Source organism: Taudactylus pleione, unplaced genomic scaffold (assembly GCF_031769625.1).
Source record: "Taudactylus pleione unplaced genomic scaffold, aTauple2 ptg000473l, whole genome shotgun sequence".
NCBI lineage: Eukaryota > Metazoa > Chordata > Amphibia > Anura > Myobatrachidae > Taudactylus > Taudactylus pleione.
In genome coordinates this window covers 7194249-7266337 of record NW_028284875.1, presented here as the reverse complement: position 1 = coordinate 7266337, position 72089 = coordinate 7194249, and the positions used below count along the sequence as shown (strand labels likewise).

At 33.4% G+C, this 72089-nt stretch overlaps 16 non-coding genes across 16 annotated transcripts; all 16 read right to left on the bottom strand.

Annotated features, from left to right (window-relative positions):
* Nucleotides 1-63: 63 nt before the first annotated feature.
* Nucleotides 64-136, bottom strand: TRNAR-CCU (transfer RNA arginine (anticodon CCU)). Its single transcript has one exon. It is a non-coding gene; the product is annotated as a tRNA-Arg (tRNA).
* Nucleotides 137-12027: 11891 nt separating this feature from the next.
* Nucleotides 12028-12100, bottom strand: TRNAR-CCU (transfer RNA arginine (anticodon CCU)). Its single transcript has one exon. It is a non-coding gene; the product is annotated as a tRNA-Arg (tRNA).
* Nucleotides 12101-15029: 2929 nt separating this feature from the next.
* Nucleotides 15030-15102, bottom strand: TRNAR-CCU (transfer RNA arginine (anticodon CCU)). Its single transcript has one exon. It is a non-coding gene; the product is annotated as a tRNA-Arg (tRNA).
* Nucleotides 15103-18488: 3386 nt separating this feature from the next.
* Nucleotides 18489-18581, bottom strand: TRNAI-UAU (transfer RNA isoleucine (anticodon UAU)). Its single transcript is given in 2 exon segments — nt 18489-18524; nt 18544-18581. It is a non-coding gene; the product is annotated as a tRNA-Ile (tRNA).
* Nucleotides 18582-28948: 10367 nt separating this feature from the next.
* TRNAI-UAU (transfer RNA isoleucine (anticodon UAU)) lies at nt 28949-29041 on the bottom strand. Its single transcript is given in 2 exon segments — nt 28949-28984; nt 29004-29041. It is a non-coding gene; the product is annotated as a tRNA-Ile (tRNA).
* Nucleotides 29042-31492: 2451 nt separating this feature from the next.
* On the bottom strand, nt 31493-31565 carry TRNAR-CCU (transfer RNA arginine (anticodon CCU)). The gene has a single exon. It is a non-coding gene; the product is annotated as a tRNA-Arg (tRNA).
* Nucleotides 31566-31952: 387 nt separating this feature from the next.
* Nucleotides 31953-32045, bottom strand: TRNAI-UAU (transfer RNA isoleucine (anticodon UAU)). Its single transcript is given in 2 exon segments — nt 31953-31988; nt 32008-32045. It is a non-coding gene; the product is annotated as a tRNA-Ile (tRNA).
* A 2443-nt stretch (nt 32046-34488) lies between these two features.
* On the bottom strand, nt 34489-34561 carry TRNAR-CCU (transfer RNA arginine (anticodon CCU)). Its single transcript has one exon. It is a non-coding gene; the product is annotated as a tRNA-Arg (tRNA).
* A 387-nt stretch (nt 34562-34948) lies between these two features.
* TRNAI-UAU (transfer RNA isoleucine (anticodon UAU)) lies at nt 34949-35041 on the bottom strand. Its single transcript is given in 2 exon segments — nt 34949-34984; nt 35004-35041. It is a non-coding gene; the product is annotated as a tRNA-Ile (tRNA).
* Nucleotides 35042-39456: 4415 nt separating this feature from the next.
* Nucleotides 39457-39549, bottom strand: TRNAI-UAU (transfer RNA isoleucine (anticodon UAU)). The gene is given in 2 exon segments: nt 39457-39492; nt 39512-39549. It is a non-coding gene; the product is annotated as a tRNA-Ile (tRNA).
* Nucleotides 39550-48449: 8900 nt separating this feature from the next.
* Nucleotides 48450-48542, bottom strand: TRNAI-UAU (transfer RNA isoleucine (anticodon UAU)). The gene is given in 2 exon segments: nt 48450-48485; nt 48505-48542. It is a non-coding gene; the product is annotated as a tRNA-Ile (tRNA).
* Nucleotides 48543-51454: 2912 nt separating this feature from the next.
* On the bottom strand, nt 51455-51547 carry TRNAI-UAU (transfer RNA isoleucine (anticodon UAU)). Its single transcript is given in 2 exon segments — nt 51455-51490; nt 51510-51547. It is a non-coding gene; the product is annotated as a tRNA-Ile (tRNA).
* Nucleotides 51548-52949: 1402 nt separating this feature from the next.
* On the bottom strand, nt 52950-53042 carry TRNAI-UAU (transfer RNA isoleucine (anticodon UAU)). The gene is given in 2 exon segments: nt 52950-52985; nt 53005-53042. It is a non-coding gene; the product is annotated as a tRNA-Ile (tRNA).
* Nucleotides 53043-54428: 1386 nt separating this feature from the next.
* On the bottom strand, nt 54429-54521 carry TRNAI-UAU (transfer RNA isoleucine (anticodon UAU)). Its single transcript is given in 2 exon segments — nt 54429-54464; nt 54484-54521. It is a non-coding gene; the product is annotated as a tRNA-Ile (tRNA).
* A 2921-nt stretch (nt 54522-57442) lies between these two features.
* On the bottom strand, nt 57443-57535 carry TRNAI-UAU (transfer RNA isoleucine (anticodon UAU)). Its single transcript is given in 2 exon segments — nt 57443-57478; nt 57498-57535. It is a non-coding gene; the product is annotated as a tRNA-Ile (tRNA).
* A 10421-nt stretch (nt 57536-67956) lies between these two features.
* Nucleotides 67957-68049, bottom strand: TRNAI-UAU (transfer RNA isoleucine (anticodon UAU)). The gene is given in 2 exon segments: nt 67957-67992; nt 68012-68049. It is a non-coding gene; the product is annotated as a tRNA-Ile (tRNA).
* Nucleotides 68050-72089: the final 4040 nt, after the last annotated feature.

Genomic DNA, 72089 nt, shown 5'->3' with positions numbered 1-72089 from the left:
GTGCAGTATGAAGCAAGAATAAAAGGAACATCTCCAAAATCATTTTAATGAAATAAATCCTATCACCCAAGATGGGACTTGAACCCACAATCCCTGGCTTAGGAGGCCAGTGCCTTATCCATTAGGCCACTGGGGCTTAGTATCGTCTTTGTGTGAAACTGAGTTTTTCATTAGTATAATCATTAATTGTTGCGATATAGGAAAGCCATTTATTTGTGTTCTTTGCTTTACAAATCCCATCATGAAATGTGATTGTACTAACCAGACCAAATAGTGTGGACCCTCATGTTACATTGCAGCAAAACAGATTGATGCAACTCTTTTACCAATAAATAGGTAGTCTTTTGCATTCCATTTTGTTGACTAACTAAAGTAATGTTTACAGTGCATATGAACCAAAGCAGCTGTGTGTACTGGTACCTTAAAAACAGTCATGTTTGTGTTTTTTTTCTGCCTTCATATCAGGATGTTCAGGTAGCAGATGATAATCAATATCTGATGACATTAGAAAAAAAATTACATTTGCTCCAGGTGAGGCTTGAATTCACAACCTCGGCATTGCTCAACAGACACTGCCTTATAAGTACCGCGCGCTGACCGATAGCGCCACAGGAGCGCATGGTCAAAGTGCATTATTTTTAGTTGAGTGATTTTAGCATCGAGTTGACTAAGTAAATTAACTTGGTTTATTAATTTTAAATTAGTTACTTTTTAAATCCACTAAACTACTGCACCCAATACTAAAGTACCTAATAAAAGTAATATTCTAATCATAAGGTAATCAATTATATTGTGCATTTGTGTTATTGCCCAGTTTTATGTATCCATAGGTGTATATTGCAATGAATTCATGCCATTGTTGTACAGTTCAATATTATCAAAATTGTTAAATAATTCCTGTTTATTTATCTTAAATAATATTTGGTATAGATATATGTAACTTTAATGTTGCATAGGGAAAATATACACTATATTACCAAAAAGTGCAGAATCTTTAAATAAAAATAAGTTAAATCTCACTTCTGCTCTATATTTAAAGGTAAACATTGTTTTTTTGTCTGTAGCACCTAAATTGTCAATAAAGTCAGTGTCCAAAGAAATATAAAAAGCAGAAAATTACCCTTTTGAAGACAAAGATGAAAGAACATCAAGAAACCCATCAGCAATTGCAATAGACATTGTTATTTTGTAGCCACTCTGATATTAAATTGCAATTAAAACTTAATAGGTATGTTTTGGTATATATGGATTTTCTGCAATACCATTAAGACAGTCACCTGCATTGAAAAAAAGCATAACTTCTAGCATGAGAATGAGCAACAAAGGAACATGCATCCTAGATGGGACTTTAAGCCACTGTCCCAGGTGATAGTAAACTTTTCAGGAAACTAATCCACAATGTCATTAGGATAAATGTCTGCTTTTAGATACTGGGCCATAATTTTGCAAGCTGAACAGTACCGGATTGTTAAGCAGATAAAAGTTTCTGGTGGAGCCATTTGTGCAGTATGAAGCAAGAATAAAAAAAACATCTCCAAAATTATTTTAATGAAATAAAGTCCCAAATGGGACTTGAACCCACAATCCCTGTCTTAGGAGGTCAGTGCCTTATCTATTAGGCCACTGGGGCTTAGTAACATCTTTTTATGAAACTGATTTTTTCATTAGTATAATCATTAATTGTTGCGATATAGGAAAGCCGTTTATTTGTGTTATTTGCTTTACAAATCCCAGCATGAAATGTGATTGTACTATCCAGCCCTAATAGTGTGGACCCTCATGGTACATTGCAGCAAAACAGATTGATGCAACTCTTTTACCAATAAAGAGGTAGTCTTTTGCATTCCATTTTGTTGACTAACTAAAGTAATGTTTACAGTGCATATGAACCAAAGCAGCTGTGTGTACTGATACCTTAAAAACAGTCATGTTTGTGTTTTTTTTTCTGCCTTCATATCAGGATGTTCAGGTAGCAGATGATAATCATTTACTGATGACATTAGAAAAAAAATTACATTTGCACCAGGTTAGGCTTGAACTCACAACCTCAGCATTGCTCAACAGATACTGTCTTATAAGTACTGCGCACACACCAACTGCGCCACAGGAGCACGTGGTCAAAATGCTTTATTTTTAGTTGAGCGATTTTAGCATCGAGTTGACTAAGTAAATTAACTTGGTTTATTAATTTTAAATTAGTTACTTTTTAAATCAACTAAACTACTGCACCCAATACTAAAGTACCTAATAAAAGTAATATTCTAATCATAAGGTAATCAATTATATTGTGCATTTGTGTTATTGCCCAGTTTTATGTATCCATAGGTGTATATTGCAATGAATTCATGCCATTGTTGTATAGTTCAATATTATCAAAATTGTAAAATAATTCCTGTTTATTTATCTTAAATAATATTTGCTATAGATATTTGTAACTTTAATGTTGCATAGGGAAAATATACACTATAATACCAAAAAGTGCAGAATCTTTAATTAAAAATAAGTTAAATCTCACTTGTGCTCTATATTTAAAGGTAAACATTGTTTTTTTGGTCTGTAGCACCTAAATTGTCAGTAAAGTCAGTGTCCAAAGAAATATAAAAGGCAGAAAATTACCCTTTTGATAACATGGATGAAAGGACTTCAAGAAACCCATCAGCAATTGCAATAAAAATTGTTCTTTTGTAGCCACTCTGATATAAAATTGCAATTAAAACTTAATAGGTATGTTTTGGTATATATGGATTTTCTGCAATACCATTAAGACAGTCACCTGCATTGAAAAAAATCATAACTTCTAGCATGAGAATGAGCAACAAAGGAACATGCATCCTAGATGGGACTTGAAGCCACTGTCCCAGGTGATAGTAAACTTATCTGGAAACTAATCCACAATGTCATTAGGATAAATGTCTGCTTTTAGATACTGGGCCATAATTTTGCAAGCTGAAAAGTACCGGATTGTTAAGCAGATAAAAGTTTCTGGTGGAGCCATTTGTGCAGTATGAAGCAAGAATAAAAGGAACATCTCCAAAATTATTTTAATGAAATAAAGTCCCAAATGGGACTTGAACCCACAATCCCTGTCTTAGGAGGTCAGTGCCTTATCTATTAGGCCACTGGGGCTTAGTAACATCTTTTTATGAAACTGATTTTTTCATTAGTATAATCATTAATTGTTGCGATATAGGAAAGCCGTTTATTTGTGTTATTTGCTTTACAAATCCCAGCATGAAATGTGATTGTACTATCCAGCCCTAATAGTGTGGACCCTCATGGTACATTGCAGCAAAACAGATTGATGCAACTCTTTTACCAATAAAGAGGTAGTCTTTTGCATTCCATTTTGTTGACTAACTAAAGTAATGTTTACAGTGCATATGAACCAAAGCAGCTGTGTGTACTGATACCTTAAAAACAGTCATGTTTGTGTTTTTTTTTCTGCCTTCATATCAGGATGTTCAGGTAGCAGATGATAATCATTTACTGATGACATTAGAAAAAAAATTACATTTGCTCCAGGTTAGGCTTGAACTCACAACCTCAGCATTGCTCAACAGATACTGTCTTATAAGTACTGCGCACACACCAACTGCGCCACAGGAGCACGTGGTCAAAATGCTTTATTTTTAGTTGAGCGATTTTAGCATCGAGTTGACTAAGTAAATTAACTTGGTTTATTAATTTTAAATTAGTTACTTTTTAAATCAACTAAACTACTGCACCCAATACTAAAGTACCTAATAAAAGTAATATTCTAATCATAAGGTAATCAATTATATTGTGCATTTGTGTTATTGCCCAGTTTTATGTATCCATAGGTGTATATTGCAATGAATTCATGCCATTGTTGTATAGTTCAATATTATCAAAATTGTAAAATAATTCCTGTTTATTTATCTTAAATAATATTTGCTATAGATATTTGTAACTTTAATGTTGCATAGGGAAAATATACACTATAATACCAAAAAGTGCAGAATCTTTAATTAAAAATAAGTTAAATCTCACTTGTGCTCTATATTTAAAGGTAAACATTGTTTTTTTGGTCTGTAGCACCTAAATTGTCAGTAAAGTCAGTGTCCAAAGAAATATAAAAGGCAGAAAATTACCCTTTTGATAACATGGATGAAAGGACTTCAAGAAACCCATCAGCAATTGCAATAGAAATTGTTATTTTGTAGCCACTCTGATATAAAATTGCAATTAAAACTTAATAGGTATGTTTTGGTATATATGGATTTTCTGCAATACCATTAAGACAGTCACCTGCATTGAAAAAAATCATAACTTCTAGCATGAGAATGAGCAACAAAGGAACATGCATCCTAGATGGGACTTGAAGCCACTGTCCCAGGTGATAGTAAACTTATCTGGAAACTAATCCACAATGTCATTAGGATAAATGTCTGCTTTTAGATACTGGGCCATAATTTTGCAAGCTGAAAAGTACCGGATTGTTAAGCAGATAAAAGTTTCTGGTGGAGCCATTTGTGCAGTATGAAGCAAGAATAAAAGGAACATCTCCAAAATTATTTTAATGAAATAAAGTCCCAAATGGGACTTGAACCCACAATCCCTGTCTTAGGAGGCCAGTGCCTTATCTATTAGGCCACTGGGGCTTAGCAACATCTTTGTATGAAACTGATTTTTTCATTAGTTTAATCATCAATTGTTGCGATATAGGAAAGCCGTTTATTTGTGTTATTTGCTTTACAAATCCCAGCATGAAATGTGATTATACTATCCAGCCCTAATAGTGTGGACCCTCATGTTACATTGCAGCAAAACAGATTGATGCAACTCTTTTACCAATAAAGAGGTAGTCTTTTGCATTCCATTTTGTTGACTAACTAAAGTAATGTTTACAGTGCATATGAACCAAAGCAGCTGTGTGTACTGATACCTTAAAAACAGTCATGTTTGTGTCTTTTTTCTGCCTTCATATCAGGATGTTCAGGTAGCAGATGATAATCATTTACTGATGACATTAGAAAAAAAAATTACATTTGCTGCAGGTTAGGCTTGAACTCACAACCTCAGCATTGCTCAACAGATACTGTCTTATAAGTACTGCGCACACACCAACTGCGCCACAGGAGCACATGGTCAAAATGCATTATTTTTAGTTGAGTGATTTTAGCATCGAGTTGACTAAGTAAATTAACTTGGTTTATTAATTTTAAATTAGTTACTTTTTAAATCCACTAAACTACTGCACCCAATACTAAAGTACCTAATAAAAGTAATATTCTAATCATAAGGTAATCAATTATATTGTGCATTTGTGTTATTGCCCAGTTTTATGTATCCATAGGTGTATATTGCAATGAATTCATGCCATTGTTGTACAGTTCAATATTATCAAAATTGTAAAATAATTCCTGTTTATTTATCTTAAATAATCTTTGGTATAGATATATGTAACTTTAATGTTGCATAGGGAAAATATACACTATATTACCAAAAAATGCAGTATCTTTAAATAAAAATAAGTTAAATCTCACTTGTGCTCTATATTTAAAGGTAAACATTGTTTTTTTGGTCTGTAGCACCTAAATAGTCAGTAAAGTCAGTGTCCAAAGAAATATAAAAGGCAGAAAATTACCCTTTTGATAACATGGATGAAAGGACTTCAAGAAACCCATCAGCAATTGCAATAGAAATTGTTATTTTGTAGCCACTCTGATATTAAATTGCAATTAAAACTTAATAGGTATGTTTTGGTATATATGAATTTTCTGCAATACCATTAAGACAGTCACCTGCATTGAAAAAAAGCATAACTTCTAGGATGAGAATGAGCAACAAAGGAACATGCATCCTAGATGGGACTTTAAGCCACTGTCCCAGGTGATAGTAAACTCTTCAGGAAACTAATCCACAATGTCATTAGGATGAATGTCTGCTTTTAGATACTGGGCCATAATTTTGCAAGCTGAACAGTACCGGATTGTTAAGCAGATAAAAGTTTCTGGTGGAGCCATTTGTGCAGTATGAAGCAAGAATAAAAAAAACATCTCCAAAATTATTTTAATGAAATAAAGTCCCAAATGGGACTTGAACCCACAATCCCTGTCTTAGGAGGTCAGTGCCTTATCTATTAGGCCACTGGGGCTTAGTAACATCTTTTTATGAAACTGATTTTTTCATTAGTATAATCATTAATTGTTGCGATATAGGAAAGCCGTTTATTTGTGTTATTTGCTTTACAAATCCCAGCATGAAATGTGATTGTACTATCCAGCCCTAATAGTGTGGACCCTCATGGTACATTGCAGCAAAACAGATTGATGCAACTCTTTTACCAATAAAGAGGAAGTCTTTTGCATTCCATTTTGTTGACTAACTAAAGTAATGTTTACAGTGCATATGAACCAAAGCAGCTGTGTGTACTGATACCTTAAAAACAGTCATGTTTGTGTTTTTTTTTCTGCCTTCATATCAGGATGTTCAGGTAGCAGATGATAATCATTTACTGATGACATTAGAAAAAAAATTACATTTGCACCAGGTTAGGCTTGAACTCACAACCTCAGCATTGCTCAACAGATACTGTCTTATAAGTACTGCGCACACACCAACTGCGCCACAGGAGCACGTGGTCAAAATGCTTTATTTTTAGTTGAGCGATTTTAGCATCGAGTTGACTAAGTAAATTAACTTGGTTTATTAATTTTAAATTAGTTACTTTTTAAATCAACTAAACTACTGCACCCAATACTAAAGTACCTAATAAAAGTAATATTCTAATCATAAGGTAATCAATTATATTGTGCATTTGTGTTATTGCCCAGTTTTATGTATCCATAGGTGTATATTGCAATGAATTCATGCCATTGTTGTATAGTTCAATATTATCAAAATTGTAAAATAATTCCTGTTTATTTATCTTAAATAATATTTGCTATAGATATTTGTAACTTTAATGTTGCATAGGGAAAATATACACTATAATACCAAAAAGTGCAGAATCTTTAATTAAAAATAAGTTAAATCTCACTTGTGCTCTATATTTAAAGGTAAACATTGTTTTTTTGGTCTGTAGCACCTAAATTGTCAGTAAAGTCAGTGTCCAAAGAAATATAAAAGGCAGAAAATTACCCTTTTGATAACATGGATGAAAGGACTTCAAGAAACCCATCAGCAATTGCAATAGAAATTGTTCTTTTGTAGCCACTCTGATATAAAATTGCAATTAAAACTTAATAGGTATGTTTTGGTATATATGGATTTTCTGCAATACCATTAAGACAGTCACCTGCATTGAAAAAAATCATAACTTCTAGCATGAGAATGAGCAACAAAGGAACATGCATCCTAGATGGGACTTGAAGCCACTGTCCCAGGTGATAGTAAACTTATCTGGAAACTAATCCACAATGTCATTAGGATAAATGTCTGCTTTTAGATACTGGGCCATAATTTTGCAAGCTGAAAAGTACCGGATTGTTAAGCAGATAAAAGTTTCTGGTGGAGCCATTTGTGCAGTATGAAGCAAGAATAAAAGGAACATCTCCAAAATTATTTTAATGAAATAAAGTCCCAAATGGGACTTGAACCCACAATCCCTGTCGTAGGAGGTCAGTGCCTTATCTATTAGGCCACTGGGGCTTAGTAACATCTTTTTATGAAACTGATTTTTTCATTAGTATAATCATTAATTGTTGCGATATAGGAAAGCCGTTTATTTGTGTTATTTGCTTTACAAATCCCAGCATGAAATGTGATTGTACTATCCAGCCCTAATAGTGTGGACCCTCATGGTACATTGCAGCAAAACAGATTGATGCAACTCTTTTACCAATAAAGAGGTAGTCTTTTGCATTCCATTTTGTTGACTAACTAAAGTAATGTTTACAGTGCATATGAACCAAAGCAGCTGTGTGTACTGATACCTTAAAAACAGTCATGTTTGTGTTTTTTTTTCTGCCTTCATATCAGGATGTTCAGGTAGCAGATGATAATCATTTACTGATGACATTAGAAAAAAAATTACATTTGCTCCAGGTTAGGCTTGAACTCACAACCTCAGCATTGCTCAACAGATACTGTCTTATAAGTACTGCGCACACACCAACTGCGCCACAGGAGCACGTGGTCAAAATGCTTTATTTTTAGTTGAGCGATTTTAGCATCGAGTTGACTAAGTAAATTAACTTGGTTTATTAATTTTAAATTAGTTACTTTTTAAATCAACTAAACTACTGCACCCAATACTAAAGTACCTAATAAAAGTAATATTCTAATCATAAGGTAATCAATTATATTGTGCATTTGTGTTATTGCCCAGTTTTATGTATCCATAGGTGTATATTGCAATGAATTCATGCCATTGTTGTATAGTTCAATATTATCAAAATTGTAAAATAATTCCTGTTTATTTATCTTAAATAATATTTGCTATAGATATTTGTAACTTTAATGTTGCATAGGGAAAATATACACTATAATACCAAAAAGTGCAGAATCTTTAATTAAAAATAAGTTAAATCTCACTTGTGCTCTATATTTAAAGGTAAACATTGTTTTTTTGGTCTGTAGCACCTAAATTGTCAGTAAAGTCAGTGTCCAAAGAAATATAAAAGGCAGAAAATTACCCTTTTGATAACATGGATGAAAGGACTTCAAGAAACCCATCAGCAATTGCAATAGAAATTGTTATTTTGTAGCCACTCTGATATAAAATTGCAATTAAAACTTAATAGGTATGTTTTGGTATATATGGATTTTCTGCAATACCATTAAGACAGTCACCTGCATTGAAAAAAATCATAACTTCTAGCATGAGAATGAGCAACAAAGGAACATGCATCCTAGATGGGACTTGAAGCCACTGTCCCAGGTGATAGTAAACTTATCTGGAAACTAATCCACAATGTCATTAGGATAAATGTCTGCTTTTAGATACTGGGCCATAATTTTGCAAGCTGAAAAGTACCGGATTGTTAAGCAGATAAAAGTTTCTGGTGGAGCCATTTGTGCAGTATGAAGCAAGAATAAAAGGAACATCTCCAAAATTATTTTAATGAAATAAAGTCCCAAATGGGACTTGAACCCACAATCCCTGTCTTAGGAGGCCAGTGCCTTATCTATTAGGCCACTGGGGCTTAGCAACATCTTTGTATGAAACTGATTTTTTCATTAGTTTAATCATCAATTGTTGCGATATAGGAAAGCCGTTTATTTGTGTTATTTGCTTTACAAATCCCAGCATGAAATGTGATTATACTATCCAGCCCTAATAGTGTGGACCCTCATGTTACATTGCAGCAAAACAGATTGATGCAACTCTTTTACCAATAAAGAGGTAGTCTTTTGCATTCCATTTTGTTGACTAACTAAAGTAATGTTTACAGTGCATATGAACCAAAGCAGCTGTGTGTACTGATACCTTAAAAACAGTCATGTTTGTGTCTTTTTTCTGCCTTCATATCAGGATGTTCAGGTAGCAGATGATAATCATTTACTGATGACATTAGAAAAAAAAATTACATTTGCTGCAGGTTAGGCTTGAACTCACAACCTCAGCATTGCTCAACAGATACTGTCTTATAAGTACTGCGCACACACCAACTGCGCCACAGGAGCACATGGTCAAAATGCATTATTTTTAGATGAGCGATTTTAGCATCGAGTTGACTAAGTAAATTAACTTGGTTTATTAATTTTAAATTAGTTACTTTTTAAATCCACTAAACTACTGCACCCAATACTAAAGTACCTAATAAAAGTAATATTCTAATCATAAGGTAATCAATTATATTGTGCATTTGTGTTATTGCCCAGTTTTATGTATCCATAGGTGTATATTGCAATGAATTCATGCCATTGTTGTACAGTTCAATATTATCAAAATTGTAAAATAATTCCTGTTTATTTATCTTAAATAATCTTTGGTATAGATATATGTAACTTTAATGTTGCATAGGGAAAATATACACTATATTACCAAAAAATGCAGTATCTTTAAATAAAAATAAGTTAAATCTCACTTGTGCTCTATATTTAAAGGTAAACATTGTTTTTTTGGTCTGTAGCACCTAAATAGTCAGTAAAGTCAGTGTCCAAAGAAATATAAAAGGCAGAAAATTACCCTTTTGATAACATGGATGAAAGGACTTCAAGAAACCCATCAGCAATTGCAATAGAAATTGTTATTTTGTAGCCACTCTGATATTAAATTGCAATTAAAACTTAATAGGTATGTTTTGGTATATATGAATTTTCTGCAATACCATTAAGACAGTCACCTGCATTGAAAAAAAGCATAACTTCTAGGATGAGAATGAGCAACAAAGGAACATGCATCCTAGATGGGACTTTAAGCCACTGTCCCAGGTGATAGTAAACTCTTCAGGAAACTAATCCACAATGTCATTAGGATGAATGTCTGCTTTTAGATACTGGGCCATAATTTTGCAAGCTGAACAGTACCGGATTGTTAAGCAGATAAAAGTTTCTGGTGGAGCCATTTGTGCAGTATGAAGCAAGAATAAAAGGAACATCTCCAAAATAATTTTAATGAAATAAAGTCCCAAATGGGACTTGAACCCACAATCACTGTCTTAGGAGGCCAGTGCCTTATCTATTAGGCCACGGGGGCTTAGTAACATCTTTCCATGAAACTGATTTTTTCATTAGTATAATCATTAATTGTTGCGATATAGGAAAGCCGTTTATTTGTGTTATTTGCTTTACAAATCCCAGCATGAAATGTGATTGTACTATCCAGCCCTAATAGTGTGGACCCTCATGGTACATTGCAGCAAAACAGATTGATGCAACTCTTTTACCAATAAAGAGGTAGTCTTTTGCATTCCATTTTGTTGACTAACTAAAGTAATGTTTACAGTGCACATGAACCAAAGCAGCTGTGTGTACTGATACCTTAAAAACAGTCATGTTTGTGTTTTTTTTTCTGCCTTCATATCAGGATGTTCAGGTAGCAGATGATAATCATTTACTGATGACATTAGAAAAAAAATTACATTTGCTCCAGGTTAGGCTTGAACCCGCATTGCTCAACAGATACTGTCTTATAAGTACTGCGCACACACCGACTGCGCCACAGGAGCACATGGTCAAAGCGCATTATTTTTAGTTGAGCGATTTTAGCATCGAGTTGACTAAGTAAATTAACTTGGTTTATTAATTTTAAATTAGTTACTTTTTAAATCAACTAAACTACTGCACCCAATACTAAAGTACCTAATAAAAGTAATATTCTAATCATAAGGTATTCAATTATATTATGCATTTGTGTTATAGCCCAGTTTTATGTATCCATAGGTGTATATTGCAATGAATTCATGCCATTGTTGTATAGTTCAATATTATCAAAATTGTAAAATAATTCCTGTTTATTTATCTTAAATAATATTTGCTATAGATATTTGTAACTTTAATGTTGCATAGGGAAAATATACACTATAATACCAAAAAGTGCAGAATCTTTAATTAAAAATAAGTTAAATCTCACTTGTGCTCTATATTTAAAGGTAAACATTGTTTTTTTGGTCTGTAGCACCTAAATTGTCAGTAAAGTCAGTGTCCAAAGAAATATAAAAGGCAGAAAATTAACCTTTTGATAACATGGATGAAAGGACTTCAAGAAACCCATCAGCAATTGCAATAGAAATTGTTATTTTGTAGCCACTCTGATATTAAATTGCAATTAAAACTTAATAGGTATGTTTTGGTATATATGGATTTTCTGCAATACCATTAAGACAGTCACCTGCATTGAAAAAAAGCATAACTTCTAGGATGAGAATGAGCAACAAAGGAACATGCATCCTAGATGGGACTTTAAGCCACTGTCCCAGGTGATAGTAAACTCTTCAGGAAACTAATCCACAATGTCATTAGGATGAATGTCTGCTTTTAGATACTGGGCCATAATTTTGCAAGCTGAACAGTACCGGATTGTTAAGCAGATAAAAGTTTCTGGTGGAGCCATTTGTGCAGTATGAAGCAAGAATAAAAGGAACATCTCCAAAATCATTTTAATGAAATAAATCCTATCACCCAAGATGGGACTTGAACCCACAATCCCTGGCTTAGGAGGCCAGTGCCTTATCCATTAGGCCACTGGGGCTTAGTATCGTCTTTGTGTGAAACTGAGTTTTTCATTAGTATAATCATTAATTGTTGCGATATAGGAAAGCCATTTATTTGTGTTCTTTGCTTTACAAATCCCATCATGAAATGTGATTGTACTAACCAGACCAAATAGTGTGGACCCTCATGTTACATTGCAGCAAAACAGATTGATGCAACTCTTTTACCAATAAATAGGTAGTCTTTTGCATTCCATTTTGTTGACTAACTAAAGTAATGTTTACAGTGCATATGAACCAAAGCAGCTGTGTGTACTGGTACCTTAAAAACAGTCATGTTTGTGTTTTTTTTCTGCCTTCATATCAGGATGTTCAGGTAGCAGATGATAATCAATATCTGATGACATTAGAAAAAAAATTACATTTGCTCCAGGTGAGGCTTGAATTCACAACCTCGGCATTGCTCAACAGACACTGCCTTATAAGTACCGCGCGCTGACCGATAGCGCCACAGGAGCGCATGGTCAAAGTGCATTATTTTTAGTTGAGTGATTTTAGCATCGAGTTGACTAAGTAAATTAACTTGGTTTATTAATTTTAAATTAGTTACTTTTTAAATCCACTAAACTACTGCACCCAATACTAAAGTACCTAATAAAAGTAATATTCTAATCATAAGGTAATCAATTATATTGTGCATTTGTGTTATTGCCCAGTTTTATGTATCCATAGGTGTATATTGCAATGAATTCATGCCATTGTTGTACAGTTCAATATTATCAAAATTGTTAAATAATTCCTGTTTATTTATCTTAAATAATATTTGGTATAGATATATGTAACTTTAATGTTGCATAGGGAAAATATACACTATATTACCAAAAAGTGCAGAATCTTTAAATAAAAATAAGTTAAATCTCACTTCTGCTCTATATTTAAAGGTAAACATTGTTTTTTTGTCTGTAGCACCTAAATTGTCAATAAAGTCAGTGTCCAAAGAAATATAAAAAGCAGAAAATTACCCTTTTGAAGACAAAGATGAAAGAACATCAAGAAACCCATCAGCAATTGCAATAGACATTGTTATTTTGTAGCCACTCTGATATTAAATTGCAATTAAAACTTAATAGGTATGTTTTGGTATATATGGATTTTCTGCAATACCATTAAGACAGTCACCTGCATTGAAAAAAAGCATAACTTCTAGCATGAGAATGAGCAACAAAGGAACATGCATCCTAGATGGGACTTTAAGCCACTGTCCCAGGTGATAGTAAACTTTTCAGGAAACTAATCCACAATGTCATTAGGATAAATGTCTGCTTTTAGATACTGGGCCATAATTTTGCAAGCTGAACAGTACCGGATTGTTAAGCAGATAAAAGTTTCTGGTGGAGCCATTTGTGCAGTATGAAGCAAGAATAAAAGGAACATCTCCAAAATCATTTTAATGAAATAAATCCTATCACCCAAAATGGGACTTGAACCCACAATCCCTGGCTTAGGAGGCCAGTGCCTTATCCATTAGGCCACTGGGGCTTTGTATTGTCTTTGTGTGAAACTGAGTTTTTCATTAGTATAATCATTAATTGTTGCGATATAGGAAAGCCATTTATTTGTGTTCTTTGCTTTACAAATCCCAGCATGAAATGTGATTGTACTAACCATATCAAATAGTGTGGACCCTCATGTTACATTGCAGCAAAACAGATTGATGCAACTCTTTTACCAATAAATAGGTAGTCTTTTGCATTCCATTTTGTTGACTAACTAAAGTAATGTTTACAGTGCATATGAACCAAAGCAGCTGTGTGTACTGGTACCTTAAAAACAGTCATGTTTGTGTTTTTTTTCTGCCTTCATATCAGGATGTTCAGGTAGCAGATGATAATCAATATCTGATGACATTAGAAAAAAAATTACATTTGCTCCAGGTGAGGCTTGAATTCACAACCTCGGCATTGCTCAACAGACACTGCCTTATAAGTACCGCGCGCTGACCGATAGCGCCACAGGAGCGCATGGTCAAAGTGCATTATTTTTAGTTGAGTGATTTTAGCATCGAGTTGACTAAGTAAATTAACTTGGTTTATTAATTTTAAATTAGTTACTTTTTAAATCCACTAAACTACTGCACCCAATACTAAAGTACCTAATAAAAGTAATATTCTAATCATAAGGTAATCAATTATATTGTGCATTTGTGTTATTGCCCAGTTTTATGTATCCATAGGTGTATATTGCAATGAATTCATGCCATTGTTGTACAGTTCAATATTATCAAAATTGTTAAATAATTCCTGTTTATTTATCTTAAATAATATTTGGTATAGATATATGTAACTTTAATGTTGCATAGGGAAAATATACACTATATTACCAAAAAGTGCAGAATCTTTAAATAAAAATAAGTTAAATCTCACTTCTGCTCTATATTTAAAGGTAAACATTGTTTTTTTGTCTGTAGCACCTAAATTGTCAATAAAGTCAGTGTCCAAAGAAATATAAAAAGCAGAAAATTACCCTTTTGAAGACAAAGATGAAAGAACATCAAGAAACCCATCAGCAATTGCAATAGACATTGTTATTTTGTAGCCACTCTGATATTAAATTGCAATTAAAACTTAATAGGTATGTTTTGGTATATATGGATTTTCTGCAATACCATTAAGACAGTCACCTGCATTGAAAAAAAGCATAACTTCTAGCATGAGAATGAGCAACAAAGGAACATGCATCCTAGATGGGACTTTAAGCCACTGTCCCAGGTGATAGTAAACTTTTCAGGAAACTAATCCACAATGTCATTAGGATAAATGTCTGCTTTTAGATACTGGGCCATAATTTTGCAAGCTGAACAGTACCGGATTGTTAAGCAGATAAAAGTTTCTGGTGGAGCCATTTGTGCAGTATGAAGCAAGAATAAAAGGAACATCTCCAAAATCATTTTAATGAAATAAATCCTATCACCCAAGATGGGACTTGAACCCACAATCCCTGGCTTAGGAGGCCAGTGCCTTAACCATTAGGCCACTGGGGCTTAGTTTTGTCTTTGTGTGAAACTGAGTTTTTCATTAGTATAATCATTAATTGTTGCGATATAGGAAAGCCATTTATTTGTGTTCTTTGCTTTACAAATCCCAGCATGAAATGTGATTGTACTAACCATATCAAATAGTGTGGACCCTCATGTTACATTGCAGCAAAACAGATTGATGCAACTCTTTTACCAATAAATAGGTAGTCTTTTGCATTCCATTTTGTTGACTAACTAAAGTAATGTTTACAGTGCATATGAACCAAAGCAGCTGTGTGTACTGGTACCTTAAAAACAGTCATGTTTGTGTTTTTTTTCTGCCTTCATATCAGGATGTTCAGGTAGCAGATGATAATCAATAACTGATGACATTAGAAAAAAAATTACATTTGCTCCAGGTGAGGCTTGAACTCAGAACCTCGGCATTGCTCAACAGACACTGCCTTATAAGTACCGCGCGCTGACCGATAGCGCCACAGGAGCGCATGGTCAAATTGCATTATTTTTAGTTGAGCGATTTTAGCATCGAGTTGACTAAGTAAATTAACTTGGTTTATTAATTTTAAATTAGTTACTTTTTAAATCAACTAAACTACTGCACCCAATACTAAAGTACCTAATAAAAGTAATATTATAATCATAAGGTAATCAATTATATTGTGCATTTGTATTATTGCCCAGTTTTATGTATCCATAGGTGTATATTGCAATGAATTCATGCCATTGTTGTATAGTTCAATATTATCAAAATTGTAAAATAATTCCTGTTTATTTATCTTAAATAATATTTGCTATAGATATTTGTAACTTTAATGTTGCATAGGGAAAATATACACTATAATACCAAAAAGTGCAGAATCTTTAATTAAAAATAAGTTAAATCTCACTTGTGCTCTATATTTAAAGGTAAACATTGTTTTTTTGGTCTGTAGCACCTAAATTGTCAGTAAAGTCAGTGTCCAAAGAAATATAAAAGGCAGAAAATTACCCTTTTGATAACATGGATGAAAGGACTTCAAGAAACCCATCAGCAATTGCAATAGAAATTGTTATTTTGTAGCCACTCTGATATTAAATTGCAATTAAAACTTAATAGGTATGTTTTGGTATATATGGATTTTCTGCAATACCATTAAGACAGTCACCTGCATTGAAAAAAAGCATAACTTCTAGCATGAGAATGAGCAACAAAGGAACATGCATCCTAGATGGGACTTGAAGCCACTGTCCCAGGTGATAGTAAACTTATCTGGAAACTAATCCACAATGTCATTAGGATAAATGTCTGCTTTTAGATACTGGGCCATAATTTTGCAAGCTGAACAGTACCGGATTGTTAAGCAGATAAAAGTTTCTGGTGGAGCCATTTGTGCAGTATGAAGCAAGAATAAAAGGAACATCTCCAAAATTATTTTAATGAAATAAAGTCCCAAATGGGACTTGAACCCACAATCCCTGTCTTAGGAGGGCAGTGCCTTATCTATTAGGCCACTGGGGCTTAGTAACATCTTTCTATGAAACTGATTTTTTTCATTAGTATAATCATTAATTGTTGCGATATAGGAAAGCCGTTTATTTGTGTTATTTGCTTTACAAATCCCAGCATGAAATGTGATTGTACTATCCAGCCCTAATAGTGTGGACCCTCATGGTACATTGCAGCAAAACAGATTGATGCAACTCTTTTACCAATAAAGAGGTAGTCTTTTGCATTCCATTTTGTTGACTAACTAAAGTAATCTTTACAGTGCATATGAACCAAACCAGCTGTGTGTACTGATACCTTAAAAACAGTCATGTTTGTGTTTTTTTTTCTGCCTTCATATCAGGATGTTCAGGTAGCAGATCATAATCATTTACTGATGGCATTAGAAAAAAAATTACATTTGCTCCAGGTTAGGCTTGAACTCTCAACCTCAGCATTGCTCAACAGATACTGTCTTATAAGTAATGCGCACACACCGTCTGCGCCACAGGAGCACATGGTCAAAGTACATTAATTTTAGTTGAGTGATTTTAGCATCGAGTTGACTAAGTAAATTAACTTGGTTTATTAATTTTAAATTAGTTACTTTTTAAATCAACTAAACTACTGCACCCAATACTAAAGTACCTAATAAAAGTAATATTCTAATCATAAGGTAATCAATTATATTGTGCATTTGTGTTATTGCCCAGTTTTATGTATCCATAGGTGTATATTGCAATGAATTCATGCCATTGTTGTATAGTTCAATATTATCAAAATTGTAAAATAATTCCTGTTTATTTATCTTAAATAATATTTGCTATAGATATTTGTAACTTTAATGTTGCATTGGGAAAATATACACTATAATACCAAAAAGTGCAGAATCTTTAATTAAAAATAAGTTAAATCTCACTTGTGCTCTATATTTAAAGGTAAACATTGTTTTTTTGGTCTGTAGCACCTAAATTGTCAGTAAAGTCAGTGTCCAAAGAAATATAAAAGGCAGAAAATTACCCTTTTGATAACATGGATGAAAGGACTTCAAGAAACCCATCAGCAATTGCAATAGAAATTGTTATTTTGTAGCCACTCTGATATTAAATTGCAATTAAAACTTAATAGGTATGTTTTGGTATGTATGGATTTTCTGCAATACCATTAAGACAGTCACCTGCATTGAAAAAAAGCATAACTTCTAGGATGAGAATGAGCAACAAAGGAACATGCATCCTAGATGGGACTTTAAGCCACTGTCCCAGGTGATAGTAAATTTTTCAGGAAACTAATCCACAATGTCATTAGGATGAATGTCTGCTTTTAGATACTGGGCCATAATTTTGCAAGCTGAACAGTACCGGATTGTTAAGCAGATAAAAGTTTCTGGTGGAGCCATTTGTGCAGTATGAAGCAAGAATAAAAGGAACATCTCCAAAATCATTTTAATGAAATAAATCCTATCACCCAAGATGGGACTTGAACCCACAATCCCTGTCTTAGGAGGCCAGTGCCTTATCTATTAGGCCACTGGGGGTTAGTAAAATCTTTGTATGAAACTGATTTTTTCATTAGTATAATCATCAATTGTTGCGATATAGGAAAGCCGTTTATTTGTGTTATTTGCTTTACAAATCCCAGCATGAAATGTGATTGTACTATCCAGCCCTAATAGTGTGGACCCTCATGTTACATTGCAGCAAAACAGATTGATGCAACTCTTTTACCAATAAAGAGGTAGTCTTTTGCATTCCATTTTGTTGACTAACTAAAGTAATGTTTACAGTGCATATGAACCAAAGCAGCTGTGTGTACTGGTACCTTAAAAACAGTCATGTTTGTGTTTTTTTTCTGCCTTCATATCAGGATGTTCAGGTAGCAGATGATAATCATTTACTGATGACATTAGAAAAAAAATTACATTTGCTCCAGGTGAGGCTTGAACTCACAACCTCAGCATGGCTCAACAGATACTGTTTTATAAGTACCGCGCACACACCGACTGCGCCACAGGAGCACATGGTCAAATTGCATTATTTTTAGTTGAGCGATTTTAGCATCGAGTTGACTAAGTAAATTAACTTGGTTTATTAATTTTAAATTAGTTACTTTTTAAATCAACTAAACTACTGCACCCAATACTAAAGTACCTAATAAAAGTAATATTCTAATCATAAGGTAATCAATTATATTGTGCATTTGTATTATTGCCCAGTTTTATGTATCCATAGGTGTATATTGCAATGAATTCATGCCATTGTTGTATAGTTCAATATTATCAAAATTGTAAAATAATTCCTGTTTATTTATCTTAAATAATATTTGCTATAGATATTTGTAACTTTAATGTTGCATAGGGAAAATATACACTATAATACCAAAAAGTGCAGAATCTTTAATTAAAAATAAGTTAAATCTCACTTGTGCTCTATATTTAAAGGTAAACATTGTTTTTTTGGTCTGTAGCACCTAAATTGTCAGTAAAGTCAGTGTCCAAAGAAATATAAAAGGCAGAAAATTACCCTTTTGATAACATGGATGAAAGGACTTCAAGAAACCCATCAGCAATTGCAATAGAAATTGTTATTTTGTAGCCACTCTGATATTAAATTGCAATTAAAACTTAATAGGTATGTTTTGGTATATATGGATATTCTGCAATACCATTAAGACAGTCACCTGCATTGAAAAAAAGCATAACTTCTAGGATGAGAATGAGCAACAAAGGAACATGCATCCTAGATGGGACTTGAAGCCACTGTCCCAGGTGATAGTAAACTCTTCAGGAAACTAATCCACAATGTCATTAGGATGAATGTCTGCTTTTAGATACTGGGCCATAATTTTGCAAGCTGAACAGTACCGGATTGTTAAGCAGATAAAAGTTTCTGGTGGAGCCATTTGTGCAGTATGAAGCAAGAATAAAAGGAACATCTCCAAAATTATTTTAATGAAATAAAGTCCCAAATGGGACTTGAACCCACAATCCCTATCTTAGGAGGCCAGTGCCTTATCTATTAGGCCACTGGGGCTTAGTAACATCTTTCTATAAAACTGATTTTTTTCATTAGTATAATCATTAATTGTTGCGATATAGGAAAGCCGTTTATTTGTGTTATTTGCTTTACAAATCCCAGCATGAAATGTGATTGTACTAACGAGACCAAATAGTGTGGACCCTCATGTTACATTGCAGCAAAACAGATTGATGCAACTCTTTTACCAATAAATAGGTAGTCTTTTGCATTCCATTTTGTTGACTAACTAATGTAATGTTTACAGTGCATATGAACCAATGCAGCTGTGTGTACTGGTACCTTAAAAACAGTCATGTTTGTGTTTTTTTTCTGCCTTCATATCAGGATGTTCAGGAAGCAGATGAAAATCAATAACTGATGACATTAGAAAAAAAATTACTTTTGCTCCAGGTGAGGCTTGAACTCACAACCTCAGCATTGCTCAACTGATACTGCTTTATAAGTACTGCGCGCTGACCGATTGCGCCACATTAGCGCATGGTCAAAGCGCATTATTTTTAGTTGAGTGATTTTAGCATCGAGTTGACTAAGTAAATTAATATGGTTTATTAATTTTAAATTAGTTACTTTTTAAATCCTCTAAACTACTGCACCCAATACTAAAGTACCTAATAAAAGTAATATTCTAATCATAAGGTAATCAATTATATTGTGCATTTGTGTTATTGCCCAGTTTTATGTATCCATAGGTGTATATTGCAATGAATTCATGCCATTGTTGTACAGTTCAATATTATCAAAATTGTAAAATAATTCCTGTTTATTTATCTTAAATAATATTTGCTATAGATATTTGTAACTTTAATGTTGCATAGGGAAAATATACACTATAATACCAAAAAGTGCAGAATCTTTAATTAAAAATAAGTTAAATCTCACTTGTGCTCTATATTTAAAGGTAAACATTGTTTTTTTGGTCTGTAGCACCTAAATTGTCAGTAAAGTCAGTGTCCAAAGAAATATAAAAGGCAGAAAATTACCCTTTTGATAACATGGATGAAAGGACTTCAAGAAACCCATCAGCAATTGCAATAGAAATTGTTATTTTGTAGCCACTCTGATATTAAATTGCAATTAAAACTTAATAGGTATGTTTTGGTATATATGGATTTTCTGCAATACCATTAAGACAGTCACCTGCATTGAAAAAAAGCATAACTTCTAGCATGAGAATGAGCAACAAAGGAACATGCATCCTAGATGGGACTTGAAGCCACTGTCCCAGGTGATAGTAAACTTATCTGGAAACTAATCCACAATGTCATTAGGATAAATGTCTGCTTTTAGATACTGGGCCATAATTTTGCAAGCTGAACAGTACCGGATTGTTAAGCAGATAAAAGTTTCTGGTGGAGCCATTTGTGCAGTATGAAGCAAGAATAAAAGGAACATCTCCAAAATTATTTTAATGAAATAAAGTCCCAAATGGGACTTGAACCCACAATCCCTTTCTTAGGAGGCCAGTGCCTTATCTATTAGGCCACTGGGGCTTAGTAACATCTTTCTATGAAACTGATTTTTTTCATTAGTATAATCATTAATTGTTGCGATATAGGAAAGCCGTTTATTTGTGTTATTTGCTTTACAAATCCCAGCATGAAATGTGATTGTACTATCCAGCCCTAATAGTGTGGACCCTCATGGTACATTGCAGCAAAACAGATTGATGCAACTCTTTTACCAATAAAGAGGTAGTCTTTTGCATTCCATTTTGTTGACTAACTAAAGTAATCTTTACAGTGCATATGAACCAAACCAGCTGTGTGTACTGATACCTTAAAAACAGTCATGTTTGTGTTTTTTTTTCTGCCTTCATATCAGGATGTTCAGGTAGCAGATCATAATCATTTACTGATGGCATTAGAAAAAAAATTACATTTGCTCCAGGTTAGGCTTGAACTCTCAACCTCAGCATTGCTCAACAGATACTGTCTTATAAGTAATGCGCACACACCGTCTGCACCACAGGAGCACATGGTCAAAGTGCATTAATTTTAGTTGAGTGATTTTAGCATCGAGTTGACTAAGTAAATTAACTTGGTTTATTAATTTTAAATTAGTTACTTTTTAAATCAACTAAACTACTGCACCCAATACTAAAGTACCTAATAAAAGTAATATTCTAATCATAAGGTAATCAATTATATTGTGCATTTGTGTTATTGCCCAGTTTTATGTATCCATAGGTGTATATTGCAATGAATTCATGCCATTGTTGTATAGTTCAATATTATCAAAATTGTAAAATAATTCCTGTTTATTTATCTTAAATAATATTTGCTATAGATATTTGTAACTTTAATGTTGCATTGGGAAAATATACACTATAATACCAAAAAGTGCAGAATCTTTAATTAAAAATAAGTTAAATCTCACTTGTGCTCTATATTTAAAGGTAAACATTGTTTTTTTGGTCTGTAGCACCTAAATTGTCAGTAAAGTCAGTGTCCAAAGAAATATAAAAGGCAGAAAATTACCCTTTTGATAACATGGATGAAAGGACTTCAAGAAACCCATCAGCAATTGCAATAGAAATTGTTATTTTGTAGCCACTCTGATATTAAATTGCAATTAAAACTTAATAGGTATGTTTTGGCATGTATGGATTTTCTGCAATACCATTAAGACAGTCACCTGCATTGAAAAAAAGCATAACTTCTAGGATGAGAATGAGCAACAAAGGAACATGCATCCTAGATGGGACTTTAAGCCACTGTCCCAGGTGATAGTAAATTTTTCAGGAAACTAATCCACAATGTCATTAGGATGAATGTCTGCTTTTAGATACTGGGCCATAATTTTGCAAGCTGAACAGTACCGGATTGTTAAGCAGATAAAAGTTTCTGGTGGAGCCATTTGTGCAGTATGAAGCAAGAATAAAAGGAACATCTCCAAAATAATTTTAATGAAATAAATCCTATCACCCAAGATGGGACTTGAACCCACAATCCCTGTCTTAGGAGGCCAGTGCCTTATCTATTAGGCCACTGGGGGTTAGTAAAATCTTTGTATGAAACTGATTTTTTCATTAGTATAATCATCAATTGTTGCGATATAGGAAAGCCGTTTATTTGTGTTATTTGCTTTACAAATCCCAGCATGAAATGTGATTGTACTATCCAGCCCTAATAGTGTGGACCCTCATGTTACATTGCAGCAAAACAGATTGATGCAACTCTTTTACCAATAAAGAGGTAGTCTTTTGCATTCCATTTTGTTGACTAACTAAAGTAATGTTTACAGTGCATATGAACCAAAGCAGCTGTGTGTACTGGTACCTTAAAAACAGTCATGTTTGTGTTTTTTTTCTGCCTTCATATCAGGATGTTCAGGTAGCAGATGATAATCATTTACTGATGACATTAGAAAAAAAATTACATTTGCTCCAGTTGAGGCTTGAACTCACAACCTCAGCATGGCTCAACAGATACTGTTTTATAAGTACCGCGCACACACCGACTGCGCCACAGGAGCACATGGTCAAATTGCATTATTTTTAGTTGAGCGATTTTAGCATCGAGTTGACTAAGTAAATTAACTTGGTTTATTAATTTTAAATTAGTTACTTTTTAAATCAACTAAACTACTGCACCCAATACTAAAGTACCTAATAAAAGTAATATTCTAATCATAAGGTAATCAATTATATTGTGCATTTGTATTATTGCCCAGTTTTATGTATCCATAGGTGTATATTGCAATGAATTCATGCCATTGTTGTATAGTTCAATATTATCAAAATTGTAAAATAATTCCTGTTTATTTATCTTAAATAATATTTGCTATAGATATTTGTAACTTTAATGTTGCATAGGGAAAATATACACTATAATACCAAAAAGTGCAGAATCTTTAATTAAAAATAAGTTAAATCTCACTTGTGCTCTATATTTAAAGGTAAACATTGTTTTTTTGGTCTGTAGCACCTAAATTGTCAGTAAAGTCAGTGTCCAAAGAAATATAAAAGGCAGAAAATTACCCTTTTGATAACATGGATGAAAGGACTTCAAGAAACCCATCAGCAATTGCAATAGAAATTGTTATTTTGTAGCCACTCTGATATTAAATTGCAATTAAAACTTAATAGGTATGTTTTGGTATATATGGATATTCTGCAATACCATTAAGACAGTCACCTGCATTGAAAAAAAGCATAACTTCTAGGATGAGAATGAGCAACAAAGGAACATGCATCCTAGATGGGACTTGAAGCCACTGTCCCAGGTGATAGTAAACTCTTCAGGAAACTAATCCACAATGTCATTAGGATGAATGTCTGCTTTTAGATACTGGGCCATAATTTTGCAAGCTGAACAGTACCGGATTGTTAAGCAGATAAAAGTTTCTGGTGGAGCCATTTGTGCAGTATGAAGCAAGAATAAAAGGAACATCTCCAAAATTATTTTAATGAAATAAAGTCCCAAATGGGACTTGAACCCACAATCCCTATCTTAGGAGGCCAGTGCCTTATCTATTAGGCCACTGGGGCTTAGTAACATCTTTCTATAAAACTGATTTTTTTCATTAGTATAATCATTAATTGTTGCGATATAGGAAAGCCGTTTATTTGTGTTATTTGCTTTACAAATCCCAGCATGAAATGTGATTGTACTAACGAGACCAAATAGTGTGGACCCTCATGTTACATTGCAGCAAAACAGATTGATGCAACTCTTTTACCAATAAATAGGTAGTCTTTTGCATTCCATTTTGTTGACTAACTAATGTAATGTTTACAGTGCATATGAACCAATGCAGCTGTGTGTACTGGTACCTTAAAAACAGTCATGTTTGTGTTTTTTTTCTGCCTTCATATCAGGATGTTCAGGAAGCAGATGAAAATCAATAACTGATGACATTAGAAAAAAAATTACTTTTGCTCCAGGTGAGGCTTGAACTCACAACCTCAGCATTGCTCAACTGATACTGCTTTATAAGTACTGCGCGCTGACCGATTGCGCCACATTAGCGCATGGTCAAAGCGCATTATTTTTAGTTGAGTGATTTTAGCATCGAGTTGACTAAGTAAATTAATATGGTTTATTAATTTTAAATTAGTTACTTTTTAAATCCTCCAAACTACTGCACCCAATACTAAAGTACCTAATAAAAGTAATATTCTAATCATAAGGTAATCAATTATATTGTGCATTTGTGTTATTGCCCAGTTTTATGTATCCATAGGTGTATATTGCAATGAATTCATGCCATTGTTGTACAGTTCAATATTATCAAAATTGTAAAATAATTCCTGTTTATTTATCTTAAATAATATTTGGTATAGATATATATAACTGTAATGTTGCATAGGGAAAATATACACTATAATACCAAAAAGTGCAGTATCTTTAAATAAAAATAAGTTAAATCTCACTTGTGCTATATATTTAAAGGTAAACATTATTTTTTTGGTCTGTAGCACCTAAATTGTCAGTAAAGTCAGTGTCCAAAGAAATATAAAAGGCAGAAAATTACCCTTTTGATGACAAGGATGAAAGTACTTCAATAAACCCATCAGCAATTGCCATAGACATTGTTATTTTGTAGCCACTCTGATATTAAATTGCAATTAAAACTTAATAGGTATGTTTTGGTACATATGGATTTCATGCAATACCATTAAGACAGTCACCTGCATTGAAAAAAGCATAACTTCTAGAATGAGAATGAGCAACAAAGGAACATAGATCCTAGATGGGACTTGAAGCCACTATGATAGAAAACTTATCCGGAAACTAATCCACAATGTCATTAGGATAAATTTCTGCTTTTAGATACTGAGCCATAATTGCGCAAGCTGAACAGTACCGGATAGTTAAGCAGATAAAAGTTTCTGGTGGAGCCATTTGTGCAGTGTCAAGCAAGAATAAAGGGAACATCTCCATTAATTGTATGGATGAAATAAAGCCTATCACCCCAGGTGAGACTTGAAACCACAATCCCTAGCTTATCCATTAGGCCACTGGGGTTTAGTAACAGTTTTGTGTGAAACTGATTTTTTCATTAGTATAATCATTAATTGTTGCGATATAGAAAAGCCATTTATTTGTGTTCTTTGCTTTACAAATCCCAGCATGAAATGTGATTGTACTATCCAGCCCTAATAGTGTGGACCCTCATGTTACATTGCAGCAAAACAGACTGATGCAACTCTTTTACCAATAAAGAGGTAGTCTTTTGCATTCCATTTTGTTGACTAACTAAAGTAATGTTTACAGTGCATATGAACCAAAGCAGATGTGTGTACTGGTACCTTAAAAACAGTCATGTGTGTGTTTTTTTTCTGCCTTCATATCAGGATGTTCCGGTAGCAGATGATAATCATTAACTGATGACATTAGAAAAAAAATTACATTTGCTCCAGGTATTGCTCAACAGATACTGCCTTATAAGTACTGCACACTGACCGATTGTGCCACAGGAGCGCATGGTCAAATTGCATTATTTTTAGTTGAGTGATTTTAGCATCGAGTTGACTAAGTAAATTAACTTGGTTTATTAATTTTAAATTAGTTACTTTTTAAATCCTCTAAACTACTGCACCCAATACTAAAGTACCTAATAAAAGTAATATTCTAATCATAAGGTAATCAATTATATTGTGCATTTGTGTTATTGCCCAGTTTTATGTATCCATAGGTGTATATTGCAATGAATTAATGCCATTGTTGTACAGTTCAATATTATCAAAATTGTAAAATAATTCTTGATTATTTATCTTAAATAATATTTGGTATACATATATGTAACTTTAATGTTGCATAGGGAAAATATACACTATAATACCAAAAAGTGCAGTATCTTTAATAGAAAATAAGTTAAATCTCACTTGTGCTCTATATTTAAAGGTAAACATTGTTTTTTTGGTCTGTAGCACCTAAATTGTCAGTAAAGTCAGTGTCCAAAGAAATATAAAAAGCAGAAAATTACCCTTTTGATGACAAGGATGAAAGGACTTCAAGAAACCCATCAGCAATTGCCATAGACATTGTTATTTTGTAGCCACTCTGATATTAAATTGCAATTAAAACTTAATAGGTATGTTTTGGTACATATGGATTTCATGTAATACCATTAAGACAGTCACTTGCATTGAAAAAAGCATAACTTCTAGAATGAGAATGAGCAACAAAGAAACATGCATCCTAGATGGGACTTGAAGCCACTGTCCCAGGTGATAGTAAACTTATCCGGAAACTAATCCACAATGTCATTAGGATAAATGTCTGCTTTTAGATACTGGGCCATAATTTTGCAAGCTGAACAGTACCGGATTGTTAAGCAGATAAAAGTTTCTGGTGGAGCCATTTGTGCAGTATGAAGCAAGAATAAAAGGAACATCTCCATTAATTATATTGATGAAATACAGCCTACCACCTGAGAAGGGACATGAACCCACAATCCCTGGCTTAGGAGGCCAGTGCCTTATCCATTAGGCCAGTGGGGCTTAGTAACATCTTTGTGTGAAACTAATTTTTTCATTAGTTTAATCATTAATTGTTGCTATATAGGAAAGCCGTTTATTTGTGTTCTTTGCTTTACAAATCCCAGCATGAAATGTGATTGTACTAAGTAGACCTAATAGTGTGGACCCTCATGTTACATTGCAGCAAAACAGATTGATGCAACTGTTTTACCAATAAAGAGTTAATCTTTTGCATTCCATTTTGTTGACTAACTAAAGTAATGTTTACAGTGCATATGAACCAAAGCAGATGTGTGTAATGGTACCTTAAAAAAAGTCATGTTTGTGTTTTTTTTCTGCCTTCATATCAGGATGTTCAGGAAGCAGTTGATAATCTTTAACTGATGACATTAGAAAAAAGAATACATTTGCTCCAGGTGAGGCTTGAACTCACAACCTCGGCATTGCTCAACAGATCTCAACAGATACTGTCTTATAAGTACAGTGCACTGACCAATTGCGCCACAGGAGTGCATGGTCAAAGCGAATTATTTTTAGTTGAGTGATTTTAGCATCGAGTTGACTAAGTAAATTAACTTGGTTTATTAATTTTAAATTAGTTACTTTTTAAATCCTCTAAACTACTGCACCCAATACTAAAGTACCTAATAAAAGTAATATTCTAATCATAAGGTAATCAATTATATTGTGCATTTGTGTTATTGCCCAGTTTTATGTATCCATAGATGTATATTGCAATGAATTCATGCCATTGTTGTACAGTTCAATATTATCAAAATTGTAAAATAATTCCTGTTTATTTATCTTAAATAATATTTGGTATACATATATGTAACTTTACTGTTGCATAGGGAAAATATACACTACAATACCAAAAAGTGCAGTATCCTTAATATAAAATAAGTTAAATCTCACTTGTGCTCTATATTTAAAGGTAAACATTGTTTTTTTGGTCTGTAGCACCTAAATTGTCAGTAAAGTCAGTGTCCAAAGAAATATAAAAAGCAGAAAATTACCCTTTTGATGACAAGGATGAAAGGACTTCAAGAAACCCATCAGCAATTGCCATAGACATTGTTATTTTGTAGCCACTCTGATATTAAATTGCAATTAAAACTTAATAGGTATGTTTTGGTACATATGGATTTCATGTAATACCATTAAGACAGTCACTTGCATTGAAAAAAGCATAACTTCTAGAATGAGAATGAGCAACAAAGAAACATGCATCCTAGATGGGACTTGAAGCCACTGTCCCAGGTGATAGTAAACTTATCCGGAAACTAATCCACAATGTCATTAGGAAAAATGTCTGCTTTTAGATACTGGGCCATAATTTTGCAAGCTGAACAGTACCGGATTGTTAAGCAGATAAATGTTTCTGGTGGAGCCATTTGTGCAGTATGAAGCAAGAATAAAAGGAACATCTCCATTAATTATATTGATGAAATAAAGCCTACCACCCGAGATGGGACATGAACCCACAATCCCTGGCTTAGGAGGCCAGGGCCTTATCCATTAGGCCAGTGGGGCTTAGTAACATCTTTGTGTGAAACTAATTTTATCATTAGTTTAATCATTAATTGTTGCTATATAGGAAAGCCGTTTATTTGTGTTCTTTGCTTTACAAATCCCAGCATGAAATGTGATTGTACTAAGTAGACCTAATAGTGTGGATCCTCATGTTACATTGCAGCAAAACAGATTGATGCAACTGTTTTACCAATAAAGAGTTAATCTTTTGTATTCCATTTTGTTGACTAACTAAAGTAATGTTTACAGTGCATATGAACCAAAGCAGATGTGTGTACTGGTACCTTAAAAACAGTCATGTTTGTGTTTTTTTTCTGCCTTCATATCAGGATGTTCAGGAAGCAGATGATAATCTTTAACTGATGACATTAGAAAAAAGATTACATTTGCTCCAGGTGAGGCTTGAACTCACAACCTCGGCATTGCTCAACAGATACTGTCTTATAAGTACCGTGCGCTGACCGATTGCACCACAGGAGCGCATGGTCAAAGTACATTATTTTTAGTTGAGTGATTTTAGCATCGAGTTGACTAAGTAAATTAACTTGGTTTATTAATTTTAAATTAGGTACTTTTTAAATCCACTAAACTACTGCACCCAATACTAAAGTACCTAATAAAAGTAATATTCTAATCATAAGGTAATCAATTATATTGTGCATTTGTGTTATTGCCCAGTTTTATGTATATATAGGTGTATATTGCAATGAATTCATGCCATTGTTGTACAGTTCAATATTATCAAAATTGTAAAATAATTCCAGTTTTTTTTATCTTAAATAATATTTGGTATAGATATATGTAACTGTACTGTTGCATAGGGAAAATATACACTATAATACCAAAAAGTGCAGTATCTTTAAATAAAAATAAGTTAAATCTCACTTGTGCTATATATTTAAAGGTAAACATTGTTTTTTTGGTCTGTAGCACCTAAATTGTCAGTAAAGTCAGTGTCCAAAGAAATATAAAAGGCTGAAAATTACCCTTTTGATGACAAGGATGAAAGTACTTCAATAGACCCATCAGCAATTGCCATAGACATTGTTATTTTGTATCCACTCTGATATTAAATTGCAATTAAAACTTAATAGGTATGTTTTGGTATATATGGATTTCATGCAATACCATTAAGACAGTCACCTGCATTGAAAAAAGCATAACTTCTAGAATGAGAATGAGCAACAAAGGAACATAGATCCTAGACGGGACTTGAAACCACTATCCCAGGTGATAGTAAACTTATCCGGAAACTAATCCACAATGTCATTAGGATAAATTTGTGCTTTTAGATACTGAGCCATAATTGTGCAAGCTGAACAGTACCGGATAGTTAAGCAGATAAAAGTTTCTGGTGGAGCCATTTGTGCAGTATCAAGCAAGAATAAAGGGAACATCTCCAGTAATTGTATGGATGAAATAAAGTCTATCACCCAAGGTGAGACTTGAAACCACAATCCCTAGCTTAGGAGGCCAGTGCCTTATCCTTTAGGCCACCGGGGCTTAGTTACATCTTTGTGTGAAACTGATTTTTTCATTAGTATAATCATTAATTGTTGCGATATAGGAAAGCCGTTTATTTGTGTTCTTTGCTTTACAAATCCCAGTATGAAATGTGATTGTACTAACCAGACCTAATAGTGTGGACCCTCATGTTACATTGCAGCAAAAAAGATTGATGCAACTCTTTTACCAATAAAGAGGTAGTCTTTTGCATTCCATTTTGTTGACTAACTAAAGTAATGTTTACAGTGCATATGAACCAAAGCAGATGTGTGTACTGGTACCTTAAAAACAGTCATGTTTGTGTTTTTTTTCTGCCTTCATATCAGGATGTTCCGGTAGCAGATGATAATCATTAACTGATGACATTATAAAAAAGATTACATTTGCTCCAGGTGAGGCTTGAACTCACAACCTCAGCTTTGCTCAACAAATACTGTCTTATATGTACAGTGCACCGACCAATTGCGCCACAGGAGCGCATGGTCAAAGTGCATTATTTTTAGTTGAGTGATTTTAGCATCGAGTTGACTAAGTAAATTAACTTGGTTTATTAATTTTAAATTAGTTACTTTTTAAATCCACTAAACTACTGCACCCAATACTAAAGTACCTAATAAAAGTAATATTCTAATCATAAGGTAATCAATTATATTGTGCATTTGTGTTATTGCCAAGTTTTATGTATCCATAGGTGTATATTGCAATGAATTCATGCCATTGTTGTACAGTTCAATATTATCAAAATTGTAAAATAATTCCTGTTTATTTATCTTAAATAATATTTGGTATAGATATATGTAACTTTAATGTTGCATAGGGAAAATATACACTATATTACCAAAAAGTGCAGAATCTTTAAATAAAAATAAGTTAAATCTCACTTCTGCTCTATATTTAAAGGTAAACATTGTTTTTTTGTCTGTAGCACCTAAATTGTCAATAAAGTCAGTGTCCAAAGAAATATAAAAAGCAGAAAATTACCCTTTTGAAGACAAAGATGAAAGAACATCAAGAAACCCATCAGCAATTGCAATAGACATTGTTATTTTGTAGCCACTCTGATATTAAATTGCAATTAAAACTTAATAGGTATGTTTTGGTATATATGGATTTTCTGCAATACCATTAAGACAGTCACCTGCATTGAAAAAAAGCATAACTTCTAGCATGAGAATGAGCAACAAAGGAACATGCATCCTAGATGGGACTTTAAGCCACTGTCCCAGGTGATAGTAAACTTTTCAGGAAACTAATCCACAATGTCATTAGGATAAATGTCTGCTTTTAGATACTGGGCCATAATTTTGCAAGCTGAACAGTACCGGATTGTTAAGCAGATAAAAGTTTCTGGTGGAGCCATTTGTGCAGTATGAAGCAAGAATAAAAGGAACAACTCCAAAATCATTTTAATGAAATAAATCCTATCACCCAAGATGGGACTTGAACCCACAATCCCTGGCTTAGGAGGCCAGTGCCTTATCCATTAGGCCACTGGGGCTTAGTATTGTCTTTGTGTGAAACTGAGTTTTTCACTAGTATAATCATTAATTGTTGCGATATAGGAAAGCCATTTATTTGTGTTCTTTGCTTTACAAATCCCAGCATGAAATGTGATTGTACTAACCAGATCAAATAGTGTGGACCCTCATGTTACATTGCAGCAAAACAGATTGATGCAACTCTTTTACCAATAAATAGGTAGTCTTTTGCATTCCATTTTGTTGACTAACTAAAGTAATGTTTACAGTGCATATGAACCAAAGCAGCTGTGTGTACTGGTACCTTAAAAACAGTCATGTTTGTGTTTTTTTTCTGCCTTCATATCAGGATGTTCAGGTAGCAGATGATAATCAATAACTGATGACATTAGAAAAAAAATTACATTTGCTCCAGGTGAGGCTTGAACTCACAACCTCGGCATTGCTCAACAGACACTGCCTTATAAGTACCGCGCGCTGACCGATAGCGCCACAGGAGCGCATGGTCAAATTGCATTATTTTTAGTTGAGCGATTTTAGCATCGAGTTGACTAAGTAAATTAACTTGGTTTATTAATTTTAAATTAGTTACTTTTTAAATCAACTAAACTACTGCACCCAATACTAAAGTACCTAATAAAAGTAATATTATAATCATAAGGTAATCAATTATATTGTGCATTTGTATTATTGCCCAGTTTTATGTATCCATAGGTGTATATTGCAATGAATTCATGCCATTGTTGTATAGTTCAATATTATCAAAATTGTAAAATAATTCCTGTTTATTTATCTTAAATAATATTTGCTATAGATATTTGTAACTTTAATGTTGCATAGGGAAAATATACACTATAATACCAAAAAGTGCAGAATCTTTAATTAAAAATAAGTTAAATCTCACTTGTGCTCTATATTTAAAGGTAAACATTGTTTTTTTGGTCTGTAGCACCTAAATTGTCAGTAAAGTCAGTGTCCAAAGAAATATAAAAGGCAGAAAATTACCCTTTTGATAACATGGATGAAAGGACTTCAAGAAACCCATCAGCAATTGCAATAGAAATTGTTATTTTGTAGCCACTCTGATATTTAATTGCAATTAAAACTTAATAGGTATGTTTTGGTATATATGGATTTTCTGCAATACCATTAAGACAGTCACCTGCATTGAAAAAAAGCATAACTTCTAGGATGAGAATGAGCAACAAAGGAACATGCATCCTAGATGGGACTTGAAGCCACTGTCCCAGGTGATAGTAAACTCTTCAGGAAACTAATCCACAATGTCATTAGGATGAATGTCTGCTTTTAGATACTGGGCCATAATTTTGCAAGCTGAACAGTACCGGATTGTTAAGCAGATAAAAGTTTCTGGTGGAGCCATTTGTGCAGTATGAAGCAAGAATAAAAGGAACGTCTCCAAAATTATTTTAATGAAATAAAGTCCCAAATGGGACTTGAACCCACAATCCCTGTCTTAGGAGGCCAGTGCCTTATCTATTAGGCCACTGGGGCTTAGTATCGTCTTTGTGTGAAACTGAGTTTTTCATTAGTATAATCATTAATTGTTGCGATATAGGAAAGCCATTTATTTGTGTTCTTTGCTTTACAAATCCCAGCATGAAATGTGATTGTACTAACCAGACCTAATAGTGTGGACCCTCATGTTACATTGCAGCAAAAAAGATTGATGCAACTCTTTTACCAATAAAGAGGTAGTCTTTTGCATTCCATTTTGTTGACTAACTAAAGTAATGTTTACAGTGCATATGAACCAAAGCAGATGTGTGTACTGGTACCTTAAAAACAGTCATGTTTGTGTTTTTTTTCTGCCTTCATATCAGGATGTTCCGGTAGCAGATGATAATCATTAACTGATGACATTATAAAAAAGATTACATTTGCTACAGGTGAGGCTTGAACTCACAACCTCAGCTTTGCTCAACAAATACTGTCTTATATGTACAGTGCACCGACCAATTGCGCCACAGGAGCGCATGGTCAAAGTGCATTATTTTTAGTTGAGTGATTTTAGCATCGAGTTGACTAAGTAAATTAACTTGGTTTATTAATTTTAAATTAGTTACTTTTTAAATCCACTAAACTACTGCACCCAATACTAAAGTACCTAATAAAAGTAATATTCTAATCATAAGGTAATCAATTATATTGTGCATTTGTGTTATTGCCAAGTTTTATGTATCCATAGGTGTATATTGCAATGAATTCATGCCATTGTTGTACAGTTCAATATTATCAAAATTGTAAAATAATTCCTGTTTATTTATCTTAAATAATATTTGGTATAGATATATGTAACTTTAATGTTGCATAGGGAAAATATACACTATATTACCAAAAAGTGCAGAATTTTTAAATAAAAATAAGTTAAATCTCACTTCTGCTCTATATTTAAAGGTAAACATTGTTTTTTTGTCTGTAGCACCTAAATTGTCAATAAAGTCAGTGTCCAAAGAAATATAAAAAGCAGAAAATTACCCTTTTGAAGACAAAGATGAAAGAACATCAAGAAACCCATCAGCAATTGCAATAGACATTGTTATTTTGTAGCCACTCTGATATTAAATTGCAATTAAAACTTAATAGGTATGTTTTGGTATATATGGATTTTCTGCAATACCATTAAGACAGTCACCTGCATTGAAAAAAAGCATAACTTCTAGCATGAGAATGAGCAACAAAGGAACATGCATCCTAGATGGGACTTTAAGCCACTGTCCCAGGTGATAGTAAACTTTTCAGGAAACTAATCCACAATGTCATTAGGATAAATGTCTGCTTTTAGATACTGGGCCATAATTTTGCAAGCTGAACAGTACCGGATTGTTAAGCAGATAAAAGTTTCTGGTGGAGCCATTTGTGCAGTATGAAGCAAGAATAAAAGGAACATCTCCAAAATCATTTTAATGAAATAAATCCTATCACCCAAGATGGGACTTGAACCCACAATCCCTGGCTTAGGAGGCCAGTGCCTTATCCATTAGGCCACTGGGGCTTAGTATTGTCTTTGTGTGAAACTGAGTTTTTCATTAGTATAATCATTAATTGTTGCGATATAGGAAAGCCATTTATTTGTGTTCTTTGCTTTACAAATCCCAGCATGAAATGTGATTGTACTAACCAGATCAAATAGTGTGGACCCTCATGTTACATTGCAGCAAAACAGATTGATGCAACTCTTTTACCAATAAATAGGTAGTCTTTTGCATTCCATTTTGTTGACTAACTAAAGTAATGTTTACAGTGCATATGAACCAAAGCAGCTGTGTGTACTGGTACCTTAAAAACAGTCATGTTTGTGTTTTTTTTCTGCCTTCATATCAGGATGTTCAGGTAGCAGATGATAATCAATAACTGATGACATTAGAAAAAAAATTACATTTGCTCCAGGTGAGGCTTGAACTCACAACCTCGGCATTGCTCAACAGACACTGCCTTATAAGTACCGCGCGCTGACCGATAGCGCCACAGGAGCGCATGGTCAAATTGCATTATTTTTAGTTGAGCGATTTTAGCATCGAGTTGACTAAGTAAATTAACTTGGTTTATTAATTTTAAATTAGTTACTTTTTAAATCAACTAAACTACTGCACCCAATACTAAAGTACCTAATAAAAGTAATATTATAATCATAAGGTAATCAATTATATTGTGCATTTGTATTATTGCCCAGTTTTATGTATCCATAGGTGTATATTGCAATGAATTCATGCCATTGTTGTATAGTTCAATATTATCAAAATTGTAAAATAATTCCTGTTTATTTATCTTAAATAATATTTGCTATAGATATTTGTAACTTTAATGTTGCATAGGGAAAATATACACTATAATACCAAAAAGTGCAGAATCTTTAATTAAAAATAAGTTAAATCTCACTTGTGCTCTATATTTAAAGGTAAACATTGTTTTTTTGGTCTGTAGCACCTAAATTGTCAGTAAAGTCAGTGTCCAAAGAAATATAAAAGGCAGAAAATTACCCTTTTGATAACATGGATGGAAGGACTTCAAGAAACCCATCAGCAATTGCAATAGAAATTGTTATTTTGTAGCCACTCTGATATTAAATTGCAATTAAAACTTAATAGGTATGTTTTGGTATATATGGATTTTCTGCAATACCATTAAGACAGTCACCTGCATTGAAAAAAAGCATAACTTCTAGGATGAGAATGAGCAACAAAGGAACATGCATCCTAGATGGGACTTGAAGCCACTGTCCCAGGTGATAGTAAACTCTTCAGGAAAATAATCCACAATGTCATTAGGATGAATGTCTGCTTTTAGATACTGGGCCATAATTTTGCAAGCTGAACAGTACCGGATTGTTAAGCAGATAAAAGTTTCTGGTGGAGCCATTTGTGCAGTATGAAGCAAGAATAAAAGGAACGTCTCCAAAATTATTTTAATGAAATAAAGTCCCAAATGGGACTTGAACCCACAATCCCTGTCTTAGGAGGCCAGTGCCTTATCCATTAGGCCAGTGGGGCTTAGTAACATCTTTGTGTGAAACTAATTTTTTCATTAGTTTAATCATTAATTGTTGCTATATAGGAAAGCCGTTTATTTGTGTTCTTTGCTTTACAAATCCCAGCATGAAATGTGATTGTACTAAGTAGACCTAATAGTGTGGACCCTCATGTTACATTGCAGCAAAACAGATTGATGCAACTGTTTTACCAATAAAGAGTTAATCTTTTGCATTCCATTTTGTTGACTAACTAAAGTAATGTTTACAGTGCATATGAACCAAAGCAGATGTGTGTACTGGTACCTTAAAAAAAGTCATGTTTGTGTTTTTTTTCTGCCTTCATATCAGGATGTTCAGGAAGCAGTTGATAATCTTTAACTGATGACATTAGAAAAAAGAATACATTTGCTCCAGGTGAGGCTTGAACTCACAATCTCGGCATTGCTCAACAGATCTCAACAGATACTGTCTTATAAGTACAGTGCACTGACCAATTGCGCCACAGGAGTGCATGGTCAAAGCGAATTATTTTTAGTTGAGTGATTTTAGCATCGAGTTGACTAAGTAAATTAACTTGGTTTATTAATTTTAAATTAGTTACTTTTTAAATCCTCTAAACTACTGCACCCAATACTAAAGTACCTAATAAAAGTAATATTCTAATCATAAGGTAATCAATTATATTGTGCATTTGTGTTATTGCCCAGTTTTATGTATCCATAGATGTATATTGCAATGAATTCATGCCATTGTTGTACAGTTCAATATTATCAAAATTGTAAAATAATTCCTGTTTATTTATCTTAAATAATATTTGGTATACATATATGTAACTTTAATGTTGCATAGGGAAAATATACACTACAATACCAAAAAGTGCAGTATCCTTAATATAAAATAAGTTAAATCTCACTTGTGCTCTATATTTAAAGGTAAACATTGTTTTTTTGGTCTGTAGCACCTAAATTGTCAGTAAAGTCAGTGTCCAAAGAAATATAAAAAGCAGAAAATTACCCTTTTGATGACAAGGTTGAAAGGACTTCAAGAAACCCATCAGCAATTGCCATAGACATTGTTATTTTGTAGCCACTCTGATATTAAATTGCAATTAAAACTTAATAGGTATGTTTTGGTACATATGGATTTCATGTAATACCATTAAGACAGTCACTTGCATTGAAAAAAGCATAACTTCTAGAATGAGAATGAGCAACAAAGAAACATGCATCCTAGATGGGACTTGAAGCCACTGTCCCAGGTGATCGTAAACTTATCCGGAAACTAATCCACAATGTCATTAGGATAAATGTCTGCTTTTAGATACTGGGCCATAATTTTGCAAGCTGAACAGTACCGGATTGTTAAGCAGATAAAAGTTTCTGGTGGAGCCATTTGTGCAGTATGAAGCAAGAATAAAAGGAACATTTCCATTAATTATATTGATGAAATAAAGCTTACCACCCGAGATGGGACATGAACCCACAATCCCTGGCTTAGGAGGCCAGTGCCTTATCCATTAGGCCAGTGGGGCTTAGTAACATCTTTGTGTGAAACTAATTTTTCATTAGTTTAATCATTAATTGTTGCTATATAGGAAAGCCGTTTATTTGTGTTCTTTGCTTTACAAATCCCAGCATGAAATGTGATTGTACTAAGTAGACCTAATAGTGTGGACCCTCATGTTACATTGCAGCAAAACAGATTGATGCAACTGTTTTACCAATAAAGAGTTAATCTTTTGTATTCCATTTTGTTGACTAACTAAAGTAATGTTTACAGTGCATATGAACCAAAGCAGATGTGTGTACTGGTACCTTAAAAACAGTCATGTTTGTGTTTTTTTTCTGCCTTCATATCAGGATGTTCAGGAAGCAGATGATAATCTTTAACTGATGACATTAGAAAAAAGATTACATTTGCTCCAGGTGAGGCTTGAACTCACAACCTCGGCATTGCTCAACAGATACTGTCTTATAAGTACTGTGCACTGACCGATTGCACCACAGGAGCGCATGGTCAAAGTACATTATTTTTAGTTGAGTGATTTTAGCATCGAGTTGACAAAGTAAATTAACTTGGTTTATTAATTTTAAATTAGGTACTTTTTAAATCCACTAAACTACTGGACCCAATACTAAAGTACCTAATAAAAGTAATATTCTAATCATAAGGTAATCAATTATATTGTGCATTTGTGTTATTGCCCAGTTTTATGTATCCATAGGTGTATATTGCAATGAATTCATGCCATTGTTGTACAGTTCAATATTATCAAAATTGTAAAATAATTCCTGTTTATTTATCTTAAATAATATTTGGTATAGATACATGTAACTTTAATGTTGCATAGGGAAAATATACACTATAATACCAAAAAGTGCAGTATCTTTAATTAAAAATAAGTTAAATCTCACTTTTGCTCTATATTTAAAGGTAAACATTATTTTTTTGGTCTGTAGCACCTAAATTGTCAGTAAAGTCAGTGTCCAAAGAAATATAAAAAGCAGAAAATTACCCTTTTGATGACAAGGATGAAAGGACTTCAAGAAACCCATCAGCAATTGCCATAGACATTGTTATTTTGTAGCCACTCTGATATTAAATTGCAATTAAAACTTAATAGGTATGTTTTGGTACATATGGATTTCATGTAATACCATTAAGACAGTCACTTGCATTGAAAAAAGCATAACTTCTAGAATGAGAATGAGCAACAAAGAAACATGCATCCTAGATGGGACTTGAAGCCACTGTCCCAGGTGATAGTAAACTTATCCGGAAACTAATCCACAATGTCATTAGGAAAAATGTCTGCTTTTAGATACTGGGCCATAATTTTGCAAGCTGAACAGTACCGGATTGTTAAGCAGATAAATGTTTCTGGTGGAGCCATTTGTGCAGTATGAAGCAAGAATAAAAGGAACATCTCCATTAATTATATTGATGAAATAAAGCCTACCACCCGAGATGGGACATGAACCCACAATCCCTGGCTTAGGAGGCCAGGGCCTTATCCATTAGGCCAGTGGGGCTTAGTAACATCTTTGTGTGAAACTAATTTTATCATTAGTTTAATCATTAATTGTTGCTATATAGGAAAGCCGTTTATTTGTGTTCTTTGCTTTACAAATCCCAGCATGAAATGTGATTGTACTAAGTAGACCTAATAGTGTGGATCCTCATGTTACATTGCAGCAAAACAGATTGATGCAACTGTTTTACCAATAAAGAGTTAATCTTTTGCATTCCATTTTGTTGACTAACTAAAGTAATGTTTACAGTGCATATGAACCAAAGCAGATGTGTGTACTGGTACCTTAAAAACAGTCATGTTTGTGTTTTTTTTCTGCCTTCATATCAGGATGTTCAGGAAGCAGATGATAATCTTTAACTGATGACATTAGAAAAAAGATTACATTTGCTCCAGGTGAGGCTTGAACTCACAACCTCGGCATTGCTCAACAGATACTGTCTTATAAGTACCGTGCGCTGACCGATTGCACCACAGGAGCGCATGGTCAAAGTACATTATTTTTAGTTGAGTGATTTTAGCATCGAGTTGACTAAGTAAATTAACTTGGTTTATTAATTTTAAATTAGGTACTTTTTAAATCCACTAAACTACTGCACCCAATACTAAAGTACCTAATAAAAGTAATATTCTAATCATAAGGTAATCAATTATATTGTGCATTTGTGTTATTGCCCAGTTTTATGTATATATAGGTGTATATTGCAATGAATTCATGCCATTGTTGTACAGTTCAATATTATCAAAATTGTAAAATAATTCCAGTTTTTTTTATCTTAAATAATATTTGGTATAGATATATGTAACTGTAATGTTGCATAGGGAAAATATACACTATAATACCAAAAAGTGCAGTATCTTTAAATAAAAATAAGTTAAATCTCACTTGTGCTATATATTTAAAGGTAAACATTGTTTTTTTGGTCTGTAGCACCTAAATTGTCAGTAAAGTCAGTGTCCAAAGAAATATAAAAGGCTGAAAATTACCCTTTTGATGACAAGGATGAAAGTACTTCAATAGACCCATCAGCAATTGCCATAGACATTGTTATTTTGTAGCCACTCTGATATTAAATTGCAATTAAAACTTAATAGGTATGTTTTGGTATATATGGATTTCATGCAATACCATTAAGACAGTCACCTGCATTGAAAAAAGCATAACTTCTAGAATGAGAATGAGCAACAAAGGAACATAGATCCTAGACGGGACTTGAAACCACTATCCCAGGTGATAGTAAACTTATCCGGAAACTAATCCACAATGTCATTAGGATAAATTTGTGCTTTTAGATACTGAGCCATAGTTGTGCAAGCTGAACAGTACCGGATAGTTAAGCAGATAAAAGTTTCTGGTGGAGCCATTTGTGCAGTATCAAGCAAGAATAAAGGGAACATCTCCAGTAATTGTATGGATGAAATAAAGTCTATCACCCAAGGTGAGACTTGAAACCACAATCCCTAGCTTAGGAGGCCAGTGCCTTATCCTTTAGGCCACCGGGGCTTAGTTACATCTTTGTGTGAAACTGATTTTTTCATTAGTATAATCATTAATTGTTGCGATATAGGAAAGCCGTTTATTTGTGTTCTTTGCTTTACAAATCCCAGTATGAAATGTGATTGTACTAACCAGACCTAATAGTGTGGACCCTCATGTTACATTGCAGCAAAAAAGATTGATGCAACTCTTTTACCAATAAAGAGGTAGTCTTTTGCATTCCATTTTGTTGACTAACTAAAGTAATGTTTACAGTGCATATGAACCAAAGCAGATGTGTGTACTGGTACCTTAAAAACAGTCATGTTTGTGTTATTTTTCTGCCTTCATATCAGGATGTTCCGGTAGCAGATGATAATCATTAACTGATGACATTATAAAAAAGATTACATTTGCTCCAGGTGAGGCTTGAACTCACAACCTCAGCTTTGCTCAACAAATACTGTCTTATAAATACAGTGCACCGACCAATTGCACCACAGGAGCGCATGGTCAAAGTGCATTATTTTTAGTTGAGTGATTTTAGCATCGAGTTGACTAAGTAAATTAACTTGGTTTATTAATTTTAAATTAGTTACTTTTTAAATCCACTAAACTACTGCACCCAATACTAAAGTACCTAATAAAAGTAATATTCTAATCATAAGGTAATCAATTATATTGTGCATTTGTGTTATTGCCCAGTTTTATGTATCCATAGGTGTATATTGCAATGAATTCATGCCATTGTTGTACAGTTCAGTATTATCAAAATTGTAAAATAATTCCTGTTTATTTATCTTAAATAATATTTGGTATAGATACATGTAACTTTAATGTTGCATAGGGAAAATATACACTATAATACCAAAAAGTGCAGTATCTTTAATTAAAAATAAGTTAAATCTCACTTTTGCTCTATATTTAAAGGTAAACATTATTTTTTTGGTCTGTAGCACCTAAATTGTCAGTAAAGTCAGTGTCCAAAGAAATATAAAAAGCAGAAAATTACCCTTTTGATGACAAGGATGAAAGGACTTCAAGAAACCCATCAGCAATTGCCATAGACATTGTTATTTTGTAGCCACTCTGATATTAAATTGCAATTAAAACTTAATAGGTATGTTTTGGTACATATGGATTTCATGTAATACCATTAAGACAGTCACTTGCATTGAAAAAAGCATAACTTCTAGAATGAGAATGAGCAACAAAGAAACATGCATCCTAGATGGGACTTGAAGCCACTGTCCCAGGTGATAGTAAACTTATCCGGAAACTATTCCACAATGTCATTAGGATAAATGTCTGCTTTTAGATACTGGGCCATAATTTTGCAAGCTGAACAGTACCGGATTGTTAAGCAGATAAATGTTTCTGGTGGAGCCATTTGTGCAGTATGAAGCAAGAATAAAAGGAACATCTCCATTAATTATATTGATGAAATAAAGCCTACCACCCGAGATGGAACATGAACCCACAATCCCTGGCTTAGGAGGCCAGTGCCTTATCCATTAGGCCAGTGGGGCTTAGTAACATCTTTGTGTGAAACTAATTTTTCATTAGTTTAATCATTAATTGTTGCTATAAAGGAAAGCCGTTTATTTGTGTTCTTTGCTTTACAAATCCCAGCATGAAATGTGATTGTACTAAGTAGACCTAATAGTGTCGACCCTCATGTTACATTGCAGCAAAACAGATTGATGCAACTCTTTTACCAATAAAGAGTTAGTCTTTTGCATTCCATTTTGTTGTCTAACTAAAGTAATGTTTACAGTGCATATGAACTAAAGCAGATGTGTGTACTGGTACCTTAAAAACAGTCATGTTTGTGTTTTTTTTCTGCCTTCATATCAGGATGTTCCGGTATCAGATGATAATAATTAACTGATGACATTAGAAAAAAGATTACATTTGCTCCAGGTGAGGCTTGAACTCACAACCTCGGCTTTGCTCAACAGATACTGTCTTATAAGTACAGTGCGCTGACCAATTGCGCCACAGGAGGGCATGGTCAAAGAGCATTATTTTAAGTTAAATGATTTTAGCATCGAGTTGACTAAGTAAATTAACTTGGTTTATTAATTTTAAATTAGTTACTTTTTAAATCCACGAAACTACTGCACCCAATACTAAAGTACCTAATAAAAGTAATATTCTAATCATAAGGTAATCAATTATATTGTGCATTTGTGTTATTGCCCAGTTTTATGTATCCATAGGTGTATATTGCAATGAATTCATGCCATTGTTGTACAGTTCAATATTATCAAAATTGTAAAATAATTCCAGTTTTTTTATCTTAAATAATATTTGGTATAGATATATGTAACTGTAATGTTGCATAGGGAAAATATACACTATAATACCAAAAAGTGCAGTATCTTTAAATAAAAATAAGTTAAATCTCACTTGTGCTATATATTTAAAGTTAAACATTGTTTATTGGTCTGTAGCACCTAAATTGTCAGTAAAGTCAGTGTCCAAAGAAATATAAAAGGCAGAAAATTACCCTTTTGATGACAAGGATGAAAGGACTTCAAGAAACCCATCAGCAATTGCCATAGACATTGTTATTTTGTAGCCACTCTGATATTAAATTGCAATTAAAACTTAATAGGTATGTTTTGGTACATATGGATTTCATGTAATACCATTAAGACAGTCACTTGCATTGAAAAAAGCATAACTTCTAGAATGAGAATGAGCAACAAAGAAACATGCATCCTAGATGGGACTTGAAGCCACTGTCCCAGGTGATAGTAAACTTATCCGGAAACTAATCCACAATGTCATTAGGATAAATGTCTGCTTTTAGATACTGGGCCATAATTTTGCAAGCTGAACAGTACCGGATTGTTAAGCAGATAAATGTTTCTGGTGGAGCCATTTGTGCAGTATGAAGCAAGAATAAAAGGAACATCTCCATTAATTATATTGATGAAATAAAGCCTACCACCCGAGATGGGACATGAACCCACAATCCCTGGCTTAGGAGGCCAGGGCCTTATCCATTAGGCCAGTGGGGCTTAGTAACATCTTTGTGTGAAACTAATTTTATCATTAGTTTAATCATTAATTGTTGCTATATAGGAAAGCCGTTTATTTGTGTTCTTTGCTTTACAAATCCCAGCATGAAATGTGATTGTACTAAGTAGACCTAATAGTGTGGATCCTCATGTTACATTGCAGCAAAACAGATTGATGCAACTGTTTTACCAATAAAGAGTTAATCTTTTGCATTCCATTTTGTTGACTAACTAAAGTAATGTTTACAGTGCATATGAACCAAAGCAGATGTGTGTACTGGTACCTTAAAAACAGTCATGTTTGTGTTTTTTTTCTGCCTTCATATCAGGATGTTCCGGTATCAGATGATAATCATTAACTGATGACATTAGAAAAAAGATTACATTTGCTCCAGGTGAGGCTTGAACTCACAACCTCGGCTTTGCTCAACAGATACTGTCTTATAAGTACAGTGCGCTGACCAATTGCGCCACAGGAGGGCATGGTCAAGGAGCATTATTTTAAGTTAAATGATTTTAGCATCGAGTTGACTAAGTAAATTAACTTGGTTTATTAATTTTAAATTAGTTACTTTTTAAATCCACGAAACTACTGCACCCAATACTAAAGTACCTAATAAAAGTAATATTCTAATCATAAGGTAATCAATTATATTGTGCATTTGTGTTATTGCCCAGTTTTATGTATCCATAGGTGTATATTGCAATGAATTCATGCCATTGTTGTACAGTTCAATATTATCAAAATTGTAAAATAATTCCTGTTTATTTATCTTAAATAATATTTGGTATAGATACATGTAACTTTAATGTTGCATAGGGAAAATATACACTATAATACCAAAAAGTGCAGTATCTTTAATTAAAAATAAGTTAAATCTCACTTTTGCTCTATATTTAAAGGTAAACATTATTTTTTTGGTCTGTAGCACCTAAATTGTCAGTAAAGTCAGTGTCCAAAGAAATATAAAAAGCAGAAAATTACCCTTTTGATGACAAGGATGAAAGGACTTCAAGAAACCCATCAGCAATTGCCATAGACATTGTTATTTTGTAGCCACTCTGATATTAAATTGCAATTAAAACTTAATAGGTATGTTTTGGTACATATGGATTTCATGTAATACCATTAAGACAGTCACTTGCATTGAAAAAAGCATAACTTCTAGAATGAGAATGAGCAACAAAGAAACATGCATCCTAGATGGGACTTGAAGCCACTGTCCCAGGTGATAGTAAACTTATCCGGAAACTATTCCACAATGTCATTAGGATAAATGTCTGCTTTTAGATACTGGGCCATAATTTTGCAAGCTGAACAGTACCGGATTGTTAAGCAGATAAATGTTTCTGGTGGAGCCATTTGTGCAGTATGAAGCAAGAATAAAAGGAACATCTCCATTAATTATATTGATGAAATAAAGCCTACCACCCGAGATGGAACATGAACCCACAATCCCTGGCTTAGGAGGCCAGTGCCTTATCCATTAGGCCAGTGGGGCTTAGTAACATCTTTGTGTGAAACTAATTTTTCATTAGTTTAATCATTAATTGTTGCTATATAGGAAAGCCGTTTATTTGTGTTCTTTGCTTTACAAATCCCAGCATGAAATGTGATTGTACTAAGTAGACCTAATAGTGTCGACCCTCATGTTACATTGCAGCAAAACAGATTGATGCAACTCTTTTACCAATAAAGAGTTAGTCTTTTGCATTCCATTTTGTTGTCTAACTAAAGTAATGTTTACAGTGCATATGAACTAAAGCAGATGTGTGTACTGGTACCTTAAAAACAGTCATGTTTGTGTTTTTTTTCTGCCTTCATATCAGGATGTTCCGGTATCAGATGATAATCATTAACTGATGACATTAGAAAAAAGATTACATTTGCTCCAGGTGAGGCTTGAACTCACAACCTCGGCTTTGCTCAACAGATACTGTCTTATAAGTACAGTGCGCTGACCAATTGCGCCACAGGAGGGCATGGTCAAAGAGCATTATTTTAAGTTAAATGATTTTAGCATCGAGTTGACTAAGTAAATTAACTTGGTTTATTAATTTTAAATTAGTTACTTTTTAAATCCACGAAACTACTGCACCCAATACTAAAGTACCTAATAAAAGTAATATTCTAATCATAAGGTAATCAATTATATTGTGCATTTGTGTTATTGCCCAGTTTTATGTATCCATAGGTGTATATTGCAATGAATTCATGCCATTGTTGTACAGTTCAATATTATCAAAATTGTAAAATAATTCCAGTTTTTTTATCTTAAATAATATTTGGTATAGATATATGTAACTGTAATGTTGCATAGGGAAAATATACACTATAATACCAAAAAGTGCAGTATCTTTAAATAAAAATAAGTTAAATCTCACTTGTGCTATATATTTAAAGTTAAACATTGTTTATTGGTCTGTAGCACCTAAATTGTCAGTAAAGTCAGTGTCCAAAGAAATATAAAAGGCAGAAAATTACCCTTTTGATGACAAGGATGAAAGGACTTCAAGAAACCCATCAGCAATTGCCATAGACATTGTTATTTTGTAGCCACTCTGATATTAAATTGCAATTAAAACTTAATAGGTATGTTTTGGTACATATGGATTTCATGTAATACCATTAAGACAGTCACTTGCATTGAAAAAAGCATAACTTCTAGAATGAGAATGAGCAACAAAGAAACATGCATCCTAGATGGGACTTGAAGCCACTGTCCCAGGTGATAGTAAACTTATCCGGAAACTAATCCACAATGTCATTAGGATAAATGTCTGCTTTTAGATACTGGGCCATAATTTTGCAAGCTGAACAGTACCGGATTGTTAAGCAGATAAATGTTTCTGGTGGAGCCATTTGTGCAGTATGAAGCAAGAATAAAAGGAACATCTCCATTAATTATATTGATGAAATAAAGCCTACCACCCGAGATGGGACATGAACCCACAATCCCTGGCTTATCCATTAGGCCAGTGGGGCTTAGTAACATCTTTCTGTGAAACTAATTTTATCATTAGTTTAATCATTAATTGTTGCTATATAGGAAAGCCGTTTATTTGTGTTCTTTGCTTTACAAATCCCAGCATGAAATGTGATTGTACTAAGTAGACCTAATAGTGTGGATCCTCATGTTACATTGCAGCAAAACAGATTGATGCAACTGTTTTACCAATAAAGAGTTAATCTTTTGCATTCCATTTTGTTGACTAACTAAAGTAATGTTTACAGTGCATATGAACCAAAGCAGATGTGTGTACTGGTACCTTAAAAACAGTCATGTTTGTGTTTTTTTTCTGCCTTCATATCAGGATGTTCCGGTATCAGATGATAATCATTAACTGATGACATTAGAAAAAAGATTACATTTGCTCCAGGTGAGGCTTGAACTCACAACCTCGGCTTTGCTCAACAGATACTGTCTTATAAGTACAGTGCGCTGACCAATTGCGCCACAGGAGGGCATGGTCAAGGAGCATTATTTTAAGTTAAATGATTTTAGCATCGAGTTGACTAAGTAAATTAACTTGGTTTATTAATTTTAAATTAGTTACTTTTTAAATCCACGAAACTACTGCACCCAATACTAAAGTACCTAATAAAAGTAATATTCTAATCATAAGGTAATCAATTATATTGTGCATTTGTGTTATTGCCCAGTTTTATGTATCCATAGGTGTATATTGCAATGAATTCATGCCATTGTTGTACAGTTCAATATTATCAAAATTGTAAAATAATTCCTGTTTATTTATCTTAAATAATATTTGGTATAGATACATGTAACTTTAATGTTGCATAGGGAAAATATACACTATAATACCAAAAAGTGCAGTATCTTTAATTAAAAATAAGTTAAATCTCACTTTTGCTCTATATTTAAAGGTAAACATTATTTTTTTGGTCTGTAGCACCTAAATTGTCAGTAAAGTCAGTGTCCAAAGAAATATAAAAAGCAGAAAATTACCCTTTTGATGACAAGGATGAAAGGACTTCAAGAAACCCATCAGCAATTGCCATAGACATTGTTATTTTGTAGCCACTCTGATATTAAATTGCAATTAAAACTTAATAGGTATGTTTTGGTACATATGGATTTCATGTAATACCATTAAGACAGTCACTTGCATTGAAAAAAGCATAACTTCTAGAATGAGAATGAGCAACAAAGAAACATGCATCCTAGATGGGACTTGAAGCCACTGTCCCAGGTGATAGTAAACTTATCCGGAAACTAATCCACAATGTCATTAGGATAAATGTCTGCTTTTAGATACTGGGCCATAATTTTGCAAGCTGAACAGTACCGGATTGTTAAGCAGATAAATGTTTCTGGTGGAGCCATTTGTGCAGTATGAAGCAAGAATAAAAGGAACATCTCCATTAATTATATTGATGAAATAAAGCCTACCACCCGAGATGGGACATGAACCCACAATCCCTGGCTTAGGAGGCCAGGGCCTTATCCATTAGGCCAGTGGGGCTTAGTAACATCTTTGTGTGAAACTAATTTTATCATTAGTTTAATCATTAATTGTTGCTATATAGGAAAGCCGTTTATTTGTGTTCTTTGCTTTACAAATCCCAGCATGAAATGTGATTGTACTAAGTAGACCTAATAGTGTGGATCCTCATGTTACATTGCAGCAAAACAGATTGATGCAACTGTTTTACCAATAAAGAGTTAATCTTTTGCATTCCATTTTGTTGACTAACTAAAGTAATGTTTACAGTGCATATGAACCAAAGCAGATGTGTGTACTGGTACCTTAAAAACAGTCATGTTTGTGTTTTTTTTCTGCCTTCATATCAGGATGTTCAGGAAGCAGATGATAATCTTTAACTGATGACATTAGAAAAAAGATTACATTTGCTCCAGGTGAGGCTTGAACTCACAACCTCGGCATTGCTCAACAGATACTGTTTTATAAGTACCGTGGGCTGACCGATTGCACCACAGGAGCGCATGGCCAAAGTACATTATTTTTAGTTGAGTGATTTTAGCATCGAGTTGACTAAGTAAATTAACTTGGTTTATTAATTTTAAATTAGGTACTTTTTAAATCCACTAAACTACTGCACCCAATACTAAAGTACCTAATAAAAGTAATATTCTAATCATAAGGTAATCAATTATATTGTGCATTTGTGTTATTGCCCAGTTTTATGTATATATAGGTGTATATTGCAATGAATTCATGCCATTGTTGTACAGTTCAATATTATCAAAATTGTAAAATAATTCCAGTTTTTTTTATCTTAAATAATATTTGGTATAGATATATGTAACTGTACTGTTGCATAGGGAAAATATACACTATAATACCAAAAAGTGCAGTATCTTTAAATAAAAATAAGTTAAATCTCACTTGTGCTATATATTTAAAGGTAAACATTGTTTTTTTGGTCTGTAGCACCTAAATTGTCAGTAAAGTCAGTGTCCAAAGAAATATAAAAGGCTGAAAATTACCCTTTTGATGACAAGGATGAAAGTACTTCAATAGACCCATCAGCAATTGCCATAGACATTGTTATTTTGTAGCCACTCTGATATTAAATTGCAATTAAAACTTAATAGGTATGTTTTGGTATATATGGATTTCATGCAATACCATTAAGACAGTCACCTGCATTGAAAAAAGCATAACTTCTAGAATGAGAATGAGCAACAAAGGAACATAGATCCTAGACGGGACTTGAAACCACTATCCCAGGTGATAGTAAACTTATCCGGAAACTAATCCACAATGTCATTAGGATAAATTTGTGCTTTTAGATACTGAGCCATAATTGTGCAAGCTGAACAGTACCGGATAGTTAAGCAGATAAAAGTTTCTGGTGGAGCCATTTGTGCAGTATCAAGCAAGAATAAAGGGAACATCTCCAGTAATTGTATGGATGAAATAAAGTCTATCACCCAAGGTGAGACTTGAAACCACAATCCCTAGCTTAGGAGGCCAGTGCCTTATCCTTTAGGCCACCGGGGCTTAGTTACATCTTTGTGTGAAACTGATTTTTTCATTAGTATAATCATTAATTGTTGCGATATAGGAAAGCCGTTTATTTGTGTTCTTTGCTTTACAAATCCCAGTATGAAATGTGATTGTACTAACCAGACCTAATAGTGTGGACCCTCATGTTACATTGCAGCAAAAAAGATTGATGCAACTCTTTTACCAATAAAGAGGTAGTCTTTTGCATTCCATTTTGTTGACTAACTAAAGTAATGTTTACAGTGCATATGAACCAAAGCAGATGTGTGTACTGGTACCTTAAAAACAGTCATGTTTGTGTTTTTTTTCTGCCTTCATATCAGGATGTTCCGGTAGCAGATGATAATTATTAACTGATGACATTATAAAAAAGATTACATTTGCTCCAGGTGAGGCTTGAACTCACAACCTCAGCTTTGCTCAACAAATACTGTCTTATATGTACAGTGCACCGACCAATTGCGCCACAGGAGCGCATGGTCAAAGTGCATTATTTTTAGTTGAGTGATTTTAGCATCGAGTTGACTAAGTAAATTAACTTGGTTTATTAATTTTAAATTAGTTACTTTTTAAATCCACTAAACTACTGCACCCAATACTAAAGTACCTAATAAAAGTAATATTCTAATCATAAGGTAATCAATTATATTGTGCATTTGTGTTATTGCCAAGTTTTATGTATCCATAGGTGTATATTGCAATGAATTCATGCCATTGTTGTACAGTTCAATATTATCAAAATTGTAAAATAATTCCTGTTTATTTATCTTAAATAATATTTGGTATAGATATATGTAACTTTAATGTTGCATAGGGAAAATATACACTATATTACCAAAAAGTGCAGAATCTTTAAATAAAAATAAGTTAAATCTCACTTCTGCTCTATATTTAAAGGTAAACATTGTTTTTTTTGTCTGTAGCACCTAAATTGTCAATAAAGTCAGTGTCCAAAGAAATATAAAAAGCAGAAAATTACCCTTTTGAAGACAAAGATGAAAGAACATCAAGAAACCCATCAGCAATTGCAATAGACATTGTTATTTTGTAGCCACTCTGATATTAAATTGCAATTAAAACTTAATAGGTATGTTTTGGTATATATGGATTTTCTGCAATACCATTAAGACAGTCACCTGCATTGAAAAAAAGCATAACTTCTAGCATGAGAATGAGCAACAAAGGAACATGCATCCTAGATGGGACTTTAAGCCACTGTCCCAGGTGATAGTAAACTTTTCAGGAAACTAATCCACAATGTCATTAGGATAAATGTCTGCTTTTAGATACTGGGCCATAATTTTGCAAGCTGAACAGTACCGGATTGTTAAGCAGATAAAAGTTTCTGGTGGAGCCATTTGTGCAGTATGAAGCAAGAATAAAAGGAACATCTCCAAAATCATTTTAATGAAATAAATCCTATCACCCAAGATGGGACTTGAACCCACAATCCCTGGTTTAGGAGGCCAGTGCCTTATCCATTAGGCCACTGGGGCTTAGTATTATCTTTGTGTGAAACTGAGTTTTTCATTAGTATAATCATTAATTGTTGCGATATAGGAAAGCCATTTATTTGTGTTCTTTGCTTTACAAATCCCAGCATGAAATGTGATTGTACTAACCAGATCAAATAGTGTGGACCCTCATGTTACATTGCAGCAAAACAGATTGATGCAACTCTTTTACCAATAAATAGGTAGTCTTTTGCATTCCATTTTGTTGACTAACTAAAGTAATGTTTACAGTGCATATGAACCAAAGCAGCTGTGTGTACTGGTACCTTAAAAACAGTCATGTTTGTGTTTTTTTTCTGCCTTCATATCAGGATGTTCAGGTAGCAGATGATAATCAATAACTGATGACATTAGAAAAAAAATTACATTTGCTCCAGGTGAGGCTTGAACTCACAACCTCGGCATTGCTCAACAGACACTGCCTTATAAGTACCGCGCGCTGACCGATAGCGCCACAGGAGCGCATGGTCAAATTGCATTATTTTTAGTTGAGCGATTTTAGCATCGAGTTGACTAAATAAATTAACTTGGTTTATTAATTTTAAATTAGTTACTTTTTAAATCAACTAAACTACTGCACCCAATACTAAAGTACCTAATAAAAGTAATATTATAATCATAAGGTAATCAATTATATTGTGCATTTGTATTATTGCCCAGTTTTATGTATCCATAGGTGTATATTGCAATGAATTCATGCCATTGTTGTATAGTTCAATATTATCAAAATTGTAAAATAATTCCTGTTTATTTATCTTAAATAATATTTGCTATAGATATTTGTAACTTTAATGTTGCATAGGGAAAATATACACTATAATACCAAAAAGTGCAGAATCTTTAATTAAAAATAAGTTAAATCTCACTTGTGCTCTATATTTAAAGGTAAACATTGTTTTTTTGGTCTGTAGCACCTAAATTGTCAGTAAAGTCAGTGTCCAAAGAAATATAAAAGGCAGAAAATTACCCTTTTGATAACATGGATGAAAGGACTTCAAGAAACCCATCAGCAATTGCAATAGAAATTGTTATTTTGTAGCCACTCTGATATTAAATTGCAATTAAAACTTAATAGGTATGTTTTGGTATATATGGATTTTCTGCAATACCATTAAGACAGTCACCTGCATTGAAAAAAAGCATAACTTCTAGGATGAGAATGAGCAACAAAGGAACATGCATCCTAGATGGGACTTGAAGCCACTGTCCCAGGTGATAGTAAACTCTTCAGGAAACTAATCCACAATGTCATTAGGATGAATGTCTGCTTTTAGATACTGGGCCATAATTTTGCAAGCTGAACAGTACCGGATTGTTAAGCAGATAAAAGTTTCTGGTGGAGCCATTTGTGCAGTATGAAGCAAGAATAAAAGGAACGTCTCCAAAATTATTTTAATGAAATAAAGTCCCAAATGGGACTTGAACCCACAATCCCTGTCTTAGGAGGCCAGTGCCTTATCTATTAGGCCACTGGGGCTTAGTATCGTCTTTGTGTGAAACTGAGTTTTTCATTAGTATAATCATTAATTGTTGCGATATAGGAAAGCCATTTATTTGTGTTCTTTGCTTTACAAATCCCAGCATGAAATGTGATTGTACTAACCAGACCAAATAGTGTGGACCCTCATGTTACATTGCAGCAAAACAGATTGATGCAACTGTTTTACCAATAAAGAGTTAATCTTTTGCATTCCATTTTGTTGACTAACTAAAGTAATGTTTACAGTGCATATGAACCAAAGCAGATGTGTGTACTGGTACCTTAAAAACAGTCATGTTTGTGTTTTTTTTCTGCCTTCATATCAGGATGTTCAGGAAGCAGATGATAATCTTTAACTGATGACATTAGAAAAAAGATTACATTTGCTCTAGGTGAGGCTTGAACTCACAACCTCGGCATTGCTCAACAGATACTGTCTTATAAGTACCGTGTGCTGACCGATTGCACCACAGGAGCGCATGGTCAAAGTACCTTATTTTTAGTTGAGTGATTTTAGCATCGAGTTGACTAAGTAAATTAACTTGGTTTATTAATTTTAAATTAGGTACTTTTTAAATCCACTAAACTACTGCACCCAATACTAAAGTACCTAATAAAAGTAATATTCTAATCATAAGGTAATCAATTATATTGTGCATTTGTGTTATTGCCCAGTTTTATGTATATATAGGTGTATATTGCAATGAATTCATGCCATTGTTGTACAGTTCAATATTATCAAAATTGTAAAATAATTCCAGTTTTTTTATCTTAAATAATATTTGGTATAGATATATATAACTGTAATGTTGCATAGGGAAAATATACACTATAATACCAAAAAGTGCAGTATCTTTAAATAAAAATAAGTTAAATCTCACTTGTGCTATATATTTAAAGGTAAACATTATTTTTTTGGTCTGTAGCACCTAAATTGTCAGTAAAGTCAGTGTCCAAAGAAATATAAAAGGCAGAAAATTACCCTTTTGATGACAAGGATGAAAGTACTTCAATAAACCCATCAGCAATTGCCATAGACATTGTTATTTTGTAGCCACTCTGATATTAAATTGCAATTAAAACTTAATAGGTATGTTTTGGTACATATGGATTTCATGCAATACCATTAAGACAGTCACCTGCATTGAAAAAAGCATAACTTCTAGAATGAGAATGAGCAACAAAGGAACATAGATCCTAGATGGGACTTGAAGCCACTATGATAGAAAACTTATCCGGAAACTAATCCACAATGTCATTAGGATAAATTTCTGCTTTTAGATACTGAGCCATAATTGCGCAAGCTGAACAGTACCGGATAGTTAAGCAGATAAAAGTTTCTGGTGGAGCCATTTGTGCAGTGTCAAGCAAGAATAAAGGGAACATCTCCATTAATTGTATGGATGAAATAAAGACTATCACCCCAGGTGAGACTTGAAACCACAATCCCTAGCTTATCCATTAGGCCACTGGGGTTTAGTAACAGTTTTGTGTGAAACTGATTTTTTCATTAGTATAATCATTAATTGTTGCGATATAGAAAAGCCATTTATTTGTGTTCTTTGCTTTACAAATCCCAGCATGAAATGTGATTGTACTATCCAGCCCTAATAGTGTGGACCCTCATGTTACATTGCAGCAAAACAGACTGATGCAACTCTTTTACCAATAAAGAGGTAGTCTTTTGCATTCCATTTTGTTGACTAACTAAAGTAATGTTTACAGTGCATATGAACCAAAGCAGATGTGTGTACTGGTACCTTAAAAACAGTCATGTTTGTGTTTTTTTTCTGCCTTCATATCAGGATGTTCAGGTAGCAGATGATAATCATTAACTGATGACATTAGAAAAAAAATTACATTTGCTCCAGGTAAGGCTTGAACTCACAACCTCAGCATTGCTCAACAGATACTGCCTTATAAGTACTGCGCACTGACCGATTGTGCCACAGGAGCGCATGGTCAAATTGCATTATTTTTAGTTGAGTGATTTTAGCATCGAGTTGACTAAGTAAATTAACTTGGTTTATTAATTTTAAATTAGTTACTTTTTAAATCCTCTAAACTACTGCACCCAATACTAAAGTACCTAATAAAAGTAATATTCTAATCATAAGGTAATCAATTATATTGTGCATTTGTGTTATTGCCCAGTTTTATGTATCAATAGGTGTATATTGCAATGAATTCATGCCATTGTTGTACAGTTCAATATTATCAAAATTGTAAAATAATTCCTGTTTATTTATCTTAAATAATATTTGGTATACATATATGTAACTTTAATGTTGCATAGGGAAAATATACACTATAATACCAAAAAGTGCAGTATCTTTAATAGAAAATAAGTTAAATCTCACTTGTGCTCTATATTTAAATGTAAACATTGTTTTTTTGGTCTGTAGCACCTAAATTGTCAGTAAAGTCAGTGTCCAAAGAAATATAAAAAGCAGAAAATTACCCTTTTGATGACAAGGATGAAAGGACTTCAAGAAACCCATCAGCAATTGCCATAGACATTGTTATTTTGTAGCCACTCTGATATTAAATTGCAATTAAAACTTAATAGGTATGTTTTGGTACATATGGATTTCATGTAATACCATTAAGACAGTCACTTGCATTGAAAAAAGCATAACTTCTAGAATGAGAATGAGCAACAAAGAAACATGCATCCTAGATGGGACTTGAAGCCACTGTCCCAGGTGATAGTAAACTTATCCGGAAACTAATCCACAATGTCATTAGGATAAATGTCTGCTTTTAGATACTGGGCCATAATTTTGCAAGCTGAACAGTACCGGATTGTTAAGCAGATAAAAGTTTCTGGTGGAGCCATTTGTGCAGTATGAAGCAAGAATAAAAGGAACATCTCCATTAATTATATTGATGAAATACAGCCTACCACCTGAGAAGGGACATGAACCCACAATCCCTGGCTTAGGAGGCCAGTGCCTTATCCATTAGGCCAGTGGGGCTTAGTAACATCTTTGTGTGAAACTAATTTTTTCATTAGTTTAATCATTAATTGTTGCTATATAGGAAAGCCGTTTATTTGTGTTCTTTGCTTTACAAATCCCAGCATGAAATGTGATTGTACTAAGTAGACCTAATAGTGTGGACCCTCATGTTACATTGCAGCAAAACAGATTGATGCAACTGTTTTACCAATAAAGAGTTAATCTTTTGCATTCCATTTTGTTGACTAACTAAAGTAATGTTTACAGTGCATATGAACCAAAGCAGATGTGTGTACTGGTACCTTAAAAAAAGTCATGTTTGTGTTTTTTTTCTGCCTTCATATCAGGATGTTCAGGAAGCAGTTGATAATCTTTAACTGATGACATTAGAAAAAAGAATACATTTGCTCCAGGTGAGGCTTGAACTCACAACCTCGGCATTGCTCAACAGATCTCAACAGATACTGTCTTATAAGTACAGTGCACTGACCAATTGCGCCACAGGAGTGCATGGTCAAAGCGAATTATTTTTAGTTGAGTGATTTTAGCATCGAGTTGACTAAGTAAATTAACTTGGTTTATTAATTTTAAATTAGGTACTTTTTAAATCCACTAAACTACTGGACCCAATACTAAAGTACCTAATAAAAGTAATATTCTAATCATAAGGTAATCAATTATATTGTGCATTTGTGTTATTGCCCAGTTTTATGTATCCATAGGTGTATATTGCAATGAATTCATGCCATTGTTGTACAGTTCAATATTATCAAAATTGTAAAATAATTCCTGTTTATTTATCTTAAATAATATTTGGTATAGATACATGTAACTTTAATGTTGCATAGGGAAAATATACACTATAATACCAAAAAGTGCAGTATCTTTAATTAAAAATAAGTTAAATCTCACTTTTGCTCTATATTTAAAGGTAAACATTATTTTTTTGGTCTGTAGCACCTAAATTGTCAGTAAAGTCAGTGTCCAAAGAAATATAAAAAGCAGAAAATTACCCTTTTGATGACAAGGATGAAAGGACTTCAAGAAACCCATCAGCAATTGCCATAGACATTGTTATTTTGTAGCCACTCTGATATTAAATTGCAATTAAAACTTAATAGGTATGTTTTGGTACATATGGATTTCATGTAATACCATTAAGACAGTCACTTGCATTGAAAAAAGCATAACTTCTAGAATGAGAATGAGCAACAAAGAAACATGCATCCTAGATGGGACTTGAAGCCACTGTCCCAGGTGATAGTAAACTTATCCGGAAACTAATCCACAATGTCATTAGGATAAATGTCTGCTTTTAGATACTGGGCCATAATTTTGCAAGCTGAACAGTACCGGATTGTTAAGCAGATAAATGTTTCTGGTGGAGCCATTTGTGCAGTATGAAGCAAGAATAAAAGGAACATCTCCATTAATTATATTGATGAAATAAAGCCTACCACCCGAGATGGGACATGAACCCACAATCCCTGGCTTAGGAGGCCAGGGCCTTATCCATTAGGCCAGTGGGGCTTAGTAACATCTTTGTGTGAAACTAATTTTATCATTAGTTTAATCATTAATTGTTGCTATATAGGAAAGCCGTTTATTTGTGTTCTTTGCTTTACAAATCCCAGCATGAAATGTGATTGTACTAAGTAGACCTAATAGTGTGGATCCTCATGTTACATTGCAGCAAAACAGATTGATGCAACTGTTTTACCAATAAAGAGTTAATCTTTTGCATTCCATTTTGTTGACTAACTAAAGTAATGTTTACAGTGCATATGAACCAAAGCAGATGTGTGTACTGGTACCTTAAAAACAGTCATGTTTGTGTTTTTTTTCTGCCTTCATATCAGGATGTTCAGGAAGCAGATGATAATCTTTAACTGATGACATTAGAAAAAAGATTACATTTGCTCCAGGTGAGGCTTGAACTCACAACCTTGGCATTGCTCAACAGATACTGTCTTATAAGTACCGTGCGCTGACCGATTGCACCACAGGAGCGCATGGTCAAAGTACATTATTTTTAGTTGAGTGATTTTAGCATCGAGTTGACTAAGTAAATTAACTTGGTTTATTAATTTTAAATTAGGTACTTTTTAAATCCACTAAACTACTGCACCCAATACTAAAGTACCTAATAAAAGTAATATTCTAATCATAAGGTAATCAATTATATTGTGCATTTGTGTTATTGCCCAGTTTTATGTATATATAGGTGTATATTGCAATGAATTCATGCCATTGTTGTACAGTTCAATATTATCAAAATTGTAAAATAATTCCAGTTTTTTTTATCTTAAATAATATTTGGTATAGATATATGTAACTGTAATGTTGCATAGGGAAAATATACACTATAATACCAAAAAGTGCAGTATCTTTAAATAAAAATAAGTTAAATCTCACTTGTGCTATATATTTAAAGGTAAACATTGTTTTTTTGGTCTGTAGCACCTAAATTGTCAGTAAAGTCAGTGTCCAAAGAAATATAAAAGGCTGAAAATTACCCTTTTGATGACAAGGATGAAAGTACTTCAATAGACCCATCAGCAATTGCCATAGACATTGTTATTTTGTAGCCACTCTGATATTAAATTGCAATTAAAACTTAATAGGTATGTTTTGGTATATATGGATTTCATGCAATACCATTAAGACAGTCACCTGCATTGAAAAAAGCATAACTTCTAGAATGAGAATGAGCAACAAAGGAACATAGATCCTAGACGGGACTTGAAACCACTATCCCAGGTGATAGTAAACTTATCCGGAAACTAATCCACAATGTCATTAGGATAAATTTGTGCTTTTAGATACTGAGCCATAGTTGTGCAAGCTGAACAGTACCGGATAGTTAAGCAGATAAAAGTTTCTGGTGGAGCCATTTGTGCAGTATCAAGCAAGAATAAAGGGAACATCTCCAGTAATTGTATGGATGAAATAAAGTCTATCACCCAAGGTGAGACTTGAAACCACAATCCCTAGCTTAGGAGGCCAGTGCCTTATCCTTTAGGCCACCGGGGCTTAGTTACATCTTTGTGTGAAACTGATTTTTTCATTAGTATAATCATTAATTGTTGCGATATAGGAAAGCCGTTTATTTGTGTTCTTTGCTTTACAAATCCCAGTATGAAATGTGATTGTACTAACCAGACCTAATAGTGTGGACCCTCATGTTACATTGCAGCAAAAAAGATTGATGCAACTCTTTTACCAATAAAGAGGTAGTCTTTTGCATTCCATTTTGTTGACTAACTAAAGTAATGTTTACAGTGCATATGAACCAAAGCAGATGTGTGTACTGGTACCTTAAAAACAGTCATGTTTGTGTTTTTTTTCTGCCTTCATATCAGGATGTTCCGGTAGCAGATGATAATCATTAACTGATGACATTATAAAAAAGATTACATTTGCTCCAGGTGAGGCTTGAACTCACAACCTCAGCTTTGCTCAACAAATACTGTCTTATAAGTACAGTGCACCGACCAATTGCACCACAGGAGCGCATGGTCAAAGTGCATTATTTTTAGTTGAGTGATTTTAGCATCGAGTTGACTAAGTAAATTAACTTGGTTTATTAATTTTAAATTAGTTACTTTTTAAATCCACTAAACTACTGCACCCAATACTAAAGTACCTAATAAAAGTAATATTCTAATCATAAGGTAATCAATTATATTGTGCATTTGTGTTATTGCCCAGTTTTATGTATGCATAGGTGTATATTGCAATGAATTCATGCCATTGTTGTACAGTTCAATATTATCAAAATTGTAAAATAATTCCTGTTTATTTATCTTAAATAATATTTGGTATAGATACATGTAACTTTAATGTTGCATAGGGAAAATATACACTATAATACCAAAAAGTGCAGTATCTTTAATTAAAAATAAGTTAAATCTCACTTTTGCTCTATATTTAAAGGTAAACATTATTTTTTTGGTCTGTAGCACCTAAATTGTCAGTAAAGTCAGTGTCCAAAGAAATATAAAAAGCAGAAAATTACCCTTTTGATGACAAGGATGAAAGGACTTCAAGAAACCCATCAGCAATTGCCATAGACATTGTTATTTTGTAGCCACTCTGATATTAAATTGCAATTAAAACTTAATAGGTATGTTTTGGTACATATGGATTTCATGTAATACCATTAAGACAGTCACTTGCATTGAAAAAAGCATAACTTCTAGAATGAGAATGAGCAACAAAGAAACATGCATCCTAGATGGGACTTGAAGCCACTGTCCCAGGTGATAGTAAACTTATCCGGAAACTATTCCACAATGTCATTAGGATAAATGTCTGCTTTTAGATACTGGGCCATAATTTTGCAAGCTGAACAGTACCGGATTGTTAAGCAGATAAATGTTTCTGGTGGAGCCATTTGTGCAGTATGAAGCAAGAATAAAAGGAACATCTCCATTAATTATATTGATGAAATAAAGCCTACCACCCGAGATGGAACATGAACCCACAATCCCTGGCTTAGGAGGCCAGTGCCTTATCCATTAGGCCAGTGGGGCTTAGTAACATCTTTGTGTGAAACTAATTTTTCATTAGTTTAATCATTAATTGTTGCTATATAGGAAAGCCGTTTATTTGTGTTCTTTGCTTTACAAATCCCAGCATGAAATGTGATTGTACTAAGTAGACCTAATAGTGTCGACCCTCATGTTACATTGCAGCAAAACAGATTGATGCAACTCTTTTACCAATAAAGAGTTAGTCTTTTGCATTCCATTTTGTTGTCTAACTAAAGTAATGTTTACAGTGCATATGAACTAAAGCAGATGTGTGTACTGGTACCTTAAAAACAGTCATGTTTGTGTTTTTTTTCTGCCTTCATATCAGGATGTTCCGGTATCAGATGATAATCATTAACTGATGACATTAGAAAAAAGATTACATTTGCTCCAGGTGAGGCTTGAACTCACAACCTCGGCTTTGCTCAACAGATACTGTCTTATAAGTACAGTGCGCTGACCAATTGCGCCACAGGAGGGCATGGTCAAAGAGCATTATTTTAAGTTAAATGATTTTAGCATCGAGTTGACTAAGTAAATTAACTTGGTTTATTAATTTTAAATTAGTTACTTTTTAAATCCACGAAACTACTGCACCCAATACTAAAGTACCTAATAAAAGTAATATTCTAATCATAAGGTAATCAATTATATTGTGCATTTGTGTTATTGCCCAGTTTTATGTATCCATAGGTGTATATTGCAATGAATTCATGCCATTGTTGTACAGTTCAATATTATCAAAATTGTAAAATAATTCCTGTTTATTTATCTTAAATAATATTTGGTATAGATATATGTAACTGTAATGTTGCATAGGGAAAATATACACTATAATACCAAAAAGTGCAGTATCTTTAAATAAAAATAAGTTAAATCTCACTTGTGCTATATATTTAAAGTTAAACATTGTTTATTGGTCTGTAGCACCTAAATTGTCAGTAAAGTCAGTGTCCAAAGAAATATAAAAGGCAGAAAATTACCCTTTTGATGACAAGGATGAAAGGACTTCAAGAAACCCATCAGCAATTGCCATAGACATTGTTATTTTGTAGCCACTCTGATATTAAATTGCAATTAAAACTTAATAGGTATGTTTTGGTACATATGGATTTCATGTAATACCATTAAGACAGTCACTTGCATTGAAAAAAGCATAACTTCTAGAATGAGAATGAGCAACAAAGAAACATGCATCCTAGATGGGACTTGAAGCCACTGTCCCAGGTGATAGTAAACTTATCCGGAAACTAATCCACAATGTCATTAGGATAAATGTCTGCTTTTAGATACTGGGCCATAATTTTGCAAGCTGAACAGTACCGGATTGTTAAGCAGATAAATGTTTCTGGTGGAGCCATTTGTGCAGTATGAAGCAAGAATAAAAGGAACATCTCCATTAATTATATTGATGAAATAAAGCCTACCACCCGAGATGGGACATGAACCCACAATCCCTGGCTTAGGAGGCCAGGGCCTTATCCATTAGGCCAGTGGGGCTTAGTAACATCTTTGTGTGAAACTAATTTTATCATTAGTTTAATCATTAATTGTTGCTATATAGGAAAGCCGTTTATTTGTGTTCTTTGCTTTACAAATCCCAGCATGAAATGTGATTGTACTAAGTAGACCTAATAGTGTGGATCCTCATGTTACATTGCAGCAAAACAGATTGATGCAACTGTTTTACCAATAAAGAGTTAATCTTTTGCATTCCATTTTGTTGACTAACTAAAGTAATGTTTACAGTGCATATGAACCAAAGCAGATGTGTGTACTGGTACCTTAAAAACAGTCATGTTTGTGTTTTTTTTCTGCCTTCATATCAGGATGTTCCGGTATCAGATGATAATCATTAACTGATGACATTAGAAAAAAGATTACATTTGCTCCAGGTGAGGCTTGAACTCACAACCTCGGCTTTGCTCAACAGATACTGTCTTATAAGTACAGTGCGCTGACCAATTGCGCCACAGGAGGGCATGGTCAAGGAGCATTATTTTAAGTTAAATGATTTTAGCATCGAGTTGACTAAGTAAATTAACTTGGTTTATTAATTTTAAATTAGTTACTTTTTAAATCCACGAAACTACTGCACCCAATACTAAAGTACCTAATAAAAGTAATATTCTAATCATAAGGTAATCAATTATATTGTGCATTTGTGTTATTGCCCAGTTTTATGTATCCATAGGTGTATATTGCAATGAATTCATGCCATTGTTGTACAGTTCAATATTATCAAAATTGTAAAATAATTCCTGTTTATTTATCTTAAATAATATTTGGTATAGATACATGTAACTTTAATGTTGCATAGGGAAAATATACACTATAATACCAAAAAGTGCAGTATCTTTAATTAAAAATAAGTTAAATCTCACTTTTGCTCTATATTTAAAGGTAAACATTATTTTTTTGGTCTGTAGCACCTAAATTGTCAGTAAAGTCAGTGTCCAAAGAAATATAAAAAGCAGAAAATTACCCTTTTGATGACAAGGATGAAAGGACTTCAAGAAACCCATCAGCAATTGCCATAGACATTGTTATTTTGTAGCCACTCTGATATTAAATTGCAATTAAAACTTAATAGGTATGTTTTGGTACATATGGATTTCATGTAATACCATTAAGACAGTCACTTGCATTGAAAAAAGCATAACTTCTAGAATGAGAATGAGCAACAAAGAAACATGCATCCTAGATGGGACTTGAAGCCACTGTCCCAGGTGATAGTAAACTTATCCGGAAACTAATCCACAATGTCATTAGGATAAATGTCTGCTTTTAGATACTGGGCCATAATTTTGCAAGCTGAACAGTACCGGATTGTTAAGCAGATAAATGTTTCTGGTGGAGCCATTTGTGCAGTATGAAGCAAGAATAAAAGGAACATCTCCATTAATTATATTGATGAAATAAAGCCTACCACCCGAGATGGGACATGAACCCACAATCCCTGGCTTAGGAGGCCAGGGCCTTATCCATTAGGCCAGTGGGGCTTAGTAACATCTTTGTGTGAAACTAATTTTATCATTAGTTTAATCATTAATTGTTGCTATATAGGAAAGCCGTTTATTTGTGTTCTTTGCTTTACAAATCCCAGCATGAAATGTGATTGTACTAAGTAGACCTAATAGTGTGGATCCTCATGTTACATTGCAGCAAAACAGATTGATGCAACTGTTTTACCAATAAAGAGTTAATCTTTTGCATTCCATTTTGTTGACTAACTAAAGTAATGTTTACAGTGCATATGAACCAAAGCAGATGTGTGTACTGGTACCTTAAAAACAGTCATGTTTGTGTTTTTTTTCTGCCTTCATATCAGGATGTTCCGGTATCAGATGATAATCATTAACTGATGACATTAGAAAAAAGATTACATTTGCTCCAGGTGAGGCTTGAACTCACAACCTCGGCTTTGCTCAACAGATACTGTCTTATAAGTACAGTGCGCTGACCAATTGCGCCACAGGAGGGCATGGTCAAGGATCATTATTTTAAGTTAAATGATTTTAGCATCGAGTTGACTAAGTAAATTAACTTGGTTTATTAATTTTAAATTAGTTACTTTTTAAATCCACGAAACTACTGCACCCAATACTAAAGTACCTAATAAACGTAATATTCTAATCATAAGGTAATCAATTATATTGTGCATTTGTGTTATTGCCCAGTTTTATGTATCCATAGGTGTATATTGCAATGAATTCATGCCATTGTTGTACAGTTCAATATTATCAAAATTGTAAAATAATTCCTGTTTATTTATCTTAAATAATATTTGGTATAGATACATGTAACTTTAATGTTGCATAGGGAAAATATACACTATAATACCAAAAAGTGCAGTATCTTTAATTAAAAATAAGTTAAATCTCACTTTTGCTCTATATTTAAAGGTAAACATTATTTTTTTGGTCTGTAGCACCTAAATTGTCAGTAAAGTCAGTGTCCAAAGAAATATAAAAAGCAGAAAATTACCCTTTTGATGACAAGGATGAAAGGACTTCAAGAAACCCATCAGCAATTGCCATAGACATTGTTATTTTGTAGCCACTCTGATATTAAATTGCAATTAAAACTTAATAGGTATGTTTTGGTACATATGGATTTCATGTAATACCATTAAGACAGTCACTTGCATTGAAAAAAGCATAACTTCTAGAATGAGAATGAGCAACAAAGAAACATGCATCCTAGATGGGACTTGAAGCCACTGTCCCAGGTGATAGTAAACTTATCCAGAAACTAATCCACAATGTCATTAGGATAAATGTCTGCTTTTAGATACTGGGCCATAATTTTGCAAGCTGAACAGTACCGGATTGTTAAGCAGATAAATGTTTCTGGTGGAGCCATTTGTGCAGTATGAAGCAAGAATAAAAGGAACATCTCCATTAATTATATTGATGAAATAAAGCCTACCACCCGAGATGGGACATGAACCCACAATCCCTGGCTTAGGAGGCCAGGGCCTTATCCATTAGGCCAGTGGGGCTTAGTAACATCTTTGTGTGAAACTAATTTTATCATTAGTTTAATCATTAATTGTTGCTATATAGGAAAGCCGTTTATTTGTGTTCTTTGCTTTACAAATCCCAGCATGAAATGTGATTGTACTAAGTAGACCTAATAGTGTGGATCCTCATGTTACATTGCAGCAAAACAGATTGATGCAACTGTTTTACCAATAAAGAGTTAATCTTTTGCATTCCATTTTGTTGACTAACTAAAGTAATGTTTACAGTGCATATGAACCAAAGCAGATGTGTGTACTGGTACCTTAAAAACAGTCATGTTTGTGTTTTTTTTCTGCCTTCATATCAGGATGTTCAGGAAGCAGATGATAATCTTTAACTGATGACATTAGAAAAAAGATTACATTTGCTCCAGGTGAGGCTTGAACTCACAACCTCGGCATTGCTCAACAGATACTGTCTTATAAGTAACGTGCGCTGACCGATTGCACCACAGGAGCGCATGGTCAAAGTACATTATTTTTAGTTGAGTGATTTTAGCATCGAGTTGACTAAGTAAATTAACTTGGTTTATTAATTTTAAATTAGGTACTTTTTAAATCCACTAAACTACTGCACCCAATACTAAAGTACCTAATAAAAGTAATATTCTAATCATAAGGTAATCAATTATATTGTGCATTTGTGTTATTGCCCAGTTTTATGTATATATAGGTGTATATTGCAATGAATTCATGCCATTGTTGTACAGTTCAATATTATCAAAATTGTAAAATAATTCCAGTTTTTTTTATCTTAAATAATATTTGGTATAGATATATGTAACTGTACTGTTGCATAGGGAAAATATACACTATAATACCAAAAAGTGCAGTATCTTTAAATAAAAATAAGTTAAATCTCACTTGTGCTATATATTTAAAGGTAAACATTGTTTTTTTGGTCTGTAGCACCTAAATTGTCAGTAAAGTCAGTGTCCAAAGAAATATAAAAGGCTGAAAATTACCCTTTTGATGACAAGGATGAAAGTACTTCAATAGACCCATCAGCAATTGCCATAGACATTGTTATTTTGTAGCCACTCTGATATTAAATTGCAATTAAAACTTAATAGGTATGTTTTGGTACATATGGATTTCATGTAATACCATTAAGACAGTCACTTGCATTGAAAAAAGCATAACTTCTAGAATGAGAATGAGCAACAAAGAAACATGCATCCTAGATGGGACTTGAAGCCACTGTCCCAGGTGATAGTAAACTTATCCGGAAACTAATCCACAATGTCATTAGGATAAATGTCTGCTTTTAGATACTGGGCCATAATTTTGCAAGCTGAACAGTACCGGATTGTTAAGCAGATAAATGTTTCTGGTGGAGCCATTTGTGCAGTATGAAGCAAGAATAAAAGGAACATCTCCATTAATTATATTGATGAAATAAAGCCTACCACCCGAGATGGGACATGAACCCACAATCCCTGGCTTAGGAGGCCAGGGCCTTATCCATTAGGCCAGTGGGGCTTAGTAACATCTTTGTGTGAAACTAATTTTATCATTAGTTTAATCATTAATTGTTGCTATATAGGAAAGCCGTTTATTTGTGTTCTTTGCTTTACAAATCCCAGCATGAAATGTGATTGTACTAAGTAGACCTAATAGTGTGGATCCTCATGTTACATTGCAGCAAAACAGATTGATGCAACTGTTTTACCAATAAAGAGTTAATCTTTTGCATTCCATTTTGTTGACTAACTAAAGTAATGTTTACAGTGCATATGAACCAAAGCAGATGTGTGTACTGGTACCTTAAAAACAGTCATGTTTGTGTTTTTTTTCTGCCTTCATATCAGGATGTTCCGGTATCAGATGATAATCATTAACTGATGACATTAGAAAAAAGATTACATTTGCTCCAGGTGAGGCTTGAACTCACAACCTCAGCTTTGCTCAACAGATACTGTCTTATAAGTACAGTGCGCTGACCAATTGCGCCACAGGAGGGCATGGTCAAGGATCATTATTTTAAGTTAAATGATTTTAGCATCGAGTTGACTAAGTAAATTAACTTGGTTTATTAATTTTAAATTAGTTACTTTTTAAATCCACGAAACTACTGCACCCAATACTAAAGTACCTAATAAAAGTAATATTCTAATCATAAGGTAATCAATTATATTGTGCATTTGTGTTATTGCCCAGTTTTATGTATCCATAGGTGTATATTGCAATGAATTCATGCCATTGTTGTACAGTTCAATATTATCAAAATTGTAAAATAATTCCTGTTTATTTATCTTAAATAATATTTGGTATAGATACATGTAACTTTAATGTTGCATAGGGAAAATATACACTATAATACCAAAAAGTGCAGTATCTTTAATTAAAAATAAGTTAAATCTCACTTTTGCTCTATATTTAAAGGTAAACATTATTTTTTTGGTCTGTAGCACCTAAATTGTCAGTAAAGTCAGTGTCCAAAGAAATATAAAAAGCAGAAAATTACCCTTTTGATGACAAGGATGAAAGGACTTCAAGAAACCCATCAGCAATTGCCATAGACATTGTTATTTTGTAGCCACTCTGATATTAAATTGCAATTAAAACTTAATAGGTATGTTTTGGTACATATGGATTTCATGTAATACCATTAAGACAGTCACTTGCATTGAAAAAAGCATAACTTCTAGAATGAGAATGAGCAACAAAGAAACATGCATCCTAGATGGGACTTGAAGCCACTGTCCCAGGTGATAGTAAACTTATCCGGAAACTAATCCACAATGTCATTAGGATAAATGTCTGCTTTTAGATACTGGGCCATAATTTTGCAAGCTGAACAGTACCGGATTGTTAAGCAGATAAATGTTTCTGGTGGAGCCATTTGTGCAGTATGAAGCAAGAATAAAAGGAACATCTCCATTAATTATATTGATGAAATAAAGCCTACCACCCGAGATGGGACATGAACCCACAATCCCTGGCTTAGGAGGCCAGGGCCTTATCCATTAGGCCAGTGGGGCTTAGTAACATCTTTGTGTGAAACTAATTTTATCATTAGTTTAATCATTAATTGTTGCTATATAGGAAAGCCGTTTATTTGTGTTCTTTGCTTTACAAATCCCAGCATGAAATGTGATTGTACTAAGTAGACCTAATAGTGTGGATCCTCATGTTACATTGCAGCAAAACAGATTGATGCAACTGTTTTACCAATAAAGAGTTAATCTTTTGCATTCCATTTTGTTGACTAACTAAAGTAATGTTTACAGTGCATATGAACCAAAGCAGATGTGTGTACTGGTACCTTAAAAACAGTCATGTTTGTGTTTTTTTTCTGCCTTCATATCAGGATGTTCAGGAAGCAGATGATAATCTTTAACTGATGACATTAGAAAAAAGATTACATTTGCTCCAGGTGAGGCTTGAACTCACAACCTCGGCATTGCTCAACAGATACTGTCTTATAAGTACCATGCGCTGACCGATTGCACCACAGGAGCGCATGGTCAAAGTACATTATTTTTAGTTGAGTGATTTTAGCATCGAGTTGACTAAGTAAATTAACTTGGTTTATTAATTTTAAATTAGGTACTTTTTAAATCCACTAAACTACTGCACCCAATACTAAAGTACCTAATAAAAGTAATATTCTAATCATAAGGTAATCAATTATATTGTGCATTTGTGTTATTGCCCAGTTTTATGTATATATAGGTGTATATTGCAATGAATTCATGCCATTGTTGTACAGTTCAATATTATCAAAATTGTAAAATAATTCCAGTTTTTTTTATCTTAAATAATATTTGGTATAGATATATGTAACTGTACTGTTGCATAGGGAAAATATACACTATAATACCAAAAAGTGCAGTATCTTTAAATAAAAATAAGTTAAATCTCACTTGTGCTATATATTTAAAGGTAAACATTGTTTTTTTGGTCTGTAGCACCTAAATTGTCAGTAAAGTCAGTGTCCAAAGAAATATAAAAGGCTGAAAATTACCCTTTTGATGACAAGGATGAAAGTACTTCAATAGACCCATCAGCAATTGCCATAGACATTGTTATTTTGTAGCCACTCTGATATTAAATTGCAATTAAAACTTAATAGGTATGTTTTGGTATATATGGATTTCATGCAATACCATTAAGACAGTCACCTGCATTGAAAAAAGCATAACTTCTAGAATGAGAATGAGCAACAAAGGAACATAGATCCTAGACGGGACTTGAAACCACTATCCCAGGTGATAGTAAACTTATCTGGAAACTAATCCACAATGTCATTAGGATAAATTTGTGCTTTTAGATACTGAGCCATAATTGTGCAAGCTGAACAGTACCGGATAGTTAAGCAGATAAAAGTTTCTGGTGGAGCCATTTGTGCAGTATCAAGCAAGAATAAAGGGAACATCTCCAGTAATTGTATGGATGAAATAAAGCCTATCACCCAAGGTGAGACTTGAAACCACAATCCCTAGCTTAGGAGGCCAGTGCCTTATCCTTTAGGCCACCGGGGCTTAGTTACATCTTTGTGTGAAACTGATTTTTTCATTAGTATAATCATTAATTGTTGCGATATAGGAAAGCCGTTTATTTGTGTTCTTTGCTTTACAAATCCCAGTATGAAATGTGATTGTACTAACCAGACCTAATAGTGTGGACCCTCATGTTACATTGCAGCAAAAAAGATTGATGCAACTCTTTTACCAATAAAGAGGTAGTCTTTTGCATTCCATTTTGTTGACTAACTAAAGTAATGTTTACAGTGCATATGAACCAAAGCAGATGTGTGTACTGGTACCTTAAAAACAGTCATGTTTGTGTTTTTTTTCTGCCTTCATATCAGGATGTTCCGGTAGCAGATGATAATCATTAACTGATGACATTATAAAAAAGATTACATTTGCTCCAGGTGAGGCTTGAACTCACAACCTCAGCTTTGCTCAACAAATACTGTCTTATAAGTACAGTGCACCGACCAATTGCGCCACAGGAGCGCATGGTCAAAGTGCAATATTTTTAGTTGAGTGATTTTAGCATCGAGTTGACTAAGTAAATTAACTTGGTTTATTAATTTTAAATTAGTTACTTTTTAAATCCACTAAACTACTGCACCCAATACTAAAGTACCTAATAAAAGTAATATTCTAATCATAAGGTAATCAATTATATTGTGCATTTGTGTTATTGCCCAGTTTTATGTATCCATAGGTGTATATTGCAATGAATTCATGCCATTGTTGTACAGTTCAATATTATCAAAATTGTAAAATAATTCCTGTTTATTTATCTTAAATAATATTTGGTATAGATACATGTAACTTTAATGTTGCATAGGGAAAATATACACTATAATACCAAAAAGTGCAGTATCTTTAATTAAAAATAAGTTAAATCTCACTTTTGCTCTATATTTAAAGGTAAACATTATTTTTTTAGTCTGTAGCACCTAAATTGTCAGTAAAGTCAGTGTCCAAAGAAATATAAAAAGCAGAAAATTACCCTTTTGATGACAAGGATGAAAGGACTTCAAGAAACCCATCAGCAATTGCCATAGACATTGTTATTTTGTAGCCACTCTGATATTAAATTGCAATTAAAACTTAATAGGTATGTTTTGGTACATATGGATTTCATGTAATACCATTAAGACAGTCACTTGCATTGAAAAAAGCATAACTTCTAGAATGAGAATGAGCAACAAAGAAACATGCATCCTAGATGGGACTTGAAGCCACTGTCCCAGGTGATAGTAAACTTATCCGGAAACTATTCCACAATGTCATTAGGATAAATGTCTGCTTTTAGATACTGGGCCATAATTTTGCAAGCTGAACAGTACCGGATTGTTAAGCAGATAAATGTTTCTGGTGGAGCCATTTGTGCAGTATGAAGCAAGAATAAAAGGAACATCTCCATTAATTATATTGATGAAATAAAGCCTACCACCCGAGATGGAACATGAACCCACAATCCCTGGCTTAGGAGGCCAGTGCCTTATCCATTAGGCCAGTGGGGCTTAGTAACATCTTTGTGTGAAACTAATTTTTCATTAGTTTAATCATTAATTGTTGCTATATAGGAAAGCCGTTTATTTGTGTTCTTTGCTTTACAAATCCCAGCAAGAAATTTGATTGTACTAAGTAGACCTAATAGTGTCGACCCTCATGTTACATTGCAGCAAAACAGATTGATGCAACTCTTTTACCAATAAAGAGTTAGTCTTTTGCATTCCATTTTGTTGTCTAACTAAAGTAATGTTTACAGTGCATATGAACTAAAGCAGATGTGTGTACTGGTACCTTAAAAACAGTCATGTTTGTGTTTTTTTTCTGCCTTCATATCAGGATGTTCCGGTATCAGATGATAATCATTAACTGATGACATTAGAAAAAAGATTACATTTGCTCCAGGTGAGGCTTGAACTCACAACCTCGGCTTTGCTCAACAGATACTGTCTTATAAGTACAGTGCGCTGACCAATTGCGCCACAGGAGGGCATGGTCAAAGAGCATTATTTTAAGTTAAATGATTTTAGCATCGAGTTGACTAAGTAAATTAACTTGGTTTATTAATTTTAAATTAGTTACTTTTTAAATCCACGAAACTACTGCACCCAATACTAAAGTACCTAATAAAAGTAATATTCTAATCATAAGGTAATCAATTATATTGTGCATTTGTGTTATTGCCCAGTTTTATGTATCCATAGGTGTATATTGCAATGAATTCATGCCATTGTTGTACAGTTCAATATTATCAAAATTGTAAAATAATTCCAGTTTTTTTTATCTTAAATAATATTTGGTATAGATATATGTAACTGTAATGTTGCATAGGGAAAATATACACTATAATACCAAAAAGTGCAGTATCTTTAAATAAAAATAAGTTAAATCTCACTTGTGCTATATATTTAAAGTTAAACATTGTTTTTTGGTCTGTAGCACCTAAATTGTCAGTAAAGTCAGTGTCCAAAGAAATATAAAAGGCAGAAAATTACCCTTTTGATGACAAGGATGAAAGGACTTCAAGAAACCCATCAGCAATTGCCATAGACATTGTTATTTTGTAGCCACTCTGATATTAAATTGCAATTAAAACTTAATAGGTATGTTTTGGTACATATGGATTTCATGTAATACCATTAAGACAGTCACTTGCATTGAAAAAAGCATAACTTCTAGAATGAGAATGAGCAACAAAGAAACATGCATCCTAGATGGGACTTGAAGCCACTGTCCCAGGTGATAGTAAACTTATCCGGAAACTAATCCACAATGTCATTAGGATAAATGTCTGCTTTTAGATACTGGGCCATAATTTTGCAAGCTGAACAGTACCGGATTGTTAAGCAGATAAATGTTTCTGGTGGAGCCATTTGTGCAGTATGAAGCAAGAATAAAAGGAACATCTCCATTAATTATATTGATGAAATAAAGCCTACCACCCGAGATGGGACATGAACCCACAATCCCTGGCTTAGGAGGCCAGGGCCTTATCCATTAGGCCAGTGGGGCTTAGTAACATCTTT